Source organism: Papaver somniferum, chromosome 10 (assembly GCF_003573695.1).
Source record: "Papaver somniferum cultivar HN1 chromosome 10, ASM357369v1, whole genome shotgun sequence".
Classification (NCBI taxonomy): domain Eukaryota; kingdom Viridiplantae; phylum Streptophyta; class Magnoliopsida; order Ranunculales; family Papaveraceae; genus Papaver; species Papaver somniferum.
This window is the reverse complement of record NC_039367.1, coordinates 66,636,103-66,708,191: the sequence shown is the minus strand read 5'-3', so window position 1 is coordinate 66,708,191 and position 72,089 is coordinate 66,636,103. Positions and strand designations below refer to the sequence as shown.

The window sequence follows — 72,089 nt, the reverse complement described above, 5'->3', positions numbered from 1 at the left end:
CAGTGAACATACTTGCCAAGACTTGCTCTTGTTTGCAGTGGCAGTTGAGGGGGTTCCCCTGTATGCATGCAGTGAGTGCATTGCATAGCATAAGGCCACAATGGAGAAAGTAAGATTTCTCTTTTTTTAAATCTGTACCTTGTCTCAGAACTTATTTATGCAATTTCTAGGCCTTAAATGTATCTAGCACTAACCTTTACATACTCTGCTTGAGCAGGTACTGCAGTGATTACTATTCAGTGGAGAACTATAAGGCCACATATGCACCAACTTTTGCACCACTAGATGATAAAAGTGAATGGGTCAAGGTACTTTTTCTTCTTAAATTTGTAACTATATGCCCTATTTATATTCTCAACTACATTGATATAAGTGCATTTGTTCTTGCAGCCAAACATGAACAAGAAGATCTTGAACCCTCCTCACAGTAGGAAACCAGGAAGACCCAAGAGCAAGAGGGTAAGAAGTTATGATGAACCTCGTGTTGAGAAGACAAAAAGGAGGTGTGGGAAATGTGGAAATGTTACTAACCACAACAAAAGAACATGTGCTGGTGGTGAAGTGGGATCTAATCCAACTGCAAAGAGGCAAAGGACTGAATGTGATGCACAAAGCTTCACCTTCAGCAACATAGAGCCAAGTCAGACCACCGGAGTTAGGGGTGCAGCTAAGTCAAACAAGAAGAAGAGAACGGCATCATTTGTTGGTGAATGTTTTACAGGGCCTGACAGTCAGCCTTTGGCAACACCATCTTCTACTCCAGCTTCCACAACACCTATGAGTCTGCCATCTATAGCACCATCTTCTACTCCACCCTCTACAATAAATAACCTTTATCAGAACTTCTTTGGCATTGGATCTGTATCTCAGAATATAAAACAAGGAAAGGGAAGGGGAAATGGAAAGGCTAAGAAGAAATGATTTGAGATCCGTTTTCTGATTTTTTGTGTTTAAGAAGACAATATTTTTTTCTTTTGTAGACTTGAATTAATGCTGAATCAAAAGTGGCAGGTTGTTTATTAGTACATTTGCAGGTTACATTTTCAGATTGTTAAGTTCCTTACATATAGCATTAAGTTGTAAACTTGAATGCATAATTCTGTTTTTTGCAGCAATGAAGACTTCATCTGAGACCCATTTAAAACCGTCACAATCTGTACAAGTGAGGTATGCGATGTTCTTGTTGTGTTCATTCTTGCAAAATTTCATCTCCATCTTTGATTTGCAGTGATCTTTGTTGCAGGTTTGATTTTGCAGTGGGCAGTTTTTGAAGCAATGACCAGATTCTCCGCAAGCGTAACAACCATTCTCTACTGGTAATTTCACCATCTTGCATTTGACAGGATCGATGGCATCGTCAAACCATTCAAAGTACTGACAGGTTGGAATTGAACACTTCAAAAACATTTTTTCTCTTGTTTCTTTTGCTTTTGAACACAATAGTTGCCTTATACCATTACATGGTATATATTTGCACCTGGAATAAATCCAAGGACATACCTTTGGATCATGAATTCCCTGTGCACAGATAGAACATGGAATTAGGGGTTGTTTTAATCTTAATCTTACCTTACTGCTGCTACTGCTGCCTGGAGAGTTTACTTCATTTTGGCTCATGTCTTATTTATTTTTATTTTTTTGATCTGTTGAGTATGACAAATAATATGGTTCTTCTCTGCATAGCCTAATTTATATGAATGAAGCTGAATCTGACCGTTACAAATCCGACCGTTGCAATGAGTCACCGAGTTGACTCGATACTGGTTTGGTTACGAACTCAGACGAGGGTTAAGTCATCTTTTACCTAGCAGGTTAACTGCCACATAGCCAGTTAACTACCTAAATCCGTTTTTTGAAAAAAACGGGATGGAAAATGTCAATATCGGCCAGTTTATATAAAGATTCAAAAAAACGGCCAGTTCCTTAAATATGGTTCAAAAAGGTGGTTACTTTATTAAAAAGCCCAAAAAAAAAAAACATAATTTACTAACTAGATAACGTTTGTTAATACCATTGTTTTGTTACATGTACTTTTTTTTAAAGGAGTGCACAAAATTGGACTCATGAATAAACTTGCATTTTCGGAAACTACATTCTAAAAATGTCTCTCCCTCTCCTATGTAAGCCCAAAAGAAAAAAAAAACGATAACCTCCTTCTTGCTCAGGTCTAGCCTATTAGGGATTAGATCTGAACACGGATTTTTAGTTTTTAAGTTCTAATTAGGTTCAGTGATTATAGGTGTTCTTATCTTTATAATTTGGTGTTTTTATTTAGATCTAGGTTATTATTATTGGCTTTGTTCTTAGTTAGATTCAGTGTTTCGCTTTGCGCGATTCTTTCCTTCTCTATTTATGGGATAGTCTTCCCTTTCGTGGGATTCTTTCTACTAGTAAAGTTTTTGTTCGTGTTGCTGATTTGGGTTCAAGTAGGAGATTGAAAAGGTTTTCACCTGATTACTCTCTGCAAGATGACAAGATATATGGAAAATTACTCTTATTTTACAAGAGCAACACTTCTCCAAGAAGAAAATCATTCGAAATGGTTGGATTTAATTCCTAACACCATCCCTTCTCTCTACTCTCCATACAAGAATTTGGTACGATTTTCACGGTCTTTCTTTTCTCGACTTATTTGCTTATTGTATCTTTCATTGTAATAGGTTATTGAGTTTCTCGTTATATGATGTACTTGCTCTTGAAAGCCATCATGTAAATAATTTTTAATATTAATGAATGAGTCTGGAGAGCTATTATGAACTGCAATAATTTCTTCCTTAAGCATATTAAGTTTAAAGTAAATTATGGCACAATTGCAAGGTTCTGGGAGGATAGCCGGTTGTATGACAAGCCAATTAAAGATTGTTACCCTCATCTATTTAACAGTTCAAGGTCTAAGAATTTGAAGATTGCAGATGTTGGTTGTACAAGTGATAATGGTGTTTCTTGGAATCTTAGAACTCCTAGAAGATTATTTGGAGAAGCAACTGTAGAGCATACTATTCTGCTTGCAGAATTGAGGTCTTTTAATTTCAATCTTGGTTTGGAAGATGAACTGCAATGGTCTTTGAGCTCAACAAAATCATACACAGTGAAGTCTTTATATGATTTTCTCACTACTTTAGATTCAAATGTTCAAGACAATGCAACTTTCTCTTTTATCTGGAAACAAAAGTATCCACCTAAGATTGGCTTATTTCTCTGGACACTTGCTCATGATAGACTGCCCATTAGAGATGCTTTGAGAAGAAAAGGTATGGATGTCCCTCCTGAGTGTCCTTTCTGTGCTGAAAATGAAAGTACTTCTCATCTTCTGCTGCATTGTGTCTTTGCTAAGAAAATTTGGAGTTCCTTTGTGGAGAAGCTCAAGTGGTTTTTCCCTATGCCAGAGCATACTGCTGTAGCTATTCAATCTTGGCATTTGACTCAATCTTCTTCAACTATAACTGCTATATGGAATCTAATCGCTGCAGCAATTATATGGTGCATATGGCAGGAGAGAAATGCCAGAATTTTTAATGGAAAAACCTGCAATGAATTGGCAGTTATCAACAAGGCCATTTATTGCTTGTATTCTTGGTCTTTAGCCATCAAAGATTTTGAAGCTATTTCTTCCACAGAAGTTATGAGCATCTGGCATTCTACATTCTTTGGTACGCAGTAGTTTGGTCTGGTTTTTGGTCTGTTTGTAGATCACTTTCTTTGAGCTAAACCTGTATGTAGGTTTTACTCTCTCTTTCTTTTTGTATTTGGCTTAGAGTGGTATAATCCTTTTATACTCTCTCTTTTTTGATCAATATAATCCTTTCTTTGCTGATCAAAAAAAATGAATGAGTTAGTTAGTTAGTTTGATATCAAAAAAGAGAAAAAAGAAAATAAGTATAGTGTACTCTCATATCGGCCATAACCTCGCAAAAACTTCCCGTTGATCATAATCAATATCTCTAGAGCATTAGACCACGACTGTGCAAGTATATGACGACGACCCGATTAAAAAGGAAAAAAAAGAAGAGAAAACAATCTAAAGAGGACACAGGAAACGAGAAGACAATGTGAAGAGGAATAACGTGGTTCTCGTTCTTCATTGATGTTTTTAGCATAACTGCTGCCTGCTATTGAATTCATTATTGTCAACTGTCCATTTCGTTTACTAGTTTCAACTTTAACTTACACCACAATTATTTGGAATACCCGGCTGCTAGGGTGAGTCATTTAACTTGACAAAGAAGAGTTAGGTATGGCTGCATGGGCACACACCGTCACAGCTGTCGCTCAGCTACGATTTTTGTATGCACTTAATGGATTTACTATTAGCATTTAAGTAGGAAAAACCATCTAAGATTGAAGAAAGCTCTTAAAGAAACAACCCCACTTTAGGCAGCAAACCAAATTACACCTTTTGAAGGCGGCTTAGTATGCCTTGATTTTGAATCTATAACCATCTCGGCTTAGTATGTCTAGTTGATTACATAAACAAAAGATTCAAGGATGGGAAAAAAGCGCAACACAAAAAGAAAGTCATTGAGAAAACTGGATTAGTGTTTGGCGCCGTTAATTAGGTTCGGGGCGGGATATGAAGGAAATAGGATGAAGCTAGTTTTTTTATTCGGAGAAAAAGTGCATTTCGGTTATCTTTTTGGTCTCAAGTGCTCCCACCTAAAATGTACGTCCTGGTCGATATCTGATTAGTCTAAATAAGACTAATTGGTCGAAAAGAAAAATCAGAAAAATACTGTTTAATTATCCAATTTGGATATTTCACCCAGAATATTTTTTATTAATTAACCTGAACATACAAATATGTCCCTATCTTCTTCAATATTTACTGGGTTAGTAAAGGTTGGAAAAAAAAACAGAGTACTCTGCAATCTCAGCAAAAAACAGAGTAATCTCCTTCAACATGTACGAGATTTTCAGGGTAATTAATAAAAAATATTCTACACAACAACTACCACAACAAAACCTACTCAGAGCTTTATCATTTTACACAACAACTACCACAACAGAACCTACTCAGAGCTTCTACGTACGCATAATTACAACCATTTCAGTTGACTATCGAGTCCAAATGATGTCATCACCAGTCCACCTACTTCCACGATAAACACTACTTCATGAATAATAGCAACACCAACTTCTACTTGAACTCGATCTCAGCCAAAAAGAAAATATGAAGTAACATAAAACAGAGTAATCTTAGCAATATAAAACAGAGTAACATAAAACGGGGCAATCTCATAAAACTGGGTAATCTCATAAAACAGAGTAGTCTCATAACATAGTAATCTCAGCAAAAAATAGAGTAATCTCATAAAACAAAGTAACATAAAACAGGGTATGTGTATACTCCATACAACAATTGGAAAAAAAAACAGAGTAATCTGCAATCTCAGCAAAAACAGAGTAATCTCCTTCAAAATCTAACAAGTGAAACAGTTACAGACAGGAAAATCAAGATTTTTCTCATACAAAATCTAGATATTTCTTCTAACAAGAAACATATATTTATGCACATGCGAAAAGAATGACAACAATACCTGTAAAAGTGCTCTCAAAGACAAACTACACCTATCATTTGTATACTTATATATGTGTTTGGTCAAAGGTGGCATTTGATGTAGAACACCACAATCAGTACAACCCATGCTTTATTGAATCTACATTCTTGATCTTTTTAGCTTTCTTTCCTGGCATTTGGCACTTAAATTATAAGAATGTGAAGAATATGCAGATAAGTGATTAACGCAACAATCAGAAGTACCTTTTGTTGAAAGAAAATCAATTTCGAGTAAAGAGTACACACACAATTAAACTGTAAGCTTTAACTTTTATTAAAACCATCACAAAAACACAAACCCAACATACAATTATATATCAGTCTATAACTAGATGAAACCAGTTTCATCCTAGTATAACATGGATGAAAATAATTTCAGGTCAATCCAAAACAGGATGATATTGGTTTCATCCTAGTATAACATGGATAAAAACAATTTCAGGTCAATCCAGAACTACAACTAGATGAAATTGGTTTCATCTTGAGTATTTTGACGAAATTAAGTTATATCAATGAGTGATCTATATGAAACTAGTTTCATCCTGAGTATTTTGACGAAAATACAATTATATCACATACTATAACTAGATGAAACCAGTTTCATCCTAGTATAACATGGATGAAAATAATTTCAGGTCAATCCAAAACAGGATGATACTGGTTTCATCTTAGTATAACATGGATAAAAACAATTTCAGGTCAATCCAGAACTACAACTAGATGAAATTGGATTCATCCTGAGTATTTTGACGAAATTAAGTTATATCAATGAGTGATCTATATAAAACTAGTCTCATCCTGAGTATTTTGACGAAAATAAAATTATATCACAAACTATAACTAGATGAAACCAGTTTCATCCTAGTATAACATGGATGAAAATAATTTCAGGTCAATCAAAAACAGGATGATACTGGTTTCATCCTAGTATAACATGGATAAAAGCAATTTCAGGTAAATCCAGAACAGATGAAACCATGTTACTATCAAACATTGATGAAATCAATTTCAAAACAAACTAATTCGCTAATTTCATCATCGCCATCATTTTTGAATGAACTTAATCATCGACACAGCCACCACCATTACTGAATCAAGTATTATTTCACAAGGACGGTATGAAAAGAGCGCCTAGACTTGCTTCATTGTGGATCAAAAAGGTGACAAGGGAACTAACCAGGATGCTATGATTGTTAGGAAGAATTTCTCTTAACATGTATGGGAAAACAGAAGATAAAACAGAAAATCGAGATAATTCAGGTAGTTAACGCCTAAACACCAGTTTCATCCGTGTTTACACAAGAAGGAAAAAAACGGAATGAAATTTCACTCATAAAAATGATTCATTTCAGAAAATTAAGGTAGTTAACATCAATTCGTGTGAAATTAATGAGTTCGGATAATAAAATCATGAAAAAAAATTAGGATCGAGAAACTTACTAGTGAAATTGATGGAATAGAAAACCCTAATTTTGTTTTGAATGAATTTGAGAACTCTCCATTTAATTAGGGTTACCGGTGTTTTGTGGTGGTGGTGATATCAATGTTGACGATGATGTTGATGGTTTGTGGTGGTGGAGGAAGGTGGTGGTGTTGGTTGTAGATGATGGTGGTGGTGGTTGTAGTTATTATCGATGGTGGTGGTGGTAGATGTGGTTATAGTTGATGATGGTGGTGGTGGAGAAAGAGAAGATCGAGAGCAGAAGAAGAAAGTTATGGAAACAGCAGAGACCGTGGAGAGGGAGATCGATATTATCTAAAGAGGGAGAAGAATGGTAAGGGTAATTTAGTCTGTTCCCATTAAAAAGATGCTATGTCCATATGACCCAGACCGAATTTTTACCCGTCCATTTGACCCAGAAAAAATGTCATTTTGGATATATAACCCATTTTCTGAAAAAGAAAGTCATTGAGAAAACTGAAAGTCATTGAGAAAACTGGATTAGTGTTTGGCGCCGTTAATTAGGTTCGGGGCGGGATATGAAGGAAATAGGATGAACCTAGTTTTTTTTATTCGGAGAAAAAGTGCATTTCAATTATCTTTTTGGTCTCAAGTGCTCCCACCTAAAATGTACGTCCTAGTCGATATCTGATTAGTCTGAATAACGTGCCAAGGACCCGGCAAGTGAGTCTAGGAACACCCGTTTAGATGGAAGTCAAATGGAAAATTTCTCGACCAGAATTTGGGACCAGGCAATCCCGGCTTTTCGCAGTCAAATTGTTTACCATGACTTCGTGGGTACCATATACCCGCGTCAAGTTGTAACCTAATCTTTTTTAATAAAATGCATGCTTCAAAAGAAAAACACACACCCATTTAGAAGAAAAAAACATGACAACCAAGAACAAACAACAATGCACATCCACAAAAAAATGCGAGAATTTTTTTGACGGGGGCGCTTTTTGAAAGGGGCATGGGGGACAAATGATATGTTGACACATGTCTTTAAAATTAATGAATTATGTTTCCAGAAATATAAAAGAAGTGTATTTTTGAAGAGAAAATGTGTTTTCTTAATTGGTATTGGTATTTTGGAATTAGAATTCATTAATATCAAAGACATGTGTCAACATATCATTTGTCCCCCATGTCCCCTTCAAAAAACACCCCCATCAAAAATTTTCTCAAAAAAGGCGAGCAAGTAAACACCGATAAATAACCACAATCATCTTGGCAAAGAATGTTTTAACTTGTGGGGTTCCTCCACCATTTTTGTTAAATTTTATCGAGCATGACAGTGTTTAAGTAATACAAGTTTTTTCTTGCCAACAGAAGAAAAACTAGAAATCGAATATCAGCCCTTAGAAATGATCTAGGACAATGGTTTCATTCTCACAAGGATTTAGTACAGCTTCTTATCAAACATTTTGGTAGCATTGCTCAATCCTCAAACCCTCAATTTCATGAAGACTCTTTTGACATAAATACTCCAATCATTAGTACAGAGGATAATATTAGATTAACCTCAATTCCATTTGAAGAGGAAATATACTTTGTGGTTCAAAGTGTTCCTAGTTGGAACTCTCCTGGTTCTGATGGATTTCCGGCAGGCTTCTTTCAGACTCAATGGGCTACTGTGGGAAGTGATGTTGTCAAATTAGTGCAAAATTTCTTCATTACAAAATCTTTGCCGTCTAATATTAATCACACAGTCACTTGTTTGATTCCCAAATCACAACATCTGACCACTCCAAGTGATTACAGGCCCATTGAATTATGTAATATAATTTATAAAATAATCTCTAAGCTTTTGGTTACAAGGATGAAACCATTAATGGGTAACATAATTTCACCAACTCAAGCAGCATATGTACCCAAGAGATACATTAATGACAATATAGTCATGGCTCATGAATTGGTACATACTATGAAGAAGTCAAAGAAAAAAACAAGGTTTGGTAGCTCTCAAATTAGATATGTCGAAAGCTTTCGACAGAATGGAGTGGTCATTCATTGATAAAATGTTAGCTTCTTTGGGTTTCTGTGAATACTGGAGGAGTTTAATTTCTCAATGCATTTCGACTACAACCATCTCAATTAGACTAAATGGTGGAATTAGTCAGCCGTATACTCCTTCTCGTGGGCTAAGGCAGGGGAATCCTCTTTCACCTTACCTATTTATAATCTCTATGGAGTATCTAACTAGGTCTCTGATGCATGCGGAATCGCTGAATTTAATCCATGGTATTCAAGTTACTAAAAAATCAACTCCCATCAATCATTTGTTATTTGCCGATGATTGCATCTTGTTTTTCCATGCGGATAATGATAGCATACATCAAATTCAGTGCTGCTTGCAGAAGTTTTGTGGCCTGTCAGGTCAACTAATAAATTTCTCAAAATCATCAGCATTTATTACAGGTGATCTGTCTGATGAAGAAAAAATAAATACCAGAACAACTTTAGGAGTTAAACAGCTAAGTTCTTCTGATAAATATTTAGGTCTCCCAATTCTTTTAGGGACCTCAAAATCTAATTCCTTCAAATCTATTCAAGATTCTTATGATAATAGATTTCAAGAATGGATTTCTAAAACTCTGAATCAAGCTGCCAGAACAACTTTAGTGAAGTCTGTTCTCAACTCGATTCCAACTCATTACATGAGTAGTTTCAAAATTCCTAAAACTGTTATTGATAAACTAGATGCAGCACAAAGGAAATTTTTGTGGGGTTATAAGACAAGTAGAGGAGTAAATTTAGTGGATTGGAATTCACTGTGTTCTTCTATGATCGAGGGAGGGTTAGGCTTCAGAAATCCAGAAAGATTTAACATTGCTCTTTTAATTAAGCTTGCATGAAGATTGTGTACTGAAGAAGATACCCAGTGGGTGAAGATGATGAAAGATAAATATTCCCCTCATTGTAGTTTCTTGCATCTTCAAGATTCTCCTTACAACTCCTCATGGATTTGGAAAGGTTTAGAGCTAGGTCTTCATTATGTGAAACAATTTCATAGATGGGCTGTTAGAGATGGAGAAAAAATCCTTGTTTGATATGGCAAGTGGGTAATAGGTCTAAACTCGCCTCCTACGCCAAAACACTCTTTCAGAGAACCTGCAAGAATAGTATATGTTTCTGACCTAATGCTACATAACCCAAGGAGATGGAATGAACATCTTTTCAAGGACTTATTCCCAGATGATATTGCTCTGTTAATACTAAAAATGTATGTTACTCAGTGTGGAACAAATAAACTAATATGGGAGCCTAGTAGAAATGGGGAATTTTCTGTTAGAGATACACATAGAGATTTATCTAATGCTTCTCCTAGTTTAGGTTCTATCACTACAAATTCTGCAAATATTAGCTGGGCCAAATTATGGAAGATGCAAGTCCCCCACAAAGTAAGTGATTCATATGGAAGTGTATTAGGAGGATAGTCCCCACTAGAGTTAATTTAAATAGATATAAATATGAGGTAGATCCTATTTGTCCAAGATGTTATCAAGTAAATGAGACTCTTCAGCATCTGCTCATACAATGCGATCATTCTAAATCCATATGGATTGCGATGAATGTAAACATTGCTACAGTAGAAAGTCAAAATATTGATGTTAGTGACTGGATATCAAGTTGGTTTCACCAATCTTCTGATTGTCATAAGCATGAGTGGAATAACTGGGTCATTACATTGATGACAACTGCTTGGTTTATCTGGAAGAATAGATGTTCTAAGGTTTTTGAGAACAAAAATCAAAATATATTCTTCACAATAAGCTCTATTAATTTTATGATAAACCACTGTATAACTGCTGCTCCGGTGAGAATTCAAAAGCAAGTACAGCTATGGTCTCCACCTCCTATGGGAGTCTTAAAAATCAATGTTGATGCTGCTTTCGTTTATGATACTTCTGAATTTGATATTGGACTAATCATACGCGATTCAACAGGAATTTGCAGGGGCATCAGAGGGAAATACTTCAATGGAGGAATAGATCCAGAAAATGTTGAATGTCTACACATCAAAGAAGCTTTAATGTGGGCTAGAGACTGTCAATTTCATCAAGTTATTTTGGAAGGGATTAGTTTGAATGTTATTAACTCAATCAATCAGAAGAATTCGTCAGTCCAATGGAACAATCTGGGCATTATAGAAGACATACGACAGATAGTGTCCACTATTTCTTGCTTTTCTGGTATTACTCTAAGTCATGTTAAGAGAACAGCTAATAATGTTGCACATGTAATAGCTAAAACCTCTATAGCTGATAGATCTACTTTTGAATACTCTTGTAACATCCCAGATAAATTCAAGAAGATTATTGGGGATGATCAAAAATCTATCAGCTTAAGTTATGTAAATTAAGTTTGTCTAATATATGGTGTTTTCGAATCGAAAAAAAAAAGTAATACAAGTTTTTTTCATCAAAAATAAAATAAAAATGTTTTAACATGTCGGGGCATCAGCAGAAATAAGGAAAATTAACCGGATTTCTTGCCAAAAAAAAAAAAAAAAAGAAAAATAGAAAGTATGCATACCTAAAAGAACCTGGCGAGACTGGGGTATACCCAAATTTAAATGGACCTAGTGCCCTGACTAAGGGAAGGTAAAATATGGGTGAGTTTACTTTAATACCCTTAACTAATTAAACTTAAAAACTAAACCCTATTTTAAATCGGTTAGCCCTAAAATTAAAAACTAAAACAACTCTTAATCTTCTCTTCACTTTCTCTTAATCTTCTTCCATCAACCTATCTGCAAAATTTTCAACTTTGATTTTCCACAAAAATGGTTGAATCTAAACGATCAAGCCGCAATACAGATTCAGCAGGTAATATCAGAAGATCCTAATATGGGAGAAAAGGTAAAGGAAAAGTTGGAACCAGTGAAATCCCTGAACCCAAATATCCAATCCCTGATAATGTTGAAAAGAACCCTCTACCGGCGAAAAGAAGACTGTAAGTGATATCTAAACTCAAAATCATTCTCGTGTTGTGTATTTTGATTGTTATACTAGGTTAGAAATCGAAAATGATGATTTTCAGGGTCTTTGGTCGGCAGGGTTCTTTAAAAATAAGATGCCGGCCTTAGGATGTAAGTGGTAGTTGGCAGGGTCGTAACATGAATAACATGCCAACTTTTTATAATTTCCATGGCGACTGTGAAACATTAACCAGGGCCGAAAGGGTAATCAATAACCAACCATGTCGACTTCTCTTTAGTCATCATCTTCTTAGACTTGTACCTTCACGACTTTATGTCACGGAAACTTGATTTTACTGAGTTCAATTTTGTTAATAGTCGTTATCTCATATGAATAGGATCATGCAGACTTTTCTTTAGTCATCATCTTTGTAGACTTGTACCGTCATGACTTTATGTCACAAAAACTTGATTTTCCTGAGTTCAATTTTGTTAATAGTCGGCATCTTATATGAATAGTACCATGTCGACTATATATTAGTCGGTTTTGTAGATGAATACAACCATGCCTACTTAGTATTAGTCGTTTGGGTTCTATATTATCGACCATGTCGACTAATAACTGACTAAAATCATGTTTCCCCATACCCATAAAGTGTGGGAGAGAGATGAAAATTGTTATTCAAATTCATGAATGTACCGACCAATATCGTATGTTCAACATTGTTGTTTGTTTTCATATCTTTTATTTGTGTATTATTAGGTTCCCAAAGGAAAACATATAACATATCCTTTGTCCAAACAATGCAACAGAGTTCTTAGACGTTCATCTTCCTCTTTTTCACGTTTATTACCTTTCTTTGCCTTTTGGCTTTTAGATATGACTCTTACAATTCTTTCTAAGATTGCATTGTATGTGCCACGTGCAAAGTAAAAAAATTTCCTTGGGAAAAACTATCCTCACGGCGTTCATCATTGCTTGATCATTGTCGGTCACTACAACTCCGGGAGTCTCGTTTTCGTGGTAGAGAAGCTTCAAAGTTTCCAATGCCCAAATATAGTTATCATCCTTCTCACGATCCATAAAACACTATGCCACCGTGAATGATTGCTTGTCCGAGGTTTGTCCAACAATGTTTAACAAAGGCATGTTGTACCTATTCGTCTTATAAGTACAATCTATGAACAACACTTGGTAGAAGCGTCGGGCTAGTTGAATCATATCGGGATGCGCAAGAAAAATAAGATCCACCCTCCCTTTCGATGACTCATGGTGTCTCACAGTATAGTTGTATTTGTGGGGCAACCATTGTGATTCTTCCATTACTTTTCTTCCATCCCATTCAATTCTTTTTATATTTGCTTTGGCCGCATAAATTGTAGACAATGAAGAAAGGTTATGCGGGTCATCCCTCCTGAACTTACTAAGGAGCTTACTTGGTTTAATTCCCCAACTTGTTCTTACTTGTTCGAACTCGTGCAGTTTCAACTTGGCAACTTGGGAGTGTCCAACAAGACTTAGTGGATCTTTATGGTTATGCCAACCAACATCAACTCTATTCATTCTCCACATGTTCCTCCAAAAAATAATCTTGAATTGGCATCCACACTTCTTTGACTTGGTCTTGTACATCCTAGTCGTCTTCTTATCATACACATAACCCTTTCTCTTGTGACTTATGTCCAATCCACTACACTCGCAAACCATTTCAAACCGCGTATCTCTTTGTTGGGTGTTTTTCACTAGAAGGAACATCTTCTCTTTTGCTTTCTCAACAACCCAATTGACCGCTTCGTCTTCTTCCTTCCATTCCAAATCATTAGCATAATGTGTGGAAATATCAGGACCCCTAACACTGTGAGCTTGAAGCTGATCCATCATCGATACCAATGCAATCTACAAAACATCAAAAGTTAGTTGGTATATACTACAATAATCGGCAAGGTCGATATATAAAACAACAATAACCAAACTACATCCAGCAGGGTCGAAGCATACAACAATGCCGACCAAACTATAGTCGACATATTCAAAACAATGTCGGCTTAAGCATGTTTCACAACCCAGTATACTAAGCTGCTAAATTCATAACGTCTGCAGGGTTCTTACTTATGACCATGCCGATTAAAATACTGCTCGTGAAAAGTCGTTGCATTTGGTAATGAAGACCATGCCGACTCTTATAGTCGGCATGGTTCGACCATCGTCGACCTTGCCAATACTGGGCAGCAAAAGTGAAAAAAAATCCATCATTTTGCATGGAAAAATCACAATCTTCACCACATAAGTTGTGTACCTGATTACTTGCAGCTCCCTTTTCTTCTTCTTGGTCATTAGATTCCACGTTTGGCTCAAGACATTTATGAATTCCATATCTATCTTGAGTTTGAGGAAAATAAAAGTGATGATCATGCATATAATCCATTTGATCATGATTTGGTAGATCATCATACAAGTACTCATCTGTAAGAGGAAAATTAGAAGACTCCCCCACTTCAAAATCAGGATTAGAATAACTCATCTCACTCATATCACAAATTTCTCAAAAACCCTAACTCCCCCCCCCCCCTGTCACAGGTTCGCAACACCCAAATGAAAAACCAACTCTGACAATGGCAACTATGCTCCACAGCACAATTTCAACCAACTCGCACTTAGCCAATACTTCAACTTCTTGACTAATTCTCTATTCAACCCATACTAAATAGAGGTTCTGTTCACAAATCTTCCAAGCCTTCAACCAAATACACATACTCCGTTTGATGCATAAACGTAAGCCAAAACAAAGGGATTAATGCACTAACGGAACTTAGCTTTAAACTAGGTCGTAGACTTTTATTTATTGCACAGTTAGGGTTATACAATCTTGTTCCGGATTACCCAATCCCTTCACAAGATCAGGCTTATATAGCCTTACAAAATCTATGTACAAGTAACTGTCAGGCAGTTACAGATTTACTTTATGGTAGGCAGTCATCCAACCGTGCCAATTGACGCCAACATACTCTAAAGCTAAACAAACAAGTCCTAGCCTTCAGTTATGCATAAAACAACTCAAGTTCCATGGCCAGCTCGAAACCGTCAAGGCCATGTGCCCGACACATGTCATTCAGCCTTGTTGCATTAATGATTGCGTCTTCCAGCCAAAGTAGCGCAATCATTGCTGAGCATCATTCTCCTAATGATGCAAGTGTGACAATGCAAGTCTTGCTTGCATGCCTGCACGCCTCATGCATACAGTTTACTTGCTAAACTCATTTGGCATCTCTTGATGCTAATCTCGCATCTTTGGCCATGTCCAAACCCTGTTTGGCACATGCCATTGTCTAGCTACAACTCAGACATGCACTCCGCATATCGACACTTTGGCCAAGCCACTGATAATGCACCACAGTTGCGCATTTTCACTTGGCCACTTGACAGCCATGTCATAGACCTCCCCCACCAGCTGAACTCGATGCCCTCGTCGATTCTTTTTGTTGTAGGTAAGCTTAAATTTGTTCTTCAAATTGCCACGATGTAGTATCCTTATCCCAAGAAGCTTCGGAGTCTGTAAATCCTTGCCACTTAATCAGAAAATAAGTTCTCTTATTCTTCTTACTTTGCCCCATAACTCGATCATCAAGTATTTCCTCAACTTGCCTGTAGAATTGTGATCTGGTTGCTGGTGGTGCACGCTTCTCTTGTTGTCTCGAAGTGTCCAGCAAATCAGGATGGTACTTCTTTAAGAAGCTGACATGAAAAGTGGGGTGCACTTTCAACCTTTCCGGAAACTCAAGTCTGTAAGCCACCTCACCAACTCTTTTTATCACTTTAAAGGTACCATCATATCTTAGAATTAGGCCTCTATGCACTGTCTTGCTAGAAATCTTCTTCCAAATTTGGGGCGTTAGCTTTAGCAGCACCATCTCTCCCACCTCAAATTCCACATCTCTGCGATGCAAATCAGCATACTTCTTCATTCGTCTATGCGCCTTGGATTAATTATCAGGCGCCTGCTCAGTCATCTCCGTTTTTGACCTTGCATAACGATAAGCTGCTGGACAGGAACCTTGCTTCTTAGCCTTTGGCACCTCATGAGGGGTTAATGGTTGCTGGCATGTCGCTAAATCGAAAGGACTCAACTCTGTTGATGAACTCTTGTGCAAATTGCAACAAAATTGGGTCGTATCCAAGCATTCCAAACAAGGCGGTCCAAAACCTACCTGTAAACCGTGAGTCCCTATCACTCACAATATCTCGAGGAAGTCCCCAATACTTCACTACATTCTTGAAGAACATATCCACTGCAACGTCTGCATTACAAGAATGGGGACATGGAATGAATGTAGCATACTTTGAAAAGCGATCAACGACGACCATTATCGAGCTAAAGCCTTGCACCTTTCGCAGCCCGTTAATAAAGTCCATCGACAAGCACTGCCATGGCTTGTATGGAAATGGCAAAGGTTGTAGAAATCCTGTTACGTTTGTACTTTCCGTCTTATCCAGTTGACACACTAAGCATGTCTTCACATACAACTCAACATCTTCTCCCATCTTAGGCCAGTAATAGGAACGAGCTATCAAAGCATGCGTTCGTTTCATGCCTGGATGAATATCCCAAATGGAATCATGCGTCTCTCGTAAGAGTTCTCTTCTCAGTCCACCTGAATTAAGTACATAAATTTTTCCTCCTTTGGCGTAAATGACCCCGTCATCTAGCCAATATCGACGAACGATCCCATCATTGATCTTCTTAGTCAGGCGCACACATGCCTGATCATTCTTCGTCTCTTCTTTGATTCGAGGCAACAACTCTGCCTCAATCGTGGTCAGTGTCGCAACATATTCTTCCACCAACTTTCTTCTTAACGCATCTGGCACATAATTAAGCCTTCCTGGATTATGCTCGAACTTTTATTCGAATTCGCTCAAAAAGTCAAGCCACCTTGCTTGTTTTGGAGCTAGTTTCTTCTGGATGGAAAAGAACGTAATGACCATATTATCCGTCCTTATGATGAAAAAAGTTCCCAAAAAATAATGGCGCCATGTTCTTAGGCAATGTATCACTGCCAACATCTCTTTCTCATGCACAGTGTATCTCCCTCCAGCACCATTAAGCTTACGACTCTCTTAAGCCACTGGATGGACATCTTGCACCAAGACTCCCCCTAGAGCCCTGTCTGAAGCATCAGTGTGCACTTCAAATGGTATATCGAAGCTAGGCAAGAGAAGAACTGGTTCTATCGAGACCGCTTCCTTCAATGCATCTAATGACCGCTGACACTCGTCAGTCCATGTCCGTGATTTGTCCTTCCTCAACAAGTCTGTCAATGGGGATACTTTTTTTGAATAACCAACTATGAAGCGCCTGTAATAGTTAGATAAACCCAAGAAAGAACAAAGCTCTCCAAGCTTCTTTGGCTCAGGGCAATCCATAATGGCCTCTACCTTTTTCTGGTCCATATGCACGCACCCCTACGATATCACATGACTAAGGAAAGTAATTATGGTATGGGAAAACTCACACTTTTCCTTTTTCACATACAAACTTGCTTATCTAAGCTTTGCAAACACTTTGCAAAGATGCATCACATGCTCTTCCAAAGTCTCACTGTAAATGACTATGTCATACAAGTATACCACTACAAAACGGTCAATGTACTAAGCAAACCCATCATTCATCAGGTTGCAAAATGTTTTTGGAGTGTTCGTCAAGCCGAATGGCATTACACGGTACTCAAATGAGCCATACCTTGTTACCATTGCAGTCTTTGGTTCATCTCCTTCTGCTATGCGCACTTGGTAATAACCTGAGCGCAAATCCAACTTGGTGAAAAACTTGGCCTTAGCTAATCTGTCAAACAAGTCTGCCACTAGCGGAATTGGGTACTTGTTTTTCACAGTTAGCTTGTTCAAAGCCCTATAGTCTACACACATACGAAGCGAGCCATCTTGCTTCTTTTGGAACAGAACCGGAGCACCAAATGGAGCTTTAGATGGTTGTATGTAACCTGCCTCCAGCAGTTCAGAAATCTGCTTGCACATCTCCTCAAGTTATAGTGGTAACATACGATATGGTGCTTGTGCAGGCGGCCTCACCCCTGGCACCAACTCAATCATATGATCGATCCTACGCCGAGGTGGTAGTGTCTTAGGCAGTTCTGCAGGCATCGTGTCTGCAAACTCTTCTAAGACCTCAACTATTCCATCCTCAACTTCTACTACCTTTCCTGGGTTTGATCTCAACCAACACCCCTAGGAAAGTAGTCAAGCCCTGGCGTATACCTTCTTTCACCTAAATCGCAGACAAATATGGCTTAAGTATCTTGCCTGGTTCACTTTGTCTCACCATAGGGACAAAACATGGGTATTTAGGGTGATGTATAAATATCCCACTTCTATGAGGTAATGGAGACACCTTCGCCGCGCAAAAGAAATCCATGCCCAAAATCAGGTCATAATCATCCATGAACATTACTAGAAAATCTAGTTTTCCTTTCCGTTCTCCAACTTGCACATCTGCATTGCGAACTTTCCCTCGACTGGCTTGTGGTTCTACTTTAACAGTTTTGATGGTACTAGCCGCGCTAGTAACTGTTAAGTTCAATGCTGTGCCCACGTTTGGATGAATGAAATACTTCGTAGAACCAGTATCAGCCATCACTAATACCTACTCTCCATTGATCTTCACATCAATGTACATCAGTCCAAAAGACATCTTATTCTTTGTGTGTGCTTTGCTCCCTAGCAAACGACCGATGTTGCGATGTTGGCCCCTTCCAACATCATGCCGAGCCTTCCCAGCATCGTGATGTTTCTTATCAGCACTTGCAGCGTCACCCTCATCAAGTTGTTCTGAGGCCATCCTTCGCGTATGGTTATTGCTTGCAGATTGTGGAATATAACGATCACATATCCTCAATGTGAACTTTTGGCGTGATCTTCGACTTGACTTTCCCATGCCTTAAACTCTCAGTGTGGATCCTTTACTTCAAATGCAATTCTCGACAAACTTCAAGAAAGCAGTGAACTCAATCAACCTTCTATATCTCAATGTGAACAGAGAGACCCTTAAACAGGGCTCTGATACCCGAATTGTCACAGGTTCGCAACACCCAAATGCAAAACCAACTCTGACAATGGTAACTATGCTCCACATCACTATTTCTGCCAACTCACACTTAGCCAATACTTCAACTTCTTGACTAATTCTCTATACAACCCATACTAAATAGAGGTTATGTTCAAAAATCTTCCAAGCCTTCAACCAAATACACACACTTCGCTTGATGAATAAACGTAAGCCAAAACAAAGGGATTAATGCACCAACAGAACTTATTGAAAAAGCGGGGGTCTAACAACACCACCCAATATTTAGCTTAGCAATCTGTATGGACTAACTCCGAAATACTTTGCTAGAGAACCAACTAGACAGTCAGACTCAATCTAGATAAAAGTACTCAAGGAGTTAATATCTCTCTCTTGATTTGATTTTTACTCATGCTAAAAACAATAGCGAGTCTTTATCAAATACAAGGAATACTTGGACGGTACCAAAGACCAATGTCCAAGGATCAATCAATATCAATCAACAACCAAAGGTTGGTTTTCCAATTGATGATCACGAATGCAAAACCTATATTATTTCAATTATATAAAATATAATGCGGAAAAGAAATAACACAGACACCAGAAATTTTGTTAACGAGGAAACCGCAAATGCATAAAAACCCCGGGACCTAGTCCAGATTGAATACACACTGTATTAAGCCGCTACAGACACTAGCCTATTGCAAACTAACTTCGGACTGAACTATAGTTGAACCCCAATCAGTCTCCCACCGATCCAAGGTACAGTTGTACTCCTACACCTCTGATCCCATCAAGATACTACGCACTTGATTCCCTTAACTGATCTCACCCACAACCAAGAGTTGCTGTAACACAAAATCACAGACTTGGTAATAAACAGATCTGTCTCATACAGAAAAGTCTATTAAAGGATAAATCTGTCTCCCACAGATAAACCCTAGGTTTTGTTACGTCTTTTGATATAAAATCAAGGTGAACAGGAACCAAATGATAATCCGGTCTTATATTCCCGAAGAACAGCCTAGATTAATTAATCACCTCTCTACAATCCTTCCTGACTACACAAGCGGATTGTCGAGGAATCACAAACAGTGAGACGAAGATGTTTGTGACTTCTTTATCTTGCCTATCAGAGAACTCTCACGATCTCAAGACAATCAATCGACTGTACTCGTACGATATGAGATGCAAGATCAGATCACACAACTAAGATAAAGTAGTAACGGTCTGGATTCACAATCCCAATGAAATCTTTAAGTCGTTAACCTGATTTTAGAGAAGAAAATCAAAAGTTAATGGAGATCGACTCTAGCGGCAGCACTAGTAGCACACAGACGTGTGGGGATTAGTTTTTCACAATGCTAGATGTCACCTTTATATAGCCCTTCAAATCAGGGTTTTGCCTTAGTTACAAATCAATCCTTATTCACAGTTAGATGAAAACCTGATTTAGATTCAAGCTAATATTTCTCAACCGTTAGATCGAAAACTTAGCTTGTCACACACACTTGGATAGACGTTTACTGGGTTCGTGAAAACCATTCCCAAACGTGTACGTGTATGTTGGTTCAACATAGTAACCCAAAAGGTTAACCATATGAGAATTTCATATTAACCTTGTTCTTCTTCACCATAACTAGTTCAATTGACTCAAATGAACTAGTTAGAGAGTTGTTCAATTGCTATGAGATCTTATGTAACTACACAAGACACAATTGAAACAAAGATGATTCGATTCGATTGAATCGGCTCATGAAAATTATAGACACGGTTCGCATAAAGCATTCCTTAGTAATTTAATGTTTCATGTTTAGAGCACATCTTTAGATCATAACCTCTTAAGTTCACAAACAAGTTCGCGGACTTAAGTTAATCGGTTGAGTTTTCCAAACTCAGCAGAAATTCTCGGAAAGAGAACTTCTGCCAGTTCGCAGACTAAACACACAAACGAGTTTCCGAAAATCCCAGCAGAAATTCTCAGTCGAGAACTTCCGACAGTTCGCGGAATGAGTCTGCGGACTGGGTTCACGGACTTGTCAGGCCAATTCCACAATCCTCCCAATTTCTCTTGATCAACAAAGTTCAAAAACTTCAGTTCAAGGAATACATGATTATGTAATCTAAACTCTCATTTGAATCATTGAGACATTCTCAGAGGACGCTATGTAGCCGTTATTCACAGACCGATTCACGTCAGAGCAATTCTCAAAGTGATTGAAACTTTTCATTACTTTCGTCACTAGGTGAAGATAAACTTGATCAAAGCGAAACGCTTTACCTACACACGATTTCGAGATAAAAGATAAGCAATGAATGCTCAGCTCGAAATGTCAAATGTGTATGATCTAGTCTATATAGCATACGATTTTTGTCTCATAAGAAGTAGGAGATAGAAGAGATAGACTTTTGAGTGATAGATAAGTTCAAGTCTCCACATACCTTTTTGTTGATGAAGTTCCGCGGTTCCTTGTATAGATCTTCGTCGTTGTACGATGAATCTCCATGAATTCCTCGAGCTCAACTACACTTTTCTATCCTAATCCGAGACTTAACTATGTAGGCTAGAAATCAAGACTTATAGTTTTGATCACTAACATTGACAAACATGCTTGAGATAGCAATGCATGCGAGGTTGACCGAGCTATGCTCTAAAAATCTCCCCCTTTGTCAATTTTAGTGACAAAATTATTAATACATATGGAATACAAAAAAGATAAATTTAGTGGCTCCTATTCCATAGTCTAATCTTCAACGTTCCTTGAAATCTTCGTCCTTCCAAGTACTCCAATGATCTCAAAGGTTGTAAGTTTAGCACCATCGTTGTTGAAGATCCGTAGCTATAACAATGAGAGAAATCGAGATTTTCGATCATTATTATACAGTGTCATAGTATTATTATATAACATCAAATTCCAATTGTATCAAGACTTTAACAATAATACTACGGTGATATGTATCACTCCCCCTTAGTCAATACTCCATCTCGATCATGGAAACCACTCCCCTTTACACAATGGTCCGAAAACCATATGTATTTTTAATGTGAACTACAATATTTCTCCCCCTTTTTGTCAATAAAATTGGCAAAGGTACAAGAATGGGATCATAATGAAATTTCCACAAGAGACATTTCATGACCAAAAGAAAAATACATACCAACTTAATTTAGATGCAATCTAATAGGCGAAGCTAACATCATTCATCAAGGAGTTTTAAGATACAAGATAACCCCTATAAAATTCCACATCCGCACATTACCATTAAGCACAAGTTCAAAAGAACTCTCTCCCATTTGATGTCATTCCCGAGAGAACAACAAGAGCGACCTTAATTTCAAAAGAAAAGAAGGGTTTTTTATTGGACACCAAAAACCATAGGAATGATTTTCTATATCCAAAGCTCAACCAAATTAACCACAAGTAAACCCATGATTAATTCAGTTGGAATACGAAACTAAATCAAACCACAAAAGTGATCAATTTAATTGAAAGTGCTCAACATAAGTAAACTCACGGAGTTACGACTAAGTCAATCACACGGAGATGATTAACTTAACTGTTCAAATACTCAACATAAGGAAAACCTTACGGAATATGTGACTACATTAACCAAAGAACATGATAGTGTAGCCTTTCATATACTCAACACAAGAACTTGTGGAATATATGAAAACTCAACTAGATTAAGTACAAGAGAACCTATAATTAATCTAATTGGAATACAAACAACCAAACTAATCACCGAAGTAATCAATTTAATTATTTTGGGCTCAACATAAGATAACTTATGAAACCCCGACTAAGTTCATCATAGAATATGACAACCTTAACCGTACATGTACTTAACATAAGAAAGAAGACTTATGGAGTACTAACTAAATAACCAAACTAGTTGATAATTTAGTTCCTAATGCTCGACATATAGCATATTATGGAACAACCAACAAAGCCAAGGTAAATCGACTTAGTTGTAAGGTGCTCAACATAAGACACACAATGGATCCTTCACGGTAAAACATAATAAAATGGATCAATGAAGATCAATACCGTGGATAACATACAAGGATCTATTCTATTTTCCATCATAATGACATAATAGACTTTATCCTTGTTGAACAAAAGATTTTATCCTATTTTCCATCAAATACATGACTGCATAGGCATAACTTTTGTATATGTCAAAAGTCCATTCGTTTTTTCATCAATACGAATACCAATTCATGAACGACTTTACTTTTGACTGCAATATGGGACCTTCAAGTTCACGGACGTAAAAAATACATATCCCATACAAATATTGCAATATCAAAAACCATTAAAATACTGCAATAAACATCATCCTCCAAATATTTTTAGAATTTAATACCAATAAACCTAAAAAATAACATAAGAAGATGAAAACAAAAATATCTATGTGTATTCATCGCTATTCAAAGCACTAGTTATTCTTCCAACTAATCCAAAAAGAAGACATACTAGGCAAATAAGAAGATGCATTACTCATCACCTTCATCATCGGACAATTTCCAAGTAGCTTGAATTGAATCCAACTCTTCCTTGAGCTCGGAACACTTGGTTCCAATTAACGACACTTGATCTTTTAAGCACTTTACTCTTGCACACACCCTTGTAAACTTTTTGAATAATCCTCAAGGTGGTAGGGTCTTCAACATCAAGAGAAGTACCTCTTTGTCGCTTGCGAACATTTTCCCTTATACGCCGAAAAGTACATGGACGAACAAGTTTGGGAACCCCAAGAGAATTTCCAATAAAATCAAGTCCACGATCACGGAAAATTTGGCTAATCAAACAAGGATATCCTAACATCTTAATGTGAGAAGTCATCGTCATCATTTGAAAGATGATAAAGCCACAAATATCAAGATCTATATTATCGGATGCAAGGAAGAAGACCAATTCTGCAAACTCATAACTCCACCAAGAATTCTCAATTGTGGAGGGACAAAGGTTAGAGATAGCGAGATTTCCAAACGCCATTAAAGCAATACTAAGATCATTAGTATGAAACTTTCCTTGACTCCAAACAAACTTCTTTCCACAAAGTCCAATAGAGATATCATCATATGAAGGGTGTTCATCACTTGGTCTAGGTAACCGTACGTTGCCCAACGGTATTTTGGTGACCCTTGAAATTAACTCTCTATTAACAAGAAATCTTTCTCTATTTATCATGGATTTGAATTCCATCTTCTTAAAATCAACATCATGAATGTTGGCATAGAAAATCCTTGTTAGAGAATCAAAACCTTCACCGAGGCCAGTAAAGATATTCCCAAGATTGAACTTTTTGAAGCAAGCTAAATCCTCTTCATATCCACTAAAGGTTTCCAATTTCTTTTCTCGAATAAAACCTTTGGAAGCAGTCCTATCAAAAGTTCTAGCACAAGAATCATTCACAAACCTAATTCTAAGAGAATTTTGATCACAAGGTGGATTCAAGCTAGAGGATTTTGAGCTTTTAGAACTCATTTTCATGCTTCTAGAAATCATCATAAAGAGATACTCAAAAGGAGATTACTTACTTGAAGAGAACCTCAAACACCCTTCCTTTTGATTTCTTCAAAGAAGCTTTAATGGTGGAGAAGCACAAACCCTAGTTCACGTACGCGGACGGAGGATGAGAAAAGAGAAGGTTCACGAACCACCAACATATATATATTCCTCATTCATGGGATTGGGATGTACACGAACCGTGATCCACAAGACTTAAGGAAAAATCTTAGCCCTTTCCACATAAGTGGTAAACAACCAACAAAAAGTGGAAGAAAACAGAGGTAATAGAAAATTAACCAAACAACAACACAATTGTACACAACTCAAGCCATTTCTTGCCCCACATCAAGATATGTACAAATGGGGAAAAGCAAGTCTTGTTACCAAGAGGCATAATGCCCAGAGGAATTCTCATGCGACACATCTGGTTGATAGGTGTGAACAGTCCCTGTAGTATAATCAAAATAATGATGATAGTCAGGGCAGCTGGAGCTTTCTATCATTCGTTGGTTCGGGCTAGAAGAAGGATATTTCCGATATCTGGGTTGTTCAGTATTAACAGTTTTAACACGACCAACACCCTTTCCAGAAAAATTCTTAGACTTAACAAAATTAAGTTTTTCTAAGAATTTAAAAACGCCTTCGAACGCTTTAAACAGATCTTTATCAAAGAATTCTGGCGTGCGTTACAGATGCTAGGAGCAAGTTTTCCAAAGAAATTTCCCATAGGGCAATTTATATGGAACGAACAAACACAAACTTATTAGGTTTACCGTGTTTGCCTGCTCTAATACCAATTGAAAAAGCGGGGTTCTAACAACACCACCCAATATTTCGCTTAGCAATCTGTATGGACTAACTCCGAAATACTTTGCTAGAGAATCAACTAGACAGTCAGACTCAATCTAGATAAAAGTATCTCAAGAAGTTAATATCTCTCTCTTGATTTGAGTTTTACTCAAGCTAAAAACAATAGCGAGTCTTTATCAAATACAAGGAATACTTGGACGGTACCAAAGACCAATGTCCAAGGATCAATCAATATCAATCAACACCGAAAGGTTGGATTTCCAATTGACACAAACACACAACCTGTATTATTTCAATTATATAAAATATAATGCGGAAAAGAAATAACACAGACACAAGAAATTTTGTTAACGAGGAAACCGCAAATGCAGAAAAACCCCAGGACCTAGTCCAGATCGAATACACACTGTATTAAGCCGCTACAGACACTAGCCTACTGCAAACTAACTTCGGTCTGGACTATAGTTGAACCCCAATCAGTCTCCCACCGATCCAAGGTACAGTTGTACTCCTACGTCTCTGATCCCAGCAGGATACTGCGCACTTGATTCCCTTAGCTGATCTCACCTACAACCAAGAGTTGTTGTAACCCAAAATCACAGAATTGAAGATAAACAAATCTGTCTCACACAGAAAAGTCTATCAAAGGATAAATCTGTCTCCCACAGATAAACCCTAGGTTTTGTTCCGTCTTTTGATATAAAATCAAGGTGAACAGGAACCAATTGATAATCCGGTCTTATATTCCCGAAGAACAACCTAGATTAATCAATCACCTCTCTACAATCCTTCCTTACTACACAAGAGGATTGTCGAGGAATCACAAACAGTGAGACGAAGATATTTGTGACTTCTTTATCTTGCCTATCGGAGAACTCTCACGATCTCAATCCAATCAATCGATTGTACTCATACGATCGAAGATGCAAGATCAGATCACACAACTACGATAAAGTAGTATTTTTCTGGATTCACAATCCCAATGAAGTCTTTAAGTCGTTAACCTGATTTTAGAGAAGAAAATCAAAGGTTAATGGAGATCGACTCTAGCGGGAGCACTAGTAGCACACAGACGTATGGTGATTAGTTTTGCACAATGCTAGATGTCTCCTTTATATAGCCTTCAAATCAGGTTTTTTCCTTAGTTACAAAGCAATCCTTATTCACTGTTAGATGAAAACCTGATTTACATTCAAGCTAATATTTCTCAACCGTTAGATCGAAAACTTAGCTTGTCACACACACTTGGGTAGACGTTTACTGGGTTCGTGAAAACCATGCCCAAACGTGTACGTGTATGTTGGTTCAACATAGTAACCCAAAAGGTTAACCATATGAGCATTTCATATTAACCTTGTTCTTCTTCACCATAACTAGTTCAATTGACTCAAATGAACTAGTTAAAGAGTTGTTCAATTGCTATGAGATCTTATGTAACTACACAAGACACAATTGAAACAAAGATGATTCGATTCGATTGAATCGTCTCATGAACATTATAGCCACAATTCGCATAAAGAATTCCTTAGTAATTTAACGTTTCATGTTCAGAGCACATCTTTAGATCATAACCTCTTAAGTTCACAAACAAGTTCGCGGACTTAAGTTAATCGGTTGAGTTTTCCAAACTCAGAAGAAATTCTCGGAAAGAGAACTTCCGCCAGTTCGCGGACTAAACACACAAACGAGTTTCCGAAAATCCCAGCAGAAATTCTCAGTCGAGAACTTCCGACAGTTCGCGGACTGAGTCTGCGGACTGGGTTCACGGACTTGGCAGGCCAATTCCACAATCCTCCCGATTTCTCTTGATCAACAAAGTTCGAAAACTTCGGTTCAAGGAATACATGGTTATGTAATCTAAACTCTCATTTCAATCATTGAGACATTCTCAGAGGACGCTATGTAGCCGTTATTCACAGACCGATTCACGTCAGAGCAATTCTCAAAGTGATTGCAACTTTCATCACTAGGTGAATATAAACTTGATCAAAGCGAAACGCTTTACCAACATAGGATTTCGAGATAAAAGATAAGCAATGAATGCTCAGCTCGAAATGTCAAATGTGTATGATCTAGTCTATATAGCATACGACTTTTGTCTCATAAGAAGTAGGAGATAGAAGAGATAGACTTTTGAGTGATAGATAAGTTCAAGTCTCCACATACCTTTTTGTTGATGAAGTTCCACGGTTCCTTGTATAGATATTCGTCGTTGTATGATGAATCGCCATGAAGTCCTTGAGCTCAACTACACTCTATCCTAGTCCGAGACTTAGCTATGTAGGCTAGAAATCAAGACTTATAGTTTTGATCACTAACATTGACAAACATGCTTGAGATAGCAACGCATGCGAGGTTGACCGAGCTTTGCTCTAACACTTAGCTTTAAACTAGGCCGTAACCTTTCATTTATTGCACACTTAGGGTTACACACTCTTCTTGTTCCGGATTACCCAATCCCTTCACAAGATCAGGCTTATATAGCCTTACAAAAGCTATGTACAAGTAACTGTCAGGCAGTTACAGATTTACTTTATGCCAGACAGTTAGCCAACCGTGCCAACTGACGCCAACACACTCTAAAGCTAAACAAACAAGTCCTAGCCTTCAGTTATGCATAAAGAAATTCAACTTCCGTGTAACCAACTCGAAACCGTCAAGGCCATGTTCCCGGCACATGTCATCCAGCCTTGTTGCATAATGATTGTGTCTGCCAGCCAAAGTAGCACAATCATTGTTCAGCATCATTCTCCTAATGATGCAAGTGTGCCAATGCAAGTCTTGCATGCATGCCTGCACGCCTCATGCATACAGTTTACTTGCCAAACTCATTTAGCATCTCTTGATGCTAATCTCGCATCTTTGGTCATGTCCAAACCCTGTTTGGCACATGCCATTGTCTAGCTGCAACTCAGACATGTACTCCGCATATCTGACACTTTGGCCAAACCACTGATAATGCACCACAGTTGCGCATTTTCACTTGGCCACTTGACAGCCATGTCATATATCCCCCCCCCCCCCCCAAAACTTCTTCTACTAGTGTTAATCATTGCAGGGGCAATTTAGCCATTTAGAAATACATGGTTAAGGGGTATCCTGTTTTACTTCACAATAACTTAGGTTTTGTCTCATTAGTTATACCCCAATTAATCTGAGTATATCACAATCTCATCGGTTAGAAACCCCAAGGTATTGGTATTAGAAGCTTGTGACTCTACCTTCTCTCATCTCTAACACCTCTTCTATCAGGAGAACAAAACCTACCGCTGGAAAAATCTTCCCGCTCAGATCTGGTCCGTTTAGGGCTGGATCTGAGCAGGTTCTTTCAATCTTTATTGTTTTCTTAGCTTAGATTTAAGTTTTATCATGGTGTTGTCTTCTCTTCTATAGAGGTTTATCTTTTATTGGGTATATAGATCACTAGCAAAGCTCTCTAACGACGAAATCATCATCTTTGTTGTCTCCGGGGGACGTAATCTTCACTGAAATCTTCATCCTTGAATTATCCGGCGACGGAAACTTCATCAACATTGTTTTTGACGACGGAAGCTCCTAATTTTGGAGCACATCTTTCTAAGAAGAAAAACAAATTTAATGGTTGGAATTTAATTTCGGAGAAAAACCATCACTCCTCCGATTTATTCGGTTCTCGTTCATACTTGTATTTGGTCTACATCGGTAATCCTTCTCTTTGTCATGTTGGATTTCTCGGAATTGTACTTTTACGGTATACTTCTTTGTATTTTCTTATTTTCGATCTTAAATTCATTGTATCCTTGAATTTCTATTAATGAAAAGGTACGCTTGAAAAAGAAAAAAAAAAAAAACTTGCGACTCGCAGACAAAGCACTATTGGATGGACCGTAATATTTGGTACCTCAATCTAACGCTGTATAGTGCGTCCGTAGCGCACGTATAATTGTTCTTGCCCAATTCACGACAAAAACAAAGATAAATAGGAAATGAGAATCGGAGCATTTTTTATTAGGGTTGCTAAACTAATTTTGTTTTTACTCGTCGAGCAGCCATTTAGCGCCGACGAACGAGAAATGTACGAACATTCGTCATTCATCTTGATAGACGACACCTTAATACCTTTTATCTATGTTTAATTTTCCCATTTAAGAACAAATTTATCAACAGATAAATTTTACAATCGAATTTCAAGGAAAGAGGTGAAGATCCTGACTAGAAAGGTATATTATATAGCCATAAGAACATCCACAATGGACGATCCAAACCAAATTTTTGGTTCATTGATGAGACGCAGTCAAACGTACTAAAGATCAAATACCAGATTAAAACTGAAAATCAGACCATATTTGGTCTTGATTCGGGACCAAAATCAAATTTGGTCGAGCGTAGGCTAAATGTCCGTTTATTAACGGGCCAACATTTAATTCACTTTTCGAATGAAGCGGAGGTATATTACTCGTCTGAGTTGTGATGCGTTTTTAAAATGTCCGCTTGGATTAGGCTTGGTTATAATGCACGCCCCATTTGCATCCAAGCGACCATTATACACACGCCTGTTATCAAACGTGGGTTATATCTCCGCTCGACTATACTTAGTCCCATACCGTGTATCACTGTATCATACCAACTTCTCTACTTTGCGCAACAACGGGACATGTGGCCGCCAGGTCTTTGCTTCATGCTTATTTGATGTGGTCTGGGTGTTTGTCCATGCCACACGTGCTGCACTATCGACCTATCCCAAAAGTAAATGATCTTTTCATTTTAATCATTGTGTATTTTTCAAATAGAAAAAGAAATGACCTTCATTTTCTCTTCCCAACTGTAAAACTTGCATATCATGGAGGGTGTAATGATTCTCATCCATGTCTCAAAAACCTGGCAGAATACTGCAACATTGTTAACAGGGGTACCAAATTAAGTGGGGTGTACCAACACTATAATAAAACAAAACAGATTTTCATATACGACAACACAATTTTTGACTTGGCTTGTAGATTAGCAGGTGAGAGTTATTAAATATTGTGACTTATGTGCTGTTTCATAATTACTGTTCTTGACCCCCGAAAATAAAAACCGACAATGGGTCGTTTATTTGTTTAATTACTTGGACATATACAGACCAGCAATTACCAACTCCCTAAATTAAAATATTTGAAAACGATCTGCTGCACGCGGCGTTACGTGATCAAACAACTTTTACACCTAATCCATAAAAATATGAATTTATGTAAGACCCTCATTTGTTTGTTTTGTTTTACTTTCATAACGGTGCCAAGTTGGTTACGAATTAATCAAGTTTCAAAGTTGACGAAAAAAAAAAAAGTCTGAAGGATTCCCCACAGACAAGGAAATTGTTGTTTCTGTGACAAGCTTCTGGTTTCTTCGTGATTAATTGTATCTGTAGGTGACTTCATTCGCATTCATGGTTCACTTATTTTGACCATGTGAATTGTGGTTGTGCCGTTGTGGCCAGGTACTAGTTACTCATGATACCAATCAATGCAATATGAAATGAAGCCGCTTTCTAGCTTTGGCTCAATGTATGCGCGAGCGCCAGATGCCAAAGTGTGGACAGTCCCGCATCATGCAAATATACTCAAATTGTGGCCCATATATATTTTTATAAATCAATCCTCGGATCCAACAAATTTCTTTGATTAATTCCAATGGCAGGCCGACCATAAATAGATTTTACACTCGCTCTGAAGTCTTAGAGTTGCTGTGCAAGTGCAACGCTTCTGGTACCAAAGAGTTATACATCAACTTGTACCCAAACAACGTGGTCCCACTAGTGGTGGTGTTCGTGTGAAGATGCGGGAGAAAATAGTTTTTGCAAAAGCCACCACTCTGTGCAAAGAGACCAGAAAAACAAAAATGAAGAGGAAAAGATGGGATTTGCAGTTCTGGATAAGTCCTTTGTGCAGCTAACCAACGAACACTGACCTTGTATATTAGAAAATACTAATATACAAGATAAAACGTTTAAATTCAGTTCTCATTGATGTTCTATCTGTGGCTGCCACAATAAATCCATAACCACTAGTTGAACCTTCCAGATGGATGGATGACTAGGTGGTCCTAAGCTAATTGATCAGTATCAAAAAGTCGTTATTGTATTTCTACATTCTTTGAGTTGCCTGCACGCAACTTCTATTACAATCCTAATCTTCGAAGCTATGGATGAAACGGAGCTTATGATACAAAACCAGAACTCTACAAGCTCAGGACTCCAGCATCCCTCTCTGTCCGAAGTCGCAAACTTCGGTAGAGCTGGTTATTTTCCTGAATTTAAGCTTATAAAATCTGCAGCCAAAGATGCACATTACTCCCGATCCAATCAACTCCAAGGCTGGAGACTTGAGCATTATAGATGCAACTAGTTTACCGACATAAAACTGATCAAAATGTTGGAAGATGACCTGGATCCTAGTTAGCAATTCGGGATACGGGAAACGTTCGGAACGGGATATTACAAGTATTATACGGATTTGTAAAATTCAAATCCGGGCAACGGTTCGTAATTCGGCAGTAATACAGAACGACATACGTATATGTATAATTCGTTTTAGAGATATGAATCCGACGTACAAAATTCGGCATATATTAACCTGTTAAAAAATCATTTTTAACATAATCCCTCCTTAGATGTAGTAATTTAATAGTCGACATAAATTATATATATGATATATGAATTACAATTAGCAAATAACATGTAGGTTGGTGGTATGGGAATCAGATTGGTATATGCAAAATTTTAAAAGTCAAAAATATAATAAAAAATGATAATTTAGTGATGATGTGGCAAACTATTATACAGGCCGTATGATTCGGTAATTCGTAAATACGTGTATAATTCGTTTTGAGCTGGAAATTCGCGAATCTAAGTCGGGATTTCAGTTATACGGCTGATACGGACGGATTCGCGAATTATACGAGTATAATTCGCGAACTTACTAACTAGGACCTGGATAAGCTTCTTTTCTGTTTCCAATATATACTTCTCATCCCAAGCACCCCAACATATTGTAATACAGAATTTAAAATGTACTCATCCCCAACACAGTACAGAAATTGAATGCAAGATGAGATGGATCTTTTCATGCAACATAATTCGATGCAATCCAATTAGATATTGTTACCCTACCTACAGTCTTAAAAGAGGTTTCATTTAATAAAAAGATGGATTAACCAACCCAAGATAAGAACGCTTTGCTACTGCTTGGTCAGCCATGACTGTCTAAACAGACCCATTTGAATGAAGCGTCAACCATAAAACAGGCCAGTTTAGTCTATGGTCAAAACACTAAAAATTAAAATAACCTTTGGCACCAATTGGGTATTAGTATTACAAAAGCAAGTTCGAAATTAACTAGAACTTGGTACCAACATGCATAACTGCTGCAACTATTGTTTCTGTATATGTCAAGATCAGTTGTTCCTATTGTGGTACAAGACCGAGCAGAATTTCAAAAAAACGTATATTTTTTTTATACCATCCCTAACGGATAAAACATGTCCATACCCTAAACCTCTATGCTATCACTGTTGCCGTTCACTCACCTTCTTCCTCTGGCACTTATTTTCCTATTGAGCACGGGGACTTTATAAGTATCACCGACTACCTTTCTGCATCTTGAATCTGGAAACTGGCTTTGATGTTCTTAAACCAGTCGACTGTGAAAACCAAAATACATTGTTAAAAAGTGCAGCGTGAATGACCGACTAAATAGCTGGGATGTTGATTATAAATACCAGTCTAGGAGGAGCATAACTACAAATCAGCAATTATCTAGTTATGTTTCCAAAGTTTTCATAATGAAATTGCTGGGAATAGAGGATCAAGTAGTTTTGTATATCCATCTGGTTTGCCTACTTCAGCACCGGATTATAGGCTCAGGGTCAGTTTATAATTATGCTGTACTAATTCAATTAGGAATATGTTGATGGGCTGAAAATGGGATAATTCCAAACCAGATCCAAGACAATCAGTACAAGCTATTGGACTTACGTATGCAGTTGGGAGAAGACCAGTTGATTAAAAAAACAAATAAATAAAGCGAACAATCATTTCAAGTCTTTAAATAAATAGAATAACCTGTGAGGAAGTGGTTTCGCTGGCTGCATTAGCAAGGAGACCATGAGTATGTTCGACAACCGACCCAGTAAACGCCTGTACGTTAATGTTAGAAGTATCCATAAGATCCTAATGGATATGAAGCAAAATGGTCTAATATATACAAGGCTTTTGAGCGGACGTTCATACCTTGGTACTATCAAACCCTGTTTCAGGATTATCTTTTGAGGCTTTATCGTCAGAAATCTGCAAAATAAACATAGGTTAATCTTCACATAAATTTTGATCCAGCCTAGTTTAATATAACATGAAGGCCTTCCCAGAAAAGAAACTATCATACAGTGAAACTATGATGGAACTACTTCCTACTAATTACTTACTCATACAACATTCTCTGCCTAGTTAATTTTATATTGAACAATACTACATCAAATCCTGGTAGTGAAGTCTACCAAATCTGACGCAAGTAAGAATTGTACATAATCCACTTGTATGGCAAAAACAAATTAGCAGAACCTCAGTTTTTGAAGTATTCACTACTTGAGCTTTCTCCTTTTCAGGTTGCAATGGCTTTGTAGGGTTGGAAGTGCCCTTTCTTTGTAAACTTTCTCGATGCAAATAATTAACTGAAGATAAGAAAATGAAAGGGAAAAAACACTTAGAACTGAAAGGGTAAGGAATTAACAAAAATAGTGGAAAGCTTTTCTTAATATAGATGAAAAGGTGACCATTAGCTTCATCAAATAATGTTCCATGACTTTCACACATTTAATAGGTTTACTACACTCATTTAGCCCGTTTAAAAAGCTCACCTTCAGGAGGTTGCTGCACAGTCAAATTCTCAACCTGCATATGGGAATTTCAGACATAATAAGTAACTAGTTCACGAAAACCATATTGCAAATATATGATCAGAAGATAGTGGCAGAAAAGATTATACAGTTGACCGGTCAGCAGAATTTTGCTTGGATTGACTTGAACTTCTACTATTTTGCTTCAAAGAACTCTTCTCATGTTGATGTCCCCGTCACACCAAGAATTCAATTCCTTAACATGCATACTTGATAAATGTTATCCGGCAAACTGTCACCAACTATATAGTATCTGTGTTATCACAGACCCAAAAAAAAAGATAAACCATATAAACATTACTTGAGAGATTTTGAGCTGCTCGAAAGAATGCTCATTTATCGAGCACCCAAAGTCGGTATCCTCATTAACATGTTCAGCTTCAAGTTCTTCTTTCTCAAGTTCATTTAACCTGGACATAATACGAGCATATTCCTCGTCTTCACCAGAAACTTCCACATTATGCACTTCAGAAGAACTGGATGTATCTGGCTTTTCCAAATCTGAAAAGTCAAACCACGTGACCTAATAATCAAACAGAAGTTGTGGTTCCCGAAAGCAAGAAATACATGTAAGCTCAACAAGCTAGAAACGTCACCTAATTCTAGAATGAAATAAAACTAAGAGAAAGAAGAAAAATACCTTACCATGGAAAAGATAAAAATCAACAAAATACGGACAAAAAGCATACATGACATGCTACACTAGTAATCAAAACTTCATGGTGTTGTCAGTTCATTATAGGAAAACAAAATTGTAGACATCAAAACACACTATGGGAGTCCTTATTTTTTTGTTATCTAAGCAGGCCAGACAAGAATAGATATGGTTGGTAATTTCTAATTTGAGACTTGAGCTGTATATAGTTTCCAGACCCAGAAATAGATAAAGAAAAGAGATGAGTACCTGCCTTATTTGACATCCTTTCCGTAGGGTGCTCTTCGACATATTCTTCCCTAATCTCAAAAACACCTTCCTGTTTGGTTAAGAAAAAATGAGGTCTTGAATAGTTACAGAGTATTTCAATGTGAATTGATTGCATAGATGAATCAGATTCATCTTGCGAATCAGTGGACAACCTAATACAGATCAGTGTTGAAGATCCCAGGAGCTAAAACGGCAATTAAGAAAATATTTTGATAAAAGTCAGATATTGCATTGTCAAAATGTACAACTAATAGTAATAAACAACAGCAGAATAAAACTTACAGCAGCTTCAGCAGCAGTAGAACCAAAAAAAGAAGCTTCAGCTTTAAGGTCCAACATCATTGCCTTGAGGGACTCAACTTGGGAATCCAAAACTTCTCCCCTTCTTTGTAAAATACCCACTGTTTGTTTCGATGTTCGTTGCACATAATATCCTTCCCCTAATAGTACCTGACCAGGAACAAAACAAGTCCTTTAAATTGAAAAGCAGGCTAGTCTTTAGAGATAGAAGAAAGAGGAATATGAATTACGGTGAACTCATTAGTGTGAACTAAACGACCAGGGAAGAACGCTGCTTTTCCAAATGGAACCTGTAAATGGTTGAAAAAAAACATGCATTAACCATTTGGTAGGAGAATTAGAAGAAGCTAATATAAGAGTTCTATTTGTTTGTTGCTTTAGGACTTGCCATGATATCATGATGGAGTTCATCAGGAAGCTTATGAACGAGATTGATTAGATTGTTGTTGTCAGAAATGAAATGACGAATATTGTCTAACTCCTTCTGGTGTTCAGCAATGGAACCCTCTACTCTCTTTGCTGCCTTTTGGGCTTCTTCTACCGAGACTAAAGACGCAAGAGATGTTACAGTGCCCTTTTCTCTTTGCTCCATTCTGTACACCTACAAAATCAATGGCTTAGAACTAATATATATATAACTTTGCCAACATCATAGGCATCGTCAATATTAATAATTAGTTTACTAACACATGATCTATAGCAAATAACATCTTTATTAGTATATTTCTTATACATTTTGGGCATTTTCCTAACATTAAGTGAATAAATATTCATCTCTCACTAACCCCTGGACTCACTCTTGATGATGTGGGGAGGGAAGGATTAAAACAAATCACAGTCTCACAAGTCACAGTAATGAGCATTAAACAATCCCCTGCTTCTTTCATTCTATCTCCTCAATTAAGTTTTCTGTGACACGGATTATCTATGAGGAGTACTGAAGCAGTAGAAGTACCAGCAGAAATAAGACGTACATCATTAGATTCCTTGATAAATACAAATTAATAACAACCAAAAGAAACTTAGAGTTTCAGAAGGAAGTCCTAAGTAAAACGTAAAACTAATTGTTTTCCTTCATGTAGACAGTTAATTCCTACAGAACGAACACATTACAGGTTACGTATCGCAAATTAGAGAATACTTAGAACTTAAAGTTACTTTTTCCATATCAAGTGAAAATGGAAAACACTCAAAAATTAAGTAGAACCAAAGATAGTTCTTGATTAAAAAGCAATCAGAAATATAATGATATCAGAAAAAAGAGATGACTAATTATTTCCTACTTTTACTCGTGACAAAGTGACACACAACATCTTTCTATTAACAACTTTGGGTAAAAAAAGAAAGAAAGAAGGTTTAGTCAATTAGTCCGTAATGTTTTTCATACTTATCTAAAAATGACGAACAATAGAAGCCTCATACCTATCTGAAATGTTCTCCATGTTCTTGGCATGCAACACTTACTAATCCTTCTTTTTTTTTCACGAAGCACCAATAAAAGGTAAAAGCTAGTCAAAATTACAGATAACAAATGATCCAGATTAGATCATTTCTTCTAATCTGAGCTCGTCACATATCAGGTTAAAACTTCATTATTATCTCAATGACCAAAACCAGAAATCATTACAAATTTGAGGACACCACAGTAGTTTTCTAAATACAAGTGTTAAGAGTTAAGACTCATTCGTTGCCCCAAATTTCAAATATGGCTGCACTGCATACACTGATATTGAGAGATTATCTTATAGAGTTCTATTATTTGATGCAAGTATCTAACACTGATACATTCATGTTTTACCCATGTGAATTAGTTTTCCTTGTGACCAGGGAACCAGGGTGCACCTAACATTAATAACTAAAGGGTGTCTCCGAGGCAAGACTCATGTTTTTTTTACGCTGACATGGAAAGTCAATGACGACGGGAAAAAAAGATTCGTTGCAATGAGGTATTCACCATTGTGTATATACAGCATTACAGCTCCACAAAGAAATGAGGTCTACAGAAATGCACAACATAGACCAACCATCTACTAAAATCTTAAATTCACCAGTACTTGATTTTTCTTCCTACTCTTCACTTCTTTCATTGCCAACTCTATTTTTCTTTGCACAATACAACTATATTAATTCACGGTCTTGATCTCTTTCCAGCATTGCAGGATGCATGGACGTCCAGAAGGCTTAGACAGCTTAGTCAATGTGAATCTATTTTACTCGGAACTCTAGTCAAGGGATAGGAAGCACTTACAAAAATAATTGCTGTACACTCCAAAAAGAGATGAACAAAATTTTCTTTTTTCAGCATAAATGAAAGCTATAATGTTTATGGACATGATTGTGCAAAGTCGAAAATTAATTGGGAAAAGCTAGCTACTGAGCTATCATTTGTATCCCGTATATGTAATCTAACTTTCAATGAGAATGTAATTTCCTTCTTGATTCAGATACACACACGACAAATCAAACATGACCAAAAAAATTGTTAAAAAAACAAACTTGAATATTGAAAATAGTTTATCTCTTGAGAATTTTTACAAACAGTTACTAAATTAACAGAAATTGAAATCATAAATCAATCCAAAGTACGTCAAATGTTCAAATGTGCAAGTGATAATTTATTAGTGAAGTCAAATTCAACAGAGATTTCAATGCATAGATGTTGAACCAAAGAACAGTGACTTGAATTTGATGCTTAAAACCTAATCTTTATCCATTCTCTAACCTAATCAATCAAATTACGAGAAATAAAAAAATAAAAAATAATAGGTGGTTTAAATATTCTATGTAGGTACCGAATCAAAACTGCCATGAAAGTGATCGCAGGAAGAAGGTTAATAATTGCAGAAGCAAAACGAAAGTGGCTGATATTCGAAATTATAAGAAAATTATCAGGCAAATTTAAATTTTATGGATGAAACCCTAACCAACAATATTAACATGTTAAGATGATGAATAAGGAACGAAACCAAATCAAGGATTTACACCACATAAATGATTTCAAGATAAGTGCGTCAAAGTGAAAGGATGAGTTCAAGAGGCTTACCTATAGTGGTGCTGAGTTCAATAGTAGTCACCGCAGGTTCTAAGCTCCAACTGTGCGAGGGAAACGAAAAAGAAAGAACGGAGAAAAATAGAGATTTAAAATAATTTTGTTTACTTTATGAAGACGATTTTACCCTTGCCCTCGAATCAAACCGAGTCACTGAGTTATCAGATAACCGTGTACCACTGTACCTTTTTTTTCCGAAAGAGTTCACAGACATGGACTACAGGACCCTAAACAACATTTCACACCACAAAACTGCAGAAACAAAAATATTCCCAGTTCACGGAAACCTTACACATACCTCTAAAAATAATGCGCCAAAACCAAACTGAAACATCGGCAAGACCTTAGATGACTGCCAAAGATAGACTGCAGGTCGGTTTAGCAATACTTCATTTCAATGCATCGAACAGCTGCGAAGAGTCTCCGGAAAAGGCCACGAAATATGGAATGCTTTTATGAAGTGATCCCAAATCTGAAAAGTAAAGCTGCAACAGATAAGCAAGTGATCAGCAGTCTCTCTTTCTGTATTGCAGCAAACACAGTTTTCGAGTTCAAGCTGAATGCCACGATGCCTTAGCAAAGTTCTAGTTTGAAGTGTGTGCCATACTGTACCTAGTAGTAGTACTAGTACATTACATGGTAGCACTACACGTTTCTGGCAATGCCAGTGGTTTCCAACTTATATGTTTATGATTGCGTCTTCAAGTTATTTCTTGGTTATCTTTCAACGTACTATAGTGGGATCTCATATTCTGTAAAATTTAAATAGAGGGGTAATTGTTTTATTTCCTTTGTTGACATGATATGGGGTAAATCCAGTATTGTGACTGCTAGTATTAAATTCAGAAGAGCCTGGCAGGAAGGACGGAACCAGTAAGGCATATAATGGGCATGCCACTACCACAGCGCTCATATGAAGTTGCTTGCACAGTTGATTTCTACCCGTGCACCGACTTTAAATTAGTACAACTTTGGTTCATGTAACAAAACGAATCCTTCCAACCAGAGTTAGATTATGATTGTAATTCATACTTGTTAATGAGATCTCAAATAAATGTTAAAGATATTACTGGATTAATTAGAACATTTAAAGCCTCAAAACAAAATAAATAACCGCGTAAAAGCACGCACTTCCCTTTAGCTCTTGTGTTGCAATTCGCAGTGTGCACATTTTAGATTCTTAAGACTTTAACTGATTTTCTCATTTAATTCTGAGAGAACTCTAAAACATAAAAGGCACATCATCTGCATTAAATTGCGTATCCCCGCAGTATCTTAAAACAAAATCTAACCATATTTCGTAACTATTTGTATAAGAAGGATGGGGTGGATGATGAAATGTGAAAGACATTGATTTAGAGAACGAGAGAAAGAGATTACAGATGAAAGGTTTGAGACAGGAAGATCTGGTTGATGGAATACCTCCAAAACCAGAACCGCCAGCCTTGTGTGCTCGCTGCGAGTCTTCAAATACCAAATTTTGCTACTACAACAATTACAGCGTCTCGCAACCTCGATACTTTTGTAGGGATTGTAAAAGGTATTGGACAAGAGGAGGAATTCTTAGGAACGTTCGGGTTGGGGGGAAGCCAGTTCAGAAACCGAAACCACAACGACGAGCTAGGACACTTGACAGTTCTCATCCTGCCAATGCACTCTACTATCAACTATTCCAGAATCGACAACTTCGTGATCATCATTTAGCATTATATCAAGAACAACAACGACAACAACAAATGCTTCAACAACAGCAACGGAGATCAACAACACTACATCCTATCTTGAATTTAGGAACAAATTATACCCCAAGTTACGTGGATACAATCAGTGTTGTGTCGACCAACATTCCAAATTCACACCCCATTCCTTTTATCCCCTCCTCGCATTCGCCAGCTCCTTCTAAATACCCAGGTCGCGATCAGGTATTGACTTCAGTGGCAACAATGCATTTGAATAATAACAGTGCAATTAATAACGTCACGGATGCTGATTGTAATTACTTTGTGGGTAATTTGGGTCCACTGCAGAACTTTCACATCCCTTCTTTCACTCAACATCAAGAACCTTCTGAACAATATCTGGTTGATAAGTCACAACAAAATTCGGTTGGTGGTGTGAATCAACAACCTAAGCTTTCATCTGCTACTGTGTCGAATAGAGAGTGGCATCAAAAAGTTTTCTCATTGGAAAAATTACATAATTGGAGCAGAATCCAAAGAAAGGATAACGTCAGAGGTTAACGGAAATGTTAGTGCCGAATTTAACAAAAAAGACTTCGCAAGAACATAAACAGTGGCAGTCCTGCGTTAAGCTCCTGCATTAAAACCAATATTCCGGGGGATGGTTTCATGAGATTCCAGGCCTAGTAGCCATATTTGGAAAATTCTATGTTTATAGAATAAACTCTTTCAGTTTCTTGAAGCGATTGTATGGTTTTTGCTAGTTACTGGGTAGTTTTTTGGCTATTCAAAAACTAGTTTCATATGTATTGTTGCATTTCAATCATAATTCTGTTGGAATTATAATCCAAACACGTAACATCAGGGCTGAGTCAATTAATTGTTTTGGTCATTGAGAAATTGTGAGATTGATCCTAATGTTTAAGATTGGTCACGTACATGAAAGTCCTAGTATTTTGGAAGTACTTGACGGTTTTGAATGTGGGAGTATATTTACTATTAAGTTGGAATTAATGTGTTAGTGGGTTAGTTGTTAAGAGTTCGATCAAGATTGTAGTGTCTATTTAAAGGCTTTCATGTTAATGAGAAAAATGTACGTATCAAAGTGTATTAGCAATGTAGTCATATCTCTCTTCTCTCCAAATATTTTGTTTTTTGAAAATCCTACATTTGGCATCAAGAGCCAGGTGATCCTTAGGAGATGGCGAAAAAATAAGTTTGTTTTTTGTGGGATAAGAAAAGAATGTTTTGAGAAATTTTGTTAAAAAAAGTTTTGTTTTGTTTTGTTATGCGAGAAAAGTGATGTTTTGAAAAATAGTTTAAGAGTTTTCTTTTAAAAGAAAAAGTTTGGTCGACTTGATGAAGTAGAAAAATTATTTTTGTGTATTTGGAAAACAAGGGTTTCCTTTAAAAAAAACTGGTTTTGGGTTTGAAAACATGGGTTTCTAGCTGTGAAGATGAAAAGTTGAAAAACAACGGTTTATGACAATGATGATGATGATTTTAATGAAGATGAAAATATGATTTGCATAATATGTTAGGATAGTTGAGATGATGCGGGATGTTGATCGACTAGCAATGATGATGAAGAAGATCGTGACGACGATGATTTTATGTTGATGATGATGTATGATGATGATGATGACGATAATCATGATGACAATTATGATGATGATGATGGCGACAACAACTCAAAGATGTTGCTGATTTATGATGATGATACAATAATGAAGACGATATGTGATAAAGGTGTTTGAATTAAGGGAAGGTGTTGGAATTATAATCCAAACACGTAACATCAGGGCTGAGTCAATTAATTGATTTGGTCATTGAGAAATTGTGAGATTGATCCTAATGTTTAAGATTGGTCACGTACATGAAAGTCCTAGTATTTTGGAAGTACTTGATGGTTTTGAATGTGGGAGTATAATTCCTATTAAGTTGGAATTAATGTGTTAGTGGGTTAGTTGTTAAGAGTTCGATCAAGATTGTAATGCCTATTTAAAGGCTTTCATGTTAATGAGAAAAATATACGCATCAGAGTGTATTAGCAATGTAGTCATATCTCTCTTCTCTCCAAATATTTTGTTTTCTGAAAATCCTACATTCAAGTATTAGATTTGAACATTTCGCAGCCGAAAAATGGTTTCAACTCACCAGATCAAAACAGATAATGAATCCACGTAAAATATTATGCAAGAGTACACAGCCATATAGGCTCAAAATAAATAGAGAGGTAAATAAAAATGCAATGTGGCTCGGAACCATACTGCCGACTGAGGCTGCAGCAGCCAGCAGGAGCATTATAGAGTCACGGGCTTATGAGAAACTTATTGAAAAATAAAACAGCATTAACCCACAGTAAAAACAATTAACCGAACAATTCAAACATGAACTTCATTAAAAACACCCACAATAACCAAGTTATAGATATCCCCTCTTAATTCTATATTGCTATACCAACCCCCTTTTCCCGTGAACCAAATTAAACATGATAATGTAAACTCAAAATAAATAAATAAATAACAGAAAACCTATTCTTTCCCCCTCTGGTAATATTAATTTCTCTTGGAGTGTTTGTACTACTAAAACAGTATCCCTCTAAACGAAAACCCGACCACCTAATAACATTTAAGTTCCAAGAAATAAACCCAATGCCAAGCATGTATATACACCCAAACAAAATATTCAACAAATTACTAGGACTGCTCGGCATGCAAAAAGGATCAATTAACATCCCCAACTTCTTCAACATTAAGGAAGTTAATCCATCCTTTGTATATGTATCCTTGCAGTTGTATGCTTCTTGCTGTTGCCGCTGATGATGACGACGACCACGTGACTAACTTCTACTACCAGGATAGCATGTGTTGTATGATGATGAAGATCGGAGGTTCCTCTCAGAGCAAACATCTAATGTATTAAGTTGTAGTGTTTGCAACTGACATGATCGCTCCGATCTGTACTCCTTTCAAGTTCTCGATGATATTAGCTACTTAATTCTACTTTTTTTTTTCTTTTTTTTTTTTTTTTTTTTTTTTTTTTTTTTTTTTTGATCTTTGATCAGTAATCCCCACCCAAATGTACCATGAACTAGAAGGAGAAAAGAAAAGGAAAAAAAGAAACCCACATAAAACTCTATCACCTAACAACTAAAGAAAGACCAGAGAAGAAAAGACCTAGAGATGCTGCTAATGCTACTAGGTTCTGCTGCCTAGATCAGGGAAGTGACTGACGACCCGTAGTTAGCAAGGTCGGGCCAAGTACCAAAAGTACTGGTCATATTTGAGTTCCAAAAAAGAGACGAATCGGCGGCGCCTACCTGACTTTGGCATGGAAGATTATTCCACTCGATCTTGTTGTTACCATTTTCGTTGTTGCTGTGATTATTATTACCATCTTCATTCTTCACTTCTTTCCTTGACATCCTCGAGTTGTCATCATTCATTCCCATTTGTAGGTCTTGGAAAGGCAGCAAGCCCTGGTGATAAGTAGTACCGTTGTTCCTGCTTTCTTTATTAGTACCATTAAACATCATCAAGGCAGAAGTTCTTGAAGAAGGAGATGAAGATCCGAAGAGCGAAAAACTAGAAAGTGAATTTGAAGATGAGTTGATCAAATCTTGAACTTGAGTGGTACGATTATACCCGCCACCGACTCCATAATCTTCATGAGATTGATTATTATTAGCCATGGCTGCGATTGAAGGATAACTCAACCCCAGACTGCTTAACTGAGACTGATGATGTTGATCACAACCAGGAAATGAGAGATTCATATAAGAAGATTGATTTGTAGGTAATCCATAAAACAATGGACTCATCATCTGGTTAGGGTTGCTAGAGATATGGTGATGAGCAGCGCTATTTGTGGTAGTTGTTAGATTTGAGGACGCCGTATCGTTACTAGAGGCGGTAGCTGGCCTTTTAACCCTTTTATTCTTCCTATAACCACCACCGACTGGAACGTTACGCAAAGTTCCACCTCTGGTCCAATAACGCTTACAAGCTTTGCAGAAATGTCTTGGTTGAGTTAAACTATAGTTGTTGTAGTAACAAAACTTTGTGTTTGAAGAATCACAACGAGGACATTTCAAATGAGGTTGCTGCTGTTGTTGTTGTTGCTGATGCTGTTCTTGGGTTGCTGTTTTCTCCATAACCCTATTATTGTTATTACCATTTGGAGCCATTAATATTCCAGTACTCTCATCTCTCTGCGCATATACAAAAAGAAAAGAGTAGTTAACAAAAAGAAAAGATCAAGAACAAAAACCAAACTAAATACTTATATTCCATATCCAAAAGCTAACCAACAAATGCTAGTCATGTTGTGTTTCTTTCTTTCATTATTGTGATGGAAAGTGAGAGAGAGAGAGACTGATAGAGAAAGAGAATTACCTGTGACCATTCATTAGTAGTAGTATTAGTAGTTGTTGAAGAAGAGATGATCATTTTCTCAGAGTTGTTATTACTACTACACAACATATTTAGTTTCTCTGATCTCACTTTTAAACAAGGAAGGATGAAATTTCTCAGAGTAGTTAGAATTAACTAGAAATGGGGATGGAGCGAAGAAAATGAATATGAAAGCATTGAAAAGTAAGGACAACTAACTATTTATACACGAGTCAATTACTCTTAATTAATCAAATTAGGTATCCACTAATTGACATGCATGACTCTTAAAAAAAGACTAATTTTTCCTCTTTTCAAGTATCTTAGTCTTACTAGCTAGGATCCAAGAACACAAACAGAACAAGTAACTAAATAACAACAAAGATGAAGAAGAGGAGAAGAAGAAGAAAAAGTTGAGATGAAGGAAGAAAGAATATTATGTATTCTTTGTTTAAAGAAAACTTTCACAAGGATCAAGAAAAAACACATCACAAACTTCAATCGGGCACCACTACGTAACATTCTCTTTGGGGCGCCTCTATAATATTTTATTATATTGTCGAGTGTGTGAGGGAATCCCTATGGGACCAAAACCCTAGACGAGTAAGAGACAACAAATCCCACTTCACATTTTTCTACTTTATTCCACTGCAGACACATTATTTAAAGAAAAACACGTAATTTAATCTTGATTAAACAAAAAGAATTGTTTTAGGTAGATAAATCCTTTTTGGATAGCCCGGTAGATGCGGAATCAATCTACGACTATACTATAATATGCATGCTAGCTTAGCTATAGCTACAGTCGCAAATAGGTGCTTCAGTTTTGATTTTTGAACAAAAATCTTCATGGAATTACAGCTTCAAAATACAAACACTACGAACAAGAGCTTTGGCATGTAATTAAGCTTTCGGAAAAGGAACTGGTGAAAAATTAGAGAATAAAGTATTGTCTTGAGTGGGGTACTGTCGTACTGGTGTATTACTGGTGTAAAGAAACACGACAAAGTTATCTAAAACTACATACTTAAAAGCTCCTTGAATACAATATGTCGATTCTGGGTATTCGGCATGTGAAGATTATTCTTGACTGAGTTTTGAACTTTGAACCAGAATCCGTCCATTACCATTTTACTTGCATTTGCCAAGTGTTGTTATTTATTTTTGAAATAGAAAATTTTGAATAAAAATTAGAAGTCAAAACAAATTTGCTCATAGACTTGGGTACAGGCACCCGTCTATCCTGATTCAAAATACGAAAAATACTAGAGGGAGGATAACCTATATAGTTATGGGTTGTTGTTGCATTTGCAGTAGGCTTAGCTAATGCAATTGATGTTCAGTTTGTTATTTTATTAGCTGAGACATAAGTAAAGAGTTTTGAAAGGGAAAAAGCATTCAAAAAATTAGAAGTTTTGTCTTCCAGATTGCTTTTGCTTGCCAATTCATACTGCTTTGAAGGCCTGAAAGAAGTCTGACCAGATTGTTGTTGTTAGCTTCAATGATGATCGTGATGGCTTGAAGTTGTAACCCCCAGTTCCACGTCTCAGTTGCCGCTAACACCTTCCTAACATCCTTATTCAGAGCCTTAATTTCCAGGGTTCGCACCTCCCTGCAATAACCCAAAGTGTTTCTTAGAATCATCGCAGTTGTCATTATGTAGTAGATCTGTTCCAGCTGGTAGTTAAGTTAATTTTGCAGTTTCAGAATCTGGGGACTGCCAGTTGTTTGTGTGAGTTGGAGCCTAGGCCAATCGTGGACTATGTCTTATGCTTCGCTGGAGCTAATTCCTCTAAAGACTTTATCACATCTTGCTAACTAAATATGTCAAACCACTGCCGCACAAAAAGCATTCCAGGGTCCCAAATCACTATCCCAGCCAACTGGATCCGTGCTCCAACTAGTGATCCATTGCTGCAAAGACAAGTTAGGAATACCAAGCGGAAAGGATTTGCAGAAGAAGCAAACCAAACACTTCTAGCAAATGAGCAGTCTATAAGAATGTGTTTTTAAGTTTCATTGGGTTGAGAACAAAAAGGGCATATGTTTGGCATATCAATATACTTGGAAAATTAATTACAAGAAACATGTTATGCATGCATTTGAAGATAAATAACACTACTTTTGGTGTTGTGGGTAGATTGTATTCCCACATGCAAGTGTTGTTCTTAAGTGGGTAGATTGTAAGGAAGTTTTTTTTACCGTGACTTTATATATTGAGTGCTAAAACACTTTGTTTTAAACAGTTGAGGTGTTTGAAATTATTTAAATCAAAAAAGTAATTATATATTAATAATAAAAATATCAAAACATTAAATCGCGAAGAGAAAAGACAATAAACCGCAAAGATATCTGTATGGACTAACACCAATATATGTACGTAGAAGGGATTAATGGCTGGAAAAGCGGGGGTACAACAACCACACCCAATATTTCGATTAGCAATCTGTATGGACTAACTCCAATATACTTTTAAGGGAATCAACTAGACAATCAGACTCAATCTTAATAACAGTATATCAAAGAGTTATGTCTCACTTTCTCGATTCAATACTTACTCAAGCAAATAGAAATCTGCGAGTCTAACTGAATACAAGAGAAAACACTTGAACGGTACCAAAGACCAATGTTCAAGAATCAATCAATTTCAATCAACAACCAAAGGTTGGATTTCCCAATTGATCGATTCAACGCACAACCTGTGATATTTCAATTATATAACAAAATATAATGCGGAAAAGAAATAACACAAACACCAGAAGTTTTGTTAACGAGGAAACCGCAAATGCAGAAAAACCCCGGGACCTAGTCCAGATTGAACACACACTGTATTAAGCCGCTACAGACACTAGCCTAATACAAACTAACTTCGGTCTGGACTGTAGTTGAACCCCAATGAATATCACACTGATCCAAGGTACAGTTGCGCTCCTTACGTCTTTGATCCCAGCAGGATTCTACACACTTGATTCCCTTATCTGATCTCACCCACAACTAAGAGTTGCTACGACCCAAAGTCGAAGACTTTAATAAACAAATCTGTATCACACAGAAAAGTCTACGAGAATAGATAAATATGTCTCCCACATAAATACCTACGAGTTTTTGTTCCGTCTTTTGATAAATCAAGGTAAACGGGAACCAATTGATAACCCGGACTTATATTCCGAAGAACAGCCTAGAATTTTCAATCACCTCACAATAATCTTAATCGACTAGCAAAAGAGGATATTCCGGAATCATAAACGATAAGACGAAGATGTTTGTGACTTCTTTTAATCTTTCCTATCGGAGAAATAAATCTCAAGTCAATCTTACGATTGTACTTAGTACGATAGAAACAACAAGATCAGATCACGCAACTACAAAGAAAATAGTTGGGTCTGGCTTCACAATCCCAATGAAGTCTTCAAGTCGTTAACCTACAGGGTCTCGGTAGAAACCTAAGGTTAAAGGAGAATCGACTCTAGCTTATACAACTAGTATCACACAGGAGGTGTGGGGATTAGGTTTCTCAGTTGCTAGAGTTCTCCTTTATATAGCCTTTCAAATCAGGGTTTGTAATCTAAGTTACCTTGGTAACAAAGCATTCAATATTCACCGTTAGATGAAAACCTGATTAGATTCAAGATAATATCTTTCAACCGTTCGATCGAACTTAGCTTGTTATACACAAATGAAATGTACCTTCATTTAGGTTTTAGTACCACACCTAAACGTGTACACTTAGTCGGTTCAACAATAGTTAACCAATGGTAAGCCATATGAGCACTTTCATATCAACCTTATTCATCTTCACCATAACTAGTTCAAATGACTCAAATGAACTAGTTAGAGAGTTATTCAATTGCTTAGATCTCATAGAAGTGTACAAGACACAATCAAAGGAAAATCGATTTTGATTCACTCGAATCAATTCATGAACATTATACTCACGGTTTGCAAAGATTGCATTCCTTATTATATAAATCTTTTAGTTCATGAACAAACCGATTTTAGAAAGTAACCTGCTTAAGTATGCAAACGGGTACGCGTGCTTAAGTAACCGGATTGAGTTTTTTTTTTACTTTCAAACTCCAGCAGAAATTCACGGAGTGAAACTTCCGCCAGTATGCATACGGGTATGCTTACTTACCCGAATTTCCAACAACCGCCAGTACGCGTACGTGTACGCATACTTTAGGTTCCCGGTTTTGGAATTTTACACAAATGTGAGAAATACACTATGTTTATATCCAAACTTGGTTACTTGTTCTAAACTCTCATTTCAATCATTGAAACTTTCTTAGAGGATGTTAAAATAGTTGTTATCCACAAACTATTAACATCAAAGCGATTTTCAAGTTATTGAAATAATCAATATGACTTTCGTCACGAGTAAAGATGAACTTGGCTAAAGCGAAAGCTTACCAACACATATTTCGAGAAATAGATAAGCGAGATAAACTCGGCTCGAAATAGCAAATGTGTATAATCATAGTCCATATAGCAATACGACTTTTGTCTCAAGATAGGAGATAGAGTAGATAGACTTTTGCGTGATAGATAAGTTCAAGTCTCCACATACCTTTTAGTCGACGAAGTTCCACCAGATCCTTGAGTAGTTCTTCTTCTTTGTATGATGATCGCCATGGAGTCTAGAGCTCAACTACACTTTCTATCCTAGTCTGAGACTTAGCTATAAGTAGACTAGAAATCAAGACTTATAGTTTTGATCACTAACATTGACAAACATACTTGAGATAGCAACACATGCGAGTTCGACCGAGCAGTGCTCTAACAATGGCGATGTAAACCAGAATCAATTTCGACCATAAAATTAACTAAAATATATATATAAAAAAAGAAATCATTGGTCAGGCACACGGTTAAAGAGGTTTTTTGTTTTTTTTGGAGGAAGAGGGGAGAAAATAAAGAGGAGAGGAAAGTAGTAAGTGTGTATTTTGAAAATAAATAAATAAACATATAGTCTTTTTGTTTTCGGGAAAGAGTTGCTATCACTTTCTCATTTTAGTCTAAAAATAGGCTAATATAAGAAAATGATAGTAACTCTTTTCCTGACGGGAGTACTTAATGTCTTTTCTCTCCACTATTTATTTATTTTTCAATTTTATTACAATTATATAAAGATTTAATCATTTATTTTTAATTGGCTAAAAGTCCATAGAATATGATATAATCGTGATGAGATTGAAAACAACATTGATTGTTTCGAGCAAAGAAGAACCTAATATTCATTAAACATCTTAGCTTCCTATAGTCGGGCCAATAACAGAAAATCTTTAGTTTTACCATCGATTTGTTCGCTTATATATGCCGATCTCATTGGCTCTTATTTTTCTCAAAAACTATTTTTCTTATTCGACTCACTTAAGTATAGCCAAAAATTCTGAAAACAATTTGAATGCTTAATCTCTTAAAGTTATAACAAGATATAATAACTACTCTTTGCAACCTTTGTAATCAGAATGAATTAGATGACATCTATTATCTCCTGAAGAGTATTTAACAATTTGAACTCAAGTTTTCTCATCCGAAACTATTTTTCGAACAACTGACATTTGATTTGAATGACTTGCATTATTAAGAGAAAAACAAAAGGTAAATACATTTTGATTTTAGGTGAACTGCCATCTAAAAAAGAGCAAACAGTTTATACCGGTTGTTATGCACTTATAATGGAAGATCCAAAAGGGCAGATGTATTTTGAGTTCGGCTAACATCTACATAAAAGGAATTGTAGCAGTTTATACCGGTTGTTATACACTTATGTAATGGAAAATCCCGAGAAAAATTCTTTTTAGACAGTTGTGTTTCAATGGTATAATAAATGTTGTGGAATTATGGATCCGATTTTTAACTCTCAACCTATACGCCTTATATTTCTAGAAAAAAGTTATTATCATTTTTTCAGTTTAGCCTATTTATCGAGCTAAAATGAGAAGAAGAAAAATAGTACCTCTCTTGCATAAACAGTAGGTGTATTTGTTACGGAATTTTTTACAGGAAAATCTCTTTCCAATCTTGAATTATACTCCCTCAGTCCTAAAATAAATGAGCTAATCATTTTCAAATTTTGTCACATTAATAATTGATTTTATATCATTTGATAGTAATTTATATTCGTAAAATAGGTGTTTTAAAGTGCTTTTCCAATGATATAAAATTTATGAATATCCGTGATATAATTTGAGAGATAAATCATTCTAAATTGTACTACTAGCTCAACAAATTTGGGACGGAGGTAAATATTGAACTAGTTTTTTTTTTTTTGAAGCAAAGTGACGTAGTATTATTTTGTCCTTCTTTTATGTGCGGTCCAGATTGGTTTCTTTAAACGTGGGTCCATTTGTATACCTAGACTTAAAGTACTTGACAATAAGAAATATTCCCTTTCATGGAAAAGTGATAAGAGACGGCATGTGAGTGCTAGTAATTTCCACACAAAGGCCGCGCTTTATTTGCTCTAGCTAGGTTCTTCTAACATTTTCGGTTGAATAAGAAAAACCGTTGTGAATTCACCAAATTTAATGTAAAAAGCTTTTGAACGGCACGTAAATATACCTGAGACCCCATGTGGTTGGCAGCTCAGTGTCACCAGGGGTTCTCGCGAAAAAGAAAAGCCATAGAAAAGATAAAAGAATTGAAGGGTGAGAAGAATGAATTGTCGTGGGGGAGAGGGAACAAACGGATTTTGTAGTCTCCCAAGGGATTTTCTTCCCTTCCCTACACCCCATAATTATTCCCTCTCACGATCTTATATAATCACCTTTATTTCTTGTAATTACCACCTTTGCTGTTTTGGTACTATTTTATGTTTCTGGCCAACTGCTTATTGAGATTCAGGAATGTTTGTTTTCTGTTTTTCTCTACAGTGTCATTAGATCGTCACACAAAGGGTAATGTTCCATGGAGAAAACTACATTGTCATGCAAAGATATTTTTCTGCTACGTTTCAAAAAAAAAATAGGCTTATTTTATGTTATTTACCTCATTTTTGAGCTGATTTGATCTGTAATAGAACGATAAAATTAGGTTGAGCTTCTGTAATTTTTCCGAAATTAACTTTCTCCACGATTCTTGTTTACGTAGACATATCTCCAATTTTCTTTCGTCTTTGAAGCCTTGTTTGTAATCTTAAACAATGTACATACAAATTACTGCTTGCTATCAAACATGATTGCTATAAAGTTACTAATTTGCCGATGTCACTATAATACATCGATAAATTCACCAAGTAATGATACCACTGAACTGTATTAAAAATTTGTGTACCAAGTACTTTAGTGATTATGAAAATAATAATATAAAAATAAAAATTACCAAATTCCATGAGAATTAGGATAAGCAAATCTAGCGATGAAATTTGTCTTACATGATTATATTATATTATTTTAGTAACTTTCCATGGTACTTAGCTGCCTTACTTTCAAATTGTAAATGTTCTGCCACAGAATCTAACAAATCTCAAGTCTGTTGCCTTGTGTTCCACCACGTAAAACTTGAACTTAGATTCTATTTATATATATATTTTTCGGTCAATCAACAATTTCGATTCATTCATATCAAAATCGTGATTACATGATCGCTTATAAGAATAACAAAAACATCAAAATACAAGATAATCAAAACCCTATTACAAATATAGATATCAATTACAAGTAAATCGCGAAAAGAAAGAGCCATAAACCGCAACGATATCCAATTTCTGTATATGTAGTAAGGAAGAATGATGGTACTACCCGGAATTGATTCCGATCATTTTATATGATTTTCTTCTTCTTCAACAAGAGATGCTCCTAAAAAAAATGAGTAATTTTCCCATAATCTTGTAGATCCAAACGTACCCGGATCCCCTAAATCCCTTTGATTGAATATGGATGCAAAGCAATACCGTGTTGAATCAACGATGTTCTTGAATCGAGAATAGCAAGCTATGAACCAGCGATCATGGTTTGAATAAATCGCTCTCAAAGCGAAGAGAAAATCGCCCAAAGGGCGAAGAAAATTCGTTCCAAATAGCGAAGAAATATGTCGAATGACATAAAAAAACAAAAAAAAAATAAGTTTTATTGAAAAGCTATCTACTAAAACTTAAAAAGAGAAGAAATTCTTGCTCAGATCTGGTCGAAAAAGGACCAAATCTGAGCAAGATGGTAATGGAGACTAGAATTTTTCTTTTTCCTAGAGAGAAGAAGAGTTGATATATTGTTGGTTGCTACTCCAAACCTAAGGGCTTGTTAGGTACGATTTTTAAAAACAGTTTTTAAAAATAGTTTTCTACTGTTGTAAAAACATATAATTTTTTTTTCTTGTTTTTATTTTCTAAAAATTATTTGGTAGGAAATTAAAAAACTGTATTGAAAATCAAGAAAAATCAACTAAACTAAATCAAATGTAAAAACTCGTCGAGATAATGATAAAAACAATTCTTGCACATGCAATTCTTTCCCCAAACTCTTGTTTTCTTCTGAAAATAAGAAAAAGAAGGAAGAAGAAAGAAAAAAGAAAAAACACAGAAAATAATTATTTGTTTTCGAAAATAGAAATTAAATGGAAAACGTTTTCTGAAATTACCTCTATCAAACGTGGTTTTTTCTATTTTCTGTTTTTAAAAACTGAAAACTGTTTTTAAAATTTTTATCCTTCTTTTTTTTTGCCATTAAAATTATAAAAAGAAAAGATATTGTTCTATCTTAAAATTTTCAACAATATTGTGCAAAGATGGTAAAAACGAATCAAGAGTTACCAGCAATACGGCCACCTGCCGGTCAACAATGAATTAATCTCTCTTAGATAAGATAAAGAAATTACCAACATTTGTTCCTTGGTTGAAAATTGAAACAAAAGTCCTAATCAACAAGATTATCGACGGCTGGTTTTCCATTTTTTGGCACACAACTCTCCTGGAAACCAATAAGACGGCACTACACTAAAAACTCGATCGCGAGCAATGTCATGTTTGTGAAAAATGCCGACCAAAATCGACATTTAGAACCAAATCGGAGCCGAAGTCACGGCAGATCCTTACAGGCTAGGACCCGAGCTCACATATTTACCAAGCCATACATAATTTCTTTTCTGGATCAGTTTCTTTATATTTCTTTCTAGATCAGTTTCTTTAGGTGGTTAACATATTGTGAAGTGGGAATAGGGGTGTTTTGATTGTTGACTGGTCAAAGTCAAACAAAACAAGTGGTGGTAGATGTTGGAATGGAGTGGGTTCCACAAAAGCCACGCGTATCAGCAGAAGCAGCCAAGTATAAGAAGCTCCACCTCCAAGTCCACCATCAGTGGATGAGATTCCATTTCGGGGCACACACAAAAGATATATACAATACTCCATAATAAAGAAAACAAAGCCATAAGCAGCTGCACGTTAGAAAAAGGAGGTTCCGATCGCGGCAGAGATTTCAGCTAATCTCTAGGAAGAGGGAGAAGGAGATGGGAAGAGGGGACCAAAGAATCAAACAAACCGTACTATCTCATCGTCAAATTGCAGTAGCACTAATAATAATAGTAAATTAAACAAAAGCCAGAGACTGACAAGATCTTCACCATATTTATCCTTCCTAGCTTATTTTGATTTTGATTCTTCTCTTTTGTTTGCTCCAACCAATTATTCTGTTCCAGAAATCCAGTATACCACCACCAATAATGGAAAATAAATAGTACCATGCTTGTCTTTTGTTAGGATTAACAGCCGGTACGGGTTCCGGACTGAGTACCTTGAGTGTGACACTTACGGCATTGCATCCCAAGTCGAAATAAGTCTATGAAAACGCACCCGCCCCGAATAGAAAAAGGGTTTTACAGAATTCAGATTAAGAGAAATGATGATACTGAACAAAGTGACATCCAAGTCTAAATGTGGGAGCCACGGAATGTTTTGGGAAAATTAAAACCCGATATTTATAAGATTGAAAGTGGAGAATTATCTGGACCTGCGTGTGAACGACAAAAATCTTTTGGGACAAGGAAACTTGAGAGAGACGCTTCTACTTGCCACCACCCACAATTAAAAATGCCAGATGGTCATGGACTCATGGTAGTAGTAGCACACTAATACTATACATATGCAGAAGCTATATAAAAATTCATGATCAGCAGTTGGATTCTTCAGCAGATAGGAGCAATTGTCATTGTTTAGACTTTAATTCAATCGCTTCCAATAACCTAAAACATCATGTATCTATCTATTACATGATTAAGCCACAAAAGATGAGATGAGAGAAGAAAAATCATCTTACATTAGACTAGACTGTGAAGTCAAATAAATAGGTAGACATATATTGTTGAGTTGACTATTTTCGTTCTCCCCGAGTATTTAAATCCCCAAATCTTGTTTTATCACTTGTTAATGTAATCCAGATAGCACTCGAAAGATGACAAATTATAAGATTTTATTTGAATTAACTCATCAATATAGTGTTAGAGATATTATATAGGGATTTTTAACAAACTGCCACACTTGCAAATCCCGATTCAAGAAAATGCCACCGTTTTTTTCAAAGTTTATTAAATGCCACAACCGTTAGTTTTTCCGTCAGGACCCACACACTTGGTCTTTTTCGCTGACTCGGTCAAAATAATATGTCGCCATTTACATATTTACCCTTGAAAACCATATTATACTAGTCATGGGTTCACCATCTTTCCCCGTTAGTTCTTTCTTCTTCCTCTTTCCCCTGTTCTTCTCTTCTCGTGTTTCCGTGAGAAGATTTTGTGATTATGACATCCGAAACTTAAGAGAAACGCTAAGAGTTGATTTTCGGTGATGCTGTTGTGATTGTTTGAGCACGGGATGAAGAGGATGAGTTGCTGCTGTAGAACGAACATAGGAGTTCTGAAGTTAGGGTTGCTGTCAGATGTAGAACAAAGGGGTTGAAGTTTAATTAATGTTCTGAAACCATTTTGAAGATAAATCGAAGAGCTAGGGTTTTTTCTGTGGAGAAAAGATAACTTAGGATGTCTTTGATTTGAATCCTGATTGGTGGGTCGATTTCAATTTGAAGCAATGGTTTGAGTATTAATTTGAAGAATTGAGCTGTATCCACAGAAAAAACATGAATTGAGCTGTTGTGATTGGTTGGTCGATTCATGTTTAAATCCCGATTCAATTTGAAGCAATGGTCGATTTCAATTTTTTGAATTGGGATTTACAAGTGTGGCAGATGGTTTGAATCGGGATTTAAACATGAATTGAGCTGTTGTGATTGGTGGGTCGATTTCAATTTGAAGCAATGATTTGAGTTCGTGGAGTTGAATAAATTGGGATGTCGTTCTCTGCTGAGTCTCAGTCGATTGAGGCAGTGCTAGTATCAAATGGTGGATGCCTACCGTTCCTATACATGACTTCTTCAAACAGCAACCAAGGAATTGAATTGTAATCTGAAGATGGGTTTTTGCCCAATTTGGTTTTGATCAAATGGTGGTCATGAATTACAGGAGACGGTGGCGGAGATTGGGTTTAATGGCAGTTGTTCTTGCGAATTAGAAGACATGAGAATCAATGGGTGGCAAGTAGTGTTCGAAGTTCACTTTCATTGCAATGGGCTTGATCTGAAAATGGTGTTGATTGTTCTTATGGCTGATCGAGTGTAAGGAGGATAGAATTTGAGGGTGTATATGTCTTTTACTAAGCTGGATAACTGCCACCTATGCATTAACTGATGGCAACAGTTTTTTTGGATGGAAAAGGTCAAATGTGTGGCATTAAATAAACTCAGAAAAAAACGGTGGCATTTTCTTGAACTGCAAATTGGAAGTGTGTCACTTTATTAAAATCCCCTATTATATACATACAAATCAATTGTGGTCTCCGGAGAAATTTGTTATTTTGATGACGATATTCGTTCTCCCTAAGTATTTATATTAATTTGTATATTATAAATGAGGGCGGATCCACAGATACTATATAAGATGGACAAGGTCAGACAAAATTTGCGCTATTTTCTCCGCAAAACCCAAACGACAATGAATTTAAGTCTAATATTTCGATGATATGTTCCTCTTATAAAAGTTTACATTCCTATAAAAAAAATGGACGCAATTCGAGATAGAAAACCTCATCATCTATCGATCTTAATTTCAACCGTTAATTTTGAACGGCTGATATTCAAAGGGGTAGATGATAGTTTTATACATCTCGAATTGCGTTCATTTTATTGTAGGAATGTAGAGTTTTACAAGAAGATCATATCATCAAAATATTAAACTTAAATTCATTGTCGTTTGAGTTTTTCGGAAAAAATGATGCAAATTTTGTTTGACCTTGTCCATTTAAGAGTATACGTGGATCCGCCCTCATCATAAATATACAAATTAATTAAACTACTAAAACTTACGATAATTTTTTGTACTAATATATGAGAATTTATCTGGAGAAATTGTTGAGAAAATAAAGAAAAAAAACAAAACGAAACAAAGAAAGAAAGAAAGAAATAGGACTTAAAGCATTTCCCCCCGCCGAGCAACGCTATGTTCAAAGGGTTACGGACAGGGTTTATAAAGTTCTGAAATCAGTTACAGTACATTGCAAACTAGATGCATAAGTATACATGCAGTCTTTAGCAAATCATGTTAGTAAAAAAGTGAATCTTCACTTTTTCTTTTTGTTTCTCTCTCCTTTCTCTCTCACTCCTTCATCTTCAACAAAACCATCAAGAATAATTATTTTCTGCTCAGATTTGGTCCATTTTGGATCGTCTTCAACAAAACCATTAAGAACAACCATTCTCTACTCAGATTTGGTCCATTTTGGATCGTCTTCAACAAAAACATTAAGAACAACCATTCTCTGCTCAAATTTGGTCCATTTTGGATCGGATCTGGGTAGATTTCTTCATTATTTCTTATTTTCTAGGTTAGTTAATAGTTTTAGCTTAATTTTTATTGTGTTTACTACTTATCTACATCATTATGGTGGTTTTATCTACTCTTTTGAGGTTTATCTTCTCTTTAATGGCGGTTCTTGGTTATTGGGTTGAGTTTCAAGATCGATGGTGATGCTCTCCAATGACGAAATCTTCATCTTCATCGGTGATTACTTTGATGATGGAAGTTTCATCACTAGTTACAAGAGATTTGAGCAAATCACTCCTATTTTGGGAGCATATTTTTTTAAAGAAGAAAAACAAACTAAATGGTTGGAATTTACTTCCAAATAAAAACCATTCTTCCTCCAACTTAATCGGATCTTACTCATACTTGTATTCGTCTTACTCCTTCTCTTTTTCTTGTCGGATTTCTCGGTATTGTACTTTTACGGTATGTTCTTGTTACTTTATATTCTCTTATTTATGATCTTAAACTCATTGTAATCTCGAATTTCCATTAATGAAAAGGTTCCTTGTTTATTAAAAAAAATGTCGGTAAGAAAGTATAATAACGGTGTAACCAAGTTTTTATAATACTAAGTAAATGCATGGACATAACAAGTCCACATGGTCTCTGCTTTAAAGTTTTATATTGACGCAAAGAGATGGATAATGAGTAAATATGATGACCAAGTAAAGAGATGCATAATGAGTGAATTAAGTGTTATGTTTCCTTTACCTAGTAGACAGTGGTTGAGACCCTTACGCGAAACAACAAAGATGTATTTGGATGGGTCTTAAATATCTAGTGATACAAATGTTGGGTATGGGATGGTTGTTCGAAATGTTGTAGGATTTCAATGATTAAGAGGAGGAAATGGATGGGCTACTTCGCCTTTTTTTTAATAGGAAAAGATATTCAATTAATAGAAACGAAATTAGAGATTGTTCTTGTCTTGCTGGATCAAATCTTGAGTCCAAGCAGGAGCGTTATTTAACTATCTAAAACATAAACATCGAGATTTTGCACACTTAGCTAAAGAATCAGCCAGATGGTTTGCATCTTTGTGCGCATAGGAGCAGATCTAGAAATCTATTGTTTTGAGAGTTAATAAAGCGTCATTAATTAAATTATTGGTTGTCCACTTGACAGTTTGTGGATTTTCCATCAAGAGCAGCAATTACATTTACACAATCTCCCTCCAGATGGATTTTACTCTAACTCATGTACTCTTAGCCCATAGCACCGCTTTCAGAAGAGCTTGCGCCTCTGCCTGCTCCGAATCTACTGCACCATATGCACCTCCTCTCAGTCCATAATTGTTACCCGCATCATATCTAAAAATTATGTCCTAACCTGATAAACTATTTTTATCTAAATGTGAAACATGAAAGTTTATTTTCAAAGTGTCATTTGTTGGAGGTAACCAATTAAGAACTATCTGTCTACTAGACTGACTTTGAGTAGCGTGGATTAAGCATAACCTGTTCCAATTACCAAGCCCCGTTAAAACATTTTAGAAATCTCCACCAAGTTTAATGGTTTATTCTTGACTTCCAAATTATCCAAATTGTAAAGCAACACATTAGTATTAACTGTCAGAAAGAAGCTACAAAACCACAGATGCAGATCATGGTTCTGAAGATTGGCAGTAAGATTAGAACTTACAGAGTTCCATATAGCCCTAGAAGTTGTACAGTCAAAATTTTTTTTTTCCTTTTCTGTAAAAAAAGGGGGGACTCCTTGATATTTTTCATTTAGGGATATTCTCTTAATTCTAAGAATATTTGATATCTCATTTTTCACACCACTTGGAACCTTAGAACTGAAAGCTAGAGCAGATTTATCAAAATTCACATCCTGAACAGAGAGGAGGCCTTAACAAATTTCTCATTAAAAGGGGACTGCAAAAATGTGATGGACTATCTGAATGAGAAGAATTCTTTAATTTCTTGGCAGATTCAGAGACTTTTTTATGAGGTAAGAAGGTTGATAGCTGAAGTTACAAGTTTCTTGGGTTATCAGTTTATTCATAGAACGGGTAATACTTCTGATGATTGACTTGCAAAAGAGGCTAGATTGTCTAGTATCTCTCAACAAACATGGGTTCATATACCAAATTTTATCAAACAATCTCTTTTAGTTGAACAGTCTAATGTACTTCCAAGGTAATCTGTTGTTCTAGCTTTAGATTTCCCCTCTGAAAATGTCTGTAACAATCCGTTTAAGTAAAAATAAAATAAAAAAGGATAATGTATCAATGCGAAAGAAAATTTAATGAATAAGAGTGAGAATAAACTAAGAGTTTTCCACTTTCAATATCAAAAAAATCATTTTTAATATTCATATAATTTAAAGATATACCCAACAATTGGTGTCAGATCCAAGATCAACTGAATGTGATCTTGGTGTGTAGGAAAAAACAACAAAAAATAAATCTTTTAGCTATAGATCTAAGAAAAGGAAAAAAAACAATTTTTCTAATTATTCTTGAAACAAATCAATGGCAACTGGTAGAGAATTATGAATTCCATTCAAGAAAGGTATGGTGGACAAATAATTGTTCACCCCAGCACAAAGTAATTGTGTTGGTTAAGTTTCTTGTCTCATGTGTTTGGTTCAAAAGAGACATGAGTTGGCACTTCACGGGCTTTAAGAAACATGCTTGTCTCCGGAACTGAGGTGGATTCGGGTACTGAGAAGGCTCCGTCCTTCACTTCTTTATTGTTTTCCTTTCGTCTTTTTCTTTCGTGTTGCTGGGCGGAAACTCTTTCTTCGTTGGATCAATCAATTTCAATCAACAACCAAAGGTTGGATTTACCAATTGATCGATTCAACGCACAACCTGTGATATTTCAATTATATAACAAAATATAATGTGGAAAAGAAATAACACAGACACCAGAAGTTTTGTTAAGGAGGAAACCGCAAATGCAGAAAAACCCCGGGATCTAATCCAGATTTGAACACCACACTGTATTAAGCCGCTACAGACACTAGCCTACTACTAATGAAATTCGGACTGGAATGTAGTTGAGCCCTAATCAATCTCACATTGATCAAGGTACAGTTGAGTTCTTTACGCCTCAAGAACCACGCCGGATTCTGCGCACTTGATTCCCTTAGCTGATCTCACCCACAACTAATAGTTGCTACGACCCAAAGTCGAAGACTTGATAAACAAATTTGTATCAGACAGAAAAGTCTATTGAATAGATAAATATGTCTCCCACATAAATACCTACGAGTTTTGTTCCGTCTTTTGATAAGATGAACCAATTGATAAACCGGACTTATATTCCCGAAGAACAACCTAGTATTATCAATCACCTCACAATAATCTTAATCGATTAACGAAACAAGATATTGTCGAATCACAAACGATGAGACGAAGGTGTTTGTGACTACTTTTAAATCTTGCCTACCGGAGATAATATCTCGAGCAAATCTTAAAGAAGATAGTACTCAATCACGATAGAAAACAGCAAAATCAGAACACGCAACTACAGAGAAAATAGTTGGGTCTGGCTTCACAATCCCAATGAAGTCTTTAAGTCATTAACCTATAGGGTTTCGTGAAAAACCTAAGGTTAAAGGAGAATCGACTCTAGCTTATGCAACTAATATCACACGGGAGGTGTGGGGATTAGGTTTCCCATTTTCTAGAGTTCTCCTTTATATAGATTTCAAATCAGGGTTTGCAATCTAAGTTACCTTCGCAACAAAGCATTCAATATTCATTGTTTTGATATGAAAGTGCTCATATCAAAAAGATGGAAGAATTCCAAAACAGTGAAAACAAATCAAAAAGAAAAAGAAAAAGAAAAAAACCCTTTTTTTTCATGCGCAATTATGTTACAGGTGCGACAAGCATACACAAATAAGATAGACTGAAAACTCGAACTTAGGATTATATCCTGGTAAGGAGATCCGCCAAGAAAATCTTCTTATTAATTTTCTCAATAATCATTTTTGTATCACTCTCTCCAGTGATCTGATCGAGCTTTTTCTCCTTCGCAACTTTCAGGGCATCTCTAATGACATAGGTTTTTGCTTCTTCCGCAGAACAACATATAAAGTTATTTGATTCAACATATATGAAACTATGAATTGAATCTCTATTTATAAAAAATTTTCTCTCATTCAGAGAGTTATGAATACAAGCCCTGTTAATATTAGTTTTATCTCAATCTCTAAGTGGAGACACCAGGGAGAAATAGTCTGATTCAGAGGTATTGCAGAGATACAAGTAAGGATTGAGTGTCTTGATGCAGTCAACAACATTTATTTCCCCCTTGCAATAATAGTCACTAGTTCTTCAAGTTTATCAATATACACAATTGCATTTCGAATTGTCCAGATTGATCATAGAAGGCAAGCTAATAATGGGAAAAGCTCTGCTCTACTTGACTGATTTTGATATGGGTGTCATTGCATCCAGTATCTACGTACTTGAATGATTTTTTATTTTGAATGCTTATAAGGATCCATACTCATGTAAGACCTTTGCAGGTGATCCAAGCATGCATAATTGATTTGGTTTTCATTCTACACCGTGGATATGTATAGTCCGAGAAAACGTCTCTGCCAAATGACAATTACAGAAAAGCACTCCTCACGCCCTCAGAAACAAACCTTCTCACCGGTGGAACCAACAAAGAAAGTCAACATCGGAACAGAGGTGGAACCAAAGATGGTCAACATCGGAACTTTACTTGAAGAGGAAGAGGAGATGCAACTACAAAGGATGCTAAAGGACTACGCAGATGTATTTGCGTGGTCAATGGAAGACATGCCTGGAATTGACCCGAATTTGGTCTCCCACCACCTTCGTCTCAAACCAGAAATACCACAATTCAAGCAGCGCATTCGCAAGGTAGCAGATATCTACCAAGAAGCGGTGGAAAAGGAATTACAAAAGCTACTAACCGCAGGGTTCATACGAGAAGTCAAGTATCCAACGTGGATATCCACCATGGTGATTGTGCCCAAGAAGAATGGAGGCGTATGCATTTGCATCGAATTTAGTAATCTCAACAAAGCGTGCCCCAAAGACAGCTACCCGCTGCCAAACATTGACCAACTAGTCAATGCAACTCAAGGTCACTAGAGGCTATCCTTCATGGATGGATACTCAGGTTACAACTAAATCGCCCTTGCAGAAGAAGACCAGGAGTATACTGCGTTCTTTACCCCACGAGGCTTGTATTGTTATACAAGGATTCCTTTTGGACTAAAGAACGCGGGGAAAACATACCAGCGATTGGTAGACAAAATCTTTAAGCCATGGATAGGCAAAATACTGGAGGTCTACGTGGACGATATGCTTGTCAAGAGCAAAGAGGCGAAAAACCACTTGTCAGACCTAAAGGAAATATTCGAAGCCATGAGAAACTTTCACATGAAGGTGAACCCGGAGAAATGCACATTCGGAGTAACCTCAGGAAAATTCCTGGGTTACTTGGTAATTAAGCGAGGAATAGAAGTGGACCCCGAAAGGGTCAGAGCAATAATGGAAATGCCATCTCCACAAACAATAAAAGGAGTACAAAAGCTAAACAAAATCTTAGCTTCCATGAGAAGATTCATAGCAAGGTCATCTGATAAATGCAAGGCATTTTTCGATACACTGAGGAAAGGAAGCAGGTTCATTTGGACCACGGAGTGCGAGCAATCCTTCCAAAAAATCAAGGAATATTTGACTTCGATACCTATCCTACAGAAGCCGGAGCCAGGTGAAATTCTTACCTTGTACTTAACAGCGACAAGCTACGCTGTGAGCGCATTATTGGTACGGGACCAAGGACAAGGAGAGAAGCCCATATACTACATCAGAAAAACACTCAGTTCAGCGGAGCGTAATTATACCAAGGTGGAGCAGTTCATATATGCCTTAGTAGTGGAAACACAGAAACTAAGGATATATTTCGACGCACATACCATCCGAGTCTTCACAAAGGCTCAAATAAGTCAAATCCTTGACAGCACAGAGAAAATTGGAAGCGTGTCAAAGTGGAATGCCATGATCAAGCAGTTCCACATAATCTTCGAAACTAGGAAGGCTGAGAAATCACAAATCTTAGAAGACTTCCTAACGGACCTACATCTCAACAACGAAGCGGAGATAGATGACATCCCAGGAATGGAGGAAGACAAGCAAGAACCAGAAGAACTCTTGGAACCTCAGAATTCACGAAGGTGTGATATATTCATAGATGGCTCCTCCAACGGAGAAGGCGCGGGAATAGGGATTGCAATAACAACCCCTACTGGAGACCGACTCATCCATGCATTCAGGTTAGAATTCGAACAATACACTAATAATATCACAGAATACGAGGCGGTCATACACGGTCTACGCTTGGCACGGGAGCTAGGCTTATCAGATGTTCGTTTAACTAGCGACTCACAATTAGTCATTAGGAAAATCGAACTCAAATATCAAACTTTGGTACCGGTGATATATTCGTACCTAAAGTTAGCATAGGAGCATGCATCAAAGATCAACAACGTTACCTTCAGACATGTATGTCGAAAGGATAACAGACACGCAGATGCCTTAGCATTCATATCTTCAATGATAAGGGACAGAAATACCACCTCTGTGCAAATTGGAAGGATATACGAGCCTTCTATAGAAGGACCAATCTCAGGAGCAGTGGTTAGTACTTAACCACTGTGTTCGAAAACGAGGTACGCGAACAACAGCTCCGGACCTTGGCCTGTCAAGCTAGTTGTTCGCAAACCCGGTTCGCAAAGATCCGGCCCGGACCCAACTCAGGTAGAACCGTTTGCATACTAGGTACGCAAACAAGGTTCCCTGACCTTCACAAGTAAAACCATTAGCACACTAGGTACGCAAACAAGGTTCTCGGACCTGAATTATACCAATACAGTTCGCATACTAGGTATGCATACCGTTTTGTATCCAGACATATGTAATTGTTCTAAACTCTCATTTCAATCATTGTCGCATCCTTAGAAGAAGACAATGGTAATCTCACACATACCATTAGTTTCAAGTAATTTTAATGTGATCGAATGATCAATACGAAACTTTCCACGTTAACATCAAATGACTGTCTCACACAAATCATGTACGATGTTCAAGGTAATTTTCACATGATCATCTTTTGGATTAATATTTAGTTTCCAACAAATAAATAGTCTCCAACTAAACTCGTCAAGAATATGATGAGCATAGTTAAAGCAAAGAGCTCCCAACACATATTTCGAGAAATATATAAAAGAGATAAACTCAGCTCGAAATATCAAATGTGTATAATATCAAAGTCTATATAGCTATATGACTTAGTCTCATTAGAAGATAGAATATAATATACTTTTGAGTGATAGAGAAGTTTTAGTCTCCACATACCTTTTGTCGATGAAGTTCCTCCAAGCTCCTCAATAGATCTTCGTCTTCAATTGGTGAACATCGTGAAGTGTAAAGGTCAACTACACATTCTATCCTAATCTGAGACATAATTATAAGTAGACTAGAAATCAAGTGTATAGTTTTGATCAACTAAACTTGACAAACAATCTTGAGATAGCAACTCTTACGAGTTCGACCGAGCAGTGCTCTAACAATTATACCATGCACTGGTGGGTTGGGAGTGATTGAATTTTTTTTCGGGATTAGTGGTGTGGATAATAGAACCTGTCATAGCAATACCTCATCATTAAGATGGAGAAAGTAATTTGTTAGCTATGGGTGATATCTCATTCCAAAGAAAGAGAAAATAATTCATAGACCAAGATGGGTACAAGTTCGAGTTGGTTAGGGTGTGTTAGTGTGTGTAGGGTGGAAGGGAGAACCCATGGATGAAATCTAGTCGTCCAGCCAGATTTAGTGAAACAACCAAATCAAACTTAGGAAAATTCGATTTGCCTTGTAAATGAATAAGCTTTTAGTGATGCTGGACTAAATCCAAAAAAGATTAAAAAAAATTAATGAATGAAAAGGATATGATTTGGGAAGTCTGAGGAGTTATGCCCATAACTAATATTGCTATTCCAGGAACCTGCTTGTTTGTCGAGAAGGTCAAGTTAAAATGAAAATGGATTTTGACGCCTAAATAACCTCTGAATTTAACATTACGTATGACTGACCCTACTTAATGTAAAATTGTTTTCAATTTGTGGATATCCTTTATTACTAACATATATGTAACACCCATAATTCGATAATGTTAGATGAGTGGAATATATAAGTAATGGTTTGGACTTTACCAGAACCGGAGCATTTTCACCATATATGGCTTGGAAGTTGGAAAACAAATAGCTCTACGATTGAGCATGTTGCTTCGGGATTAATCCAGAGATGAGTTACCTCTCACGAATTTTCTGCCGGATGACAACACGATGACCATTGTGACCCCATATTGCTGGATGATAGTAGTGACTAAGTGCAGATAATATTGGTAAACACCGGGTCGTTACAAGATATCACGTTGAATTTGATCCATTTCATTCAAGGCGATTTTTTGAAGAAGTGGTTGAGAATTAGCTTTCTGGTTTTTGTTATTAAAATATGAATGCCCAAATATTTATCCTTCTTTAACGTCTGAGCAAGTTTTTACATTGTAGAGATAATCTTACATGCTTTGATGATGAAGGAGATTGAAATTTATTATCGGTTTTTGGAGATTGACCGTATGGCTAGTTATGATACGGAATGTACAAAAAAATATCAAGTAGATGATGAGCTCCCTGTATATCCGTTTTGGTGAATATAAAATAGTCATCTGCACCGAAAATGTGAAAGATGGATGTGGCTTCTTTGTTAATTTTGATGTTGAGAGTTATTTTTGAAAAACTGCTGGTAAAGGAGGTGACATAATATTTTCATGCAGATGAGGGAAAAGGCAAGGGGAGAGGAAGGGGTAACCTTGACGAATGCGGTCAGAGATTCTAAATACCAGATCCTACTGTCCATATGAGATAATAAACCTGACATTTTTAGGGGCGACCCAAAAGGAATTAGGGGCGACACTAAAAGACAAAAAAAGTCACCCAAACGTAATTCTAAGCTACCCCTTATCTTTGATTTTTCGAAATGGCCAATATGCCCTTATATAATCGGGAGCCTACACCATAATCGGTAGGTTAGAGGTGAATCGGTAGGTTAAATTGAAACTGTACCTACCGATTACAGTGTAGATACTTCGACTAATAATCCCTTTTATAATCGGTAGGTTATCCAACATATATGACTACCGATTATAAGTTTCCCCAAAATGAGTTTTTTTCTAAAATCCTTCATGTATTGAATTTTGAAACCTGCTATAATCGGAAGGGAATACAACTTAACAACCTACCGATTATAAGGAGCTACATATCGAACCCTTGCCATATTCCATAGATTTTGAGTGTACACAGCCAGTCATAACCACTTGGTTCGTGTTTTGGATGCAGCGTTAATCGGGAGTTAAATATATTACAAAACCTACCGATTATAAGTTGCCCCAAAATGAATTTTTCTAAAATCCTTCATGTATTAAATTTTGAAACCCGATATAATCGGAAGGGAATACAACTTAACAACCTACCGATTATAAGGAGCCACAAATCGAACCCTTGCCATATTCCATAGGTTTTGAGTGTACACAGCCAGCCATAACCACTTGGTTCGTGTTTTGGATGCAGCGTTAATCGGGAGTTAAATATATTACAAAACCTACCGATTATAAGTTGCCCCAAAATGCGTTTTTTCTAAAACCCTTCATGTATTGAATTTTGAAACATGCTATAATCGGAAGGGAATACAACTTAACAACCTACCGATTATAAGGAGCCACAGATTGAACCCTTGCCATATTCCATAGGTTTTGAGTGTACACAGCCAGCCATAACCACTTGGTTCGTGTTTTGGATGCATCGTTAATCGAGAGTTAAATATATTACAAAACCTACCGATTATAAGTTGCCCCAAAATGAGTTTTTTCTAAAATCCTTCATTATTGAATTTTGAAACCTGCTATAATCGGAAGGGAATACAACTTAACAACATACCGATTATAAGGAGCAACATATTGAACCCTTGCCATATTCCATAGGTTTTGAGTGTACACAGCCAGCCATAACCATTTGGTTCGTGTTTTGGATGCAGCTTTAATCGGGAGTTAAATATATTACAAAACCTACCGATTATAAGTTGCCCCAAAATGAGTTTTTTCTAAAATCCTTCATGTATTGAATTTTGAAACCTGCTATAATCGGAAAGGAATACAACTTAACAACCTACCGATTATAAGGAGCCACAGATCGAACCCTTGACATATTCCATAGGTTTTGAGTGTACACAGATCAGAAGGTATATGGATTACATAAACTTCCGATTATAGGTTGCCCCAAAATAAGTTTTCTTCTAAAATCCTTCATTTAATGAATTTGAAATCTACCATAATCGGGAGGTATTGTTACTCGTAGATTTCCGATTATGGGAAGCCCCAAATCGTTAGCTTAGACAGATTTTAATTCTTCCGATTATATAGGAGCCCCAAATTTCACCATTGCAAAAATCTAAAGATTTCTAATTTCTATACTTTAACAATCGGTAGTCTCTTGAGGATCTTGTTACTCCCGATTGTTATAGAAGTCATATACGAGTTTGGCACATAAACGAACTTAACCGGTAGTGTAATCTAGTTAATAACCTTCCGATTAGGTATTTACAATCGGGTACAATATAGCTTCCGATTATGTAAGGGCATTAACGTATTCTCTGCGTTTTTGGACATCCCTAAACGTAGTGTATAGGTTGGGAATAAAAAAAATCGCCCCTAATTCTTTTTGGGCCGCCCCTAAAAATGCCAGGATGATAAAAGAAGAAGTAATAGAGATACATCATATGATTAATGGAACCCACCTTATTGAAATCTAAAAGCCAAAAAATCTTGTTGAGTAAATGATCATTTCACTAAGGTGAAAACTTTGAAGGGATTCATTTTCAGAGCGAAAAATCATTTTGCGCTTTAAAAGTCTTCATAGAGTAAAAGAGTTCATAAGGAATGGTAATATTGTGGTAATTTGGTGATCTAACCAGAAAACTTGTTGATTGGAAAAAAGTATGTTGTGGTTTAAACCCATTAGTTAGAATGTTAGAGATGAGTTTGTAGATAATGTTATTGAGGCTGCTGGGTCGAAAACCCCTTAAAGTTTGGAGGTGATAATTTTGGTAAAGAGCTAGATAAAAAATTTGACCTCTTTTAGAAGAAACCTGATGTGAAAGAAATCCCTGATCATATAAATGATATCTGGTCCATTATATTTTAGTGGGCTTTGACTAAACCGAGGTGAACTTTATCTAGTAATGTTGTTCACTGGACTCACGTATGTAAGGGTGACGATATGTCTTCAGAGAAATGAACGTCCACAAGAAACATTTTCTCGAGTTAGAAATATAGGGCCAAATCAAATTTGATAAAGATAGACAAACCCAAATTGTAGAGATGTCCCTACGAGAGAAAAAAGACTATTCAACAAACAAAGTCTGGATGGTTCTCACTAGAAAAAATGGAATTGATGGGATATTACTGTCGTACTCACATTTCTTTTTTGGCTCGGGATAACTGTTGATAGTTATCACCCTCATACAAGATACCTAATTAGGCTTAGGAATTTTTGTTCAAGATCAACGTGTGAGAACGTCAGAAAGGCATGCTGGAGTTTCACCAGTTGGTTGTTTAAGGTATTGATTTATTTGTGAATGCTATCAAAAACTGTCTTATTCCAGTGGGATAGTTCTGATGATAGCTGATGAAGTTTGGAGATGAGTCGAAAAGTTGTCGAGTTATGGGAGGATACATTTCGAAGACAACGTAATCTAGCCTGGGAAAATTAGGGTGTGAATCAAGCGAAACCAGGATATAATATGATGCAAAATAGATCTTATTATTTTGTTGATAAGAGTTTTATGTATAAAAATACGAGTCGGAATCTAAAGAAGAGGAGTCCTTGACCCACAATAGATTAAGAAGACTTTATTTAATCATGTAATTTGAGCTCTTTTATGTACCGATCAAAATTTCCTTTAAAGTATAACCTATGTAATTTTGCTAACTTTTTATTGAGGGAATCCGTGGACAATCTTATATGGATACTAATGATCTAAGGATTTGACCCATTAATCTTCAAAGTCCTAACAACAATGAATTTGATAATAATGATGTGCTTGGTTGCAGAACTTATAACGAGGAATTTATACTCCCATGGAATTTCAAATCCGGGGATTCAAGTAAATCCCTCGTGTATTTGATAACTCAGATGAAATTCCTAGGATTCATGAAACTCCCTTGTTTCAAAATCCATGCACTGCTCGGCACTACCCTTAGAATCTCAAAATTGTATATATGGGATTTTAGGTGAAAAAAAGTGGGTCCATAAATCTCTTGATAATTTTCCAGCAAATCTTAGGGAGAGGGGTCGGATTCCATATGGAGGATTTGCTGAAAAAGAGATTCCCATTGGAAACGTGATTCCATGGGATATGGGCAACCAGACGTACCAAGAGAAACGTAATTCCACCAAATCCCTAAATCCCACCTTTAAATAAAGTTTTGCATCCAAATCCACCATAATTATTACAAAACATTAGCAGATACACCAAGTCTCGCATCTACTGATTTTTATTTTGACAATTAATTTCCAAAAGTTCCACCATAATTATTACAAAACATTAGCAGATACACCAAATCTCGCATCTACTGATTTTTATTTTGACAATTAATTTCCAAAAGTTGATTCTTAACGTGGTAGAAGGTGGTGTCGTCTCGAATTTTTTTTTTCCTCTTTGTAAGATTGTCGAATTTCATAAGAAGAATGCATCATCGAAGTATTTTTAATATACTAATTGGATTTGTAAAAAAATAAAAATAGAATCTTGATATATTAGTTCGACTATAAAAGAATATGGCTCGCAAATTACTATTTGTTTGATTGCGGATTGAATAGAGAAATTGAGATAGTTAACTATTTGATATACTTTTTTCTTAAGATTGAGTCTGACTGTCTAGTTGATTCTCTTGAAAGTATATTGGAGTTAGTCCATACAGATTGCTAAGCGAAATATTGGGTGAGGTTGTTAGAACCCCACTTTTTCAGATTTCATCGTAGGAAACAATGTTTTACATTTGTTTAAAGGAAGTACATTCATGCACTTGTTTTAGGAATCGAAAGGTAAATCGTTAGGCTTATTGGTACAACTATCCATTGCAAATCTTTAGATTACCAATATGTGTGAGATGATTGAACCGATCGTAACTTTGTTATGTATCTTGGTAGAACTAATCACAAGTACCTGACTTATGATTTTGCATGACTAGTTTTTATTAATTAGTGTAACCGATCATAAGTAATCACCATGAGATGGTATGATCGATATTTGTAATTGGTGTGACCGATCCTAGTAATTGGTGTGACTGATCACAGAGAATTGTGTAATCGATCCTTGTAATTGGTGTAACCGGTCCTGGTAATTGGTGTAACCGATCCTGGTAACTAGTGAGACCGATCACAAGCAATAACATAAGTATATGGTAACCAGTCCTGGTAATTGATGTAACCAATCCTGGTAACTGATGTAACCGGTCCTGGTAACTTGTGTGACCGATCACAAGTATTTCCATATTGAGGTATAACCGATCCTAGTGACCGGTAGAACCGATTAAACCCATATATGTGATTTTATATTTGATCAATCACATAGTGATCTTGGAATACAAGTGAACCAATTCTAAACTTGTTTGGAAGTGTGGTATAACCGATTCCAAGAATGTAAATCCATGTAAATATGAATAAGGATTTACAGTGAAGAGATGTCAACATACTTTGAACACGTACAATAATTCTTATCATTTATTGTTCAAAGATATTCCTTAGTACTCAAGGAGATTCTGTGCCGAAATAAATTGAGAATCTTTTAATTAAGGTTTTTGGTTTTATATGCTTTAATTACCAGTAGTTAAATGAATATCTCTAGAGAATAAAATTAGTAATGTGCATTTACTAATTGGAGATTTTCTATTGAGAGATTTCAGAAATTTTGGACAAGCATTTATTGGAATTAGAAAAACCGAATTTTGCTATTCATTGCATATCTTGATAATATTTTCGATTTTGGAAATTCCTTGGTGTCCAAACATCCTTGGTCTATAGATGATTAAGTTTGCATTTCTAGCAAACTATCCTAAGATCTAGGTAAACTTCATTCTTGTTGTTTTTGGTGGAGCTGTCTAATCGGAGAGGAAAGTATCCTAATTAGGTGAAATCTCTTACGACCGCTCGTTTAAAGACTTCTGTGGGATCAAGAAGCTCTACGAGTACCATTGGTGGGAAACTAGATAATTGCAATGTTATTAGTTTTCGATTGATTTGATTGACTAAAGGTTTTTGAAACTTTGATTTCACCTAGTTTGTTTATTCTTGAGAATCTTCTCTTCTGATATAAGATTCTCTCAAACTAGATCGAAGTATCGAAGGGATCTTTAGAACTGTTTGTAAATGTAAAGACATCTTGTGATAATCCATTGTTAACAGACTCCGTTCTGTGTGTGATTGATCACAAGAGATTCAAGTGGTGTTGTGCAGGTATTTATTGAAGATCAAAGAAGATTTGAAGCCGAATAATATTTAGTTCTCATATCTTTGGTATGCACAAACCTTGATCGGCTGGGATCCAACTAGAATCGGA

At 36.4% G+C, this 72,089-nt stretch overlaps 4 protein-coding genes across 6 annotated transcripts; 2 read left to right on the top strand and 2 right to left on the bottom strand.

Moving 5' to 3' along the window:
- Nucleotides 1-10,566: 10,566 nt before the first annotated feature.
- Nucleotides 10,567-11,361, top strand: LOC113315739. Its single transcript, XM_026563997.1, has one exon. It carries the CDS (start codon nt 10,567-10,569, stop codon nt 11,359-11,361), a length of 795 nt encoding a protein of 264 aa, XP_026419782.1.
- Nucleotides 11,362-32,591: 21,230 nt separating this feature from the next.
- LOC113317600 (RNA polymerase II subunit 5-mediating protein homolog) lies at nt 32,592-38,568 on the bottom strand. 3 transcript variants are annotated; one of them, XM_026565760.1, is made up of 12 exons: nt 38,497-38,568; nt 35,842-36,046; nt 35,684-35,743; nt 35,436-35,603; nt 35,133-35,202; nt 34,530-34,729; nt 34,318-34,401; nt 34,190-34,223; nt 33,894-34,003; nt 33,567-33,623; nt 33,399-33,473; nt 32,592-32,977 (listed from the first exon to the last, which is right to left on the bottom strand). In XM_026565760.1, the coding sequence occupies exons 2-12, from the start codon at nt 36,043-36,045 to the stop codon at nt 32,915-32,917; spliced, it is 1,125 nt and encodes a 374-aa protein (XP_026421545.1). In that variant the 5' UTR covers nt 36,046; nt 38,497-38,568; the 3' UTR covers nt 32,592-32,914. The 3 variants fall into 3 exon arrangements, with proteins under 3 accessions (XP_026421545.1, XP_026421544.1, XP_026421546.1); XM_026565759.1 differs by having other exon boundaries at nt 35,842-36,054; nt 38,497-38,559; XM_026565761.1 differs by lacking the exon at nt 34,318-34,401 and having other exon boundaries at nt 35,842-36,054; nt 38,497-38,559.
- Nucleotides 38,569-39,884: 1,316 nt separating this feature from the next.
- Nucleotides 39,885-40,742, top strand: LOC113315738 (dof zinc finger protein DOF1.4-like). Its single transcript, XM_026563996.1, has one exon. The coding sequence runs from the start codon at nt 39,885-39,887 to the stop codon at nt 40,740-40,742; it is 858 nt and encodes a 285-aa protein (XP_026419781.1).
- A 1,772-nt stretch (nt 40,743-42,514) lies between these two features.
- LOC113318905 (dof zinc finger protein DOF1.4-like) lies at nt 42,515-44,959 on the bottom strand. The gene is made up of 2 exons (XM_026567185.1): nt 44,579-44,959; nt 42,515-44,394 (listed from the first exon to the last, which is right to left on the bottom strand). Exons 1-2 carry the CDS (start codon nt 44,663-44,665, stop codon nt 43,396-43,398), a joined length of 1,086 nt encoding a protein of 361 aa, XP_026422970.1. The 5' UTR covers nt 44,666-44,959; the 3' UTR covers nt 42,515-43,395.
- Nucleotides 44,960-72,089: the final 27,130 nt, after the last annotated feature.

Bases quoted from the DNA above. Each gene is read 5' to 3' on its own strand.
- LOC113315739 (XM_026563997.1), top strand. From the start codon at position 10,567: ATGAATGTAAACATTGCTACAGTAGAAAGTCAAAATATTGATGTTAGT.
- LOC113318905 (XM_026567185.1), bottom strand. From the start codon at position 44,665: ATGTTGTGTAGTAGTAATAACAACTCTGAGAAAATGATCATCTCTTCT. The intron at 44,395-44,578 runs GTAATTCTCTTT...GTATATGCGCAG, and splicing joins CTACTAATGAATGGTCACAG to AGAGATGAGAGTACTGGAAT.
- LOC113317600 (XM_026565760.1), bottom strand. From the start codon at position 36,045: ATGGAGCAAAGAGAAAAGGGCACTGTAACATCTCTTGCGTCTTTAGTC. The intron at 34,402-34,529 runs GTAATGTTTATA...TTGGTGTGACGG, and splicing joins AGCAGCTCAAAATCTCTCAA to GGACATCAACATGAGAAGAG. The intron at 34,224-34,317 runs GTATAATCTTTT...TCCCATATGCAG, and splicing joins ATTCTGCTGACCGGTCAACT to GTTGAGAATTTGACTGTGCA.
- LOC113315738 (XM_026563996.1), top strand. From the start codon at position 39,885: ATGAAAGGTTTGAGACAGGAAGATCTGGTTGATGGAATACCTCCAAAA.